At 40.3% G+C, this 72,089-nt stretch overlaps 3 protein-coding genes across 4 annotated transcripts in view; 1 reads left to right on the forward strand and 2 right to left on the reverse strand.

The window, feature by feature from the left end:
• The first annotated feature begins 4,959 nt into the window (after positions 1-4,959).
• LOC125879532 (synaptic vesicular amine transporter-like) lies at positions 4,960-27,415 on the forward strand. The gene is made up of 18 exons (XM_049561473.1): positions 4,960-5,498; positions 6,171-6,337; positions 7,185-7,357; positions 8,943-9,126; positions 11,562-11,883; positions 11,978-12,036; positions 15,628-15,711; positions 15,901-15,993; positions 17,554-17,643; positions 18,705-18,748; positions 20,187-20,247; positions 20,805-20,900; positions 22,191-22,272; positions 22,397-22,448; positions 26,076-26,139; positions 26,228-26,347; positions 26,933-27,066; positions 27,239-27,415. Exons 1-18 carry the CDS (start codon positions 4,960-4,962, stop codon positions 27,257-27,259), a joined length of 2,385 nt encoding a protein of 794 aa, XP_049417430.1. The 3' UTR covers positions 27,260-27,415.
• An 11,558-nt stretch (positions 27,416-38,973) lies between these two features.
• LOC125879612 (keratin, type I cytoskeletal 13-like) lies at positions 38,974-45,111 on the reverse strand. The gene is made up of 7 exons (XM_049561575.1): positions 44,572-45,111; positions 42,927-43,009; positions 42,156-42,312; positions 41,843-42,004; positions 41,634-41,759; positions 40,104-40,324; positions 38,974-39,347 (listed from the first exon to the last, which is right to left on the reverse strand). Exons 1-7 carry the CDS (start codon positions 45,058-45,060, stop codon positions 39,269-39,271), a joined length of 1,317 nt encoding a protein of 438 aa, XP_049417532.1. The 5' UTR covers positions 45,061-45,111; the 3' UTR covers positions 38,974-39,268.
• A 22,644-nt stretch (positions 45,112-67,755) lies between these two features.
• Positions 67,756-72,089, reverse strand: part of LOC125879613 (keratin, type I cytoskeletal 13-like) — a 7,058-nt gene continuing 2,724 nt past the window's right edge. The window contains exons 3-8 of one of the 2 annotated variants that reach the window (XM_049561577.1): positions 71,885-72,041; positions 70,089-70,250; positions 69,875-70,000; positions 68,361-68,435; positions 68,103-68,251; positions 67,756-68,006 (exon numbers count right to left, since the gene is read on the reverse strand). In XM_049561577.1, coding sequence (XP_049417534.1) covers positions 67,883-68,006; positions 68,103-68,251; positions 68,361-68,435; positions 69,875-70,000; positions 70,089-70,250; positions 71,885-72,041 — 793 coding nt within the window. In that variant the 3' untranslated portion in view covers positions 67,756-67,882. Of the gene's footprint in view, positions 68,010-68,102; positions 68,252-68,360; positions 68,436-69,874; positions 70,001-70,088; positions 70,251-71,884; positions 72,042-72,089 lie in introns of both variants that reach the window. The other variant, XM_049561576.1, reaches the window with a different exon arrangement.

Here is a 72,089-nt window from a genome sequence, read left to right on the forward strand (position 1 = left end):
ATACATGGATAATATTACACATAGGTTTTGAGAATGTTCACAAAAATACAAGATTTAAAATAAAATACATGATAATATGTGGAACACATTGACACAGCTACACAATAAACATTAGTCAGAGTGATCAGAATTTATTTAAATGTTACAATACAGTAATGCAATAAAATAATAATCAAGGGGCATCATTGTTAATCACTGCTTTCACACAAAATTACACTGGAAACACAGGGCCAACAGTCACCAGTGTCCACTCAACTTCAAAGTTTACTGAGCACCTCATGTAGTTGGGTTTAAAGATACCATTTCATTTCAAAAGTAACACAAATAACAAAAATATTGATTAGACTGTATTTCACTCCAAATAAATCTGAACTGTCGTCTTCTTTGTATAATGTTCTTTGGTATAACAAGAAAGTAAGCAACGATCTCACACGCAGTGAAAAATCTTCTAAAATACTCTATGTTTTTATTTCCACCAAGTCAGATGCACAATTTTTCCATGTGTCTCTTGGGTTCCTCCGCACGGACTGAAGGATGAACTGAACTAGCGTGGCCCAAGGATGGCGCTCACACCAAAGTGGTGACGTCACAGTTACCCACAGCCACCCTGTGGTGAACAAACAAACCGTTAACAGCAGTGTTTAAGACAAATTACACATTTCCAAATGGAGTTTCATGATCAATTGACACAATCTGTATCAAAAGACAGGAAAGGACATAGAAACAAAGGTAGCACACATCACAGGACCCATCAGTCTTGTGGTCACACTCAACTTGGCCCTGAACAGACACTCCACGGCAAAACCTGCAGAGGGAAAAAAAACTATATAGCAAAATCAGTCTCCAAAACACATGTACCATACGTACATGTGCAACCAGTGTAGTGTAACAGGCTGGATTTGACAATTCCACTTTCAAAGTAAAAGCCTATAGTTGTTAGATGAACACATTTCAGCATTCAATGCACATGCAACAAGTATTAGCGACAGAGTGAGTGACACAATTACCGCTGAAAAATAATGACACAAATATGAAGTACAGGGCATTACCCTGTGGCTGACAATTTAGGCGTGGTGGTATGGTACTATATACAGTGCCTTGCAAAAGTATTCATCCCCCTTGAACTTTTCCACATTTTGTCATGTTTTAAGCACAAATCTATATGTATTTTATTGGGATTTTATGTGACAGACCAGACCACCACAAAGTGTTGCATAATTGTGAAGTGTAAAAATGATACATGGTTTTAATTTTTTTTCTACAAATAAAAAACATAAAAGTGTGGTGTGCAAAAGTATTCACCCCCCTGAGTCAATACTTTGTAGAACCACCTTTTGCTGCAATGACGGCTGCAAGTCTTTCGGGGTAAGTCTCTACCAGCGATACACATATAGAGACTGAAATGTTTGCCCATTCTTCCTTCGCCCCAGTCTCAAGTCTTTTGCAGACTCCTAACAGGTTTTCTTCCAAGATTGTCCTGTATTAGGCTCCATCCATCTTCCCATCAACTCGGACTGGCTTCCTGTCCCTGTTGAAGAAAAGCATCCCCACAGCATGATGCTGCCACCACCATGTTTCACAGTGGGTATGGTGTGTTCAGGGTGATGTGCAGTGTTAGTTTTCTGCCACACATAGTGTTTTGCATTTAGGCCTAAAACTTCAATTTTGGTCTCATCTGACCAGAGCCTCCACATGTTTGTTGTGATCCCCACATGGCTTGTGGCAAACTGCATGGCTTTGTTTCAACAATGGCTCTCTTCTTGCCACTCTTCCATAAAGGCCTGATTTGTGGAGTACATGACTAATAGTTGTCCTGTGGACAGATTCTCCCACCTGAGCTGTGGATCTCTGCAGCTCTTCCAGAGTTACCATGGGCCACTTTGCTGCTTCTCTGATCAGTGCTGTCCTTGCCCTGCCTGTCAGTTTAGGTGGACGGCCATTATCTTGGTAGGTTTGCAGTTGTGCCATACTCTTTTCCATTTTCAGGTGATGGATTGAGCAGTGCTCTGTCAGATTTTCAAAGCTTGGGATATTTTTTCATATCCTAACCATGCTTTAAACTTCTCCACAACTTTATCCCTGACATGTTTGGTGTGTTCCTTGGGCTTCATGATGCTGTTTGTTCACTAACGTTCTCTAGCAAACCTCTGAGGCCTTCACAGAACAGCTGTAAATTTACACTGAGATTAGATTACACATAGGTGGACTCCATTTACTAATTAGGTGACTTCTGAAGGCAACTGGTTGCACTGGATTTTATTTAAGGGTATCAGAGTAAAGGGGGGTGAATACTTTTGCACACCACACTTTTCTGTTTTTTATTTAGAAAAAAAATTAAAACCATGTATCATTTTCCTTCCACTTCATAATTATGCACCACTTTGTGTTGGTCTGTCACATAAAATCCCAATAAAATACATATAGATTTGTGCTTAAAACATGACAAAATGTGGAAAAGTTCAAGGGGGATGAATACTTTTGCAAGGCACTGTATATAGTACCATACCACCACGCCTAAATTGTCAGCCACAGGGTAATGCCCTGTACTTCATATTTGTGTCATTATTTTTCAGCGGTAATTGTGTCACTCACTCTGTCGCTAATACTTGTTGCATGTGCATTGAATGCTGAAATGTGTTCATCTAACAACTATAGGCTTTTACTTTGAAAGTGGAATTGTCAAATCCAGCCTGTTACACTACACTGGTTGCACATGTACGTATGGTACATGTGTTTTGGAGACTGATTTTGCTATATAGTTTTTTTTCCCTCTGCAGGTTTTGCCGTGGAGTGTCTGTTCAGGGCCAAGTTGAGTGTGACCACAAGACTGATGGGTCCTGTGATGTGTGCTACCTTTGTTTCTATGTCCTTTCCTGTCTTTTGATACAGATTGTGTCAATTGATCATGAAACTCCATTTGGAAATGTGTAATTTGTCTTAAACACTGCTGTTAACGGTTTGTTTGTTCACCACAGGGTGGCTGTGGGTAACTGTGATGTCACCACTTTGGTGTGAGCGCCATCCTTGGGCCACGCTAGTTCAGTTCATCCTTCAGTCCGTGAGGAGGAACCCAAGAGACACATGGAAAAATTGTGCATCTGACTTGGTGGAAATAAAAACATAGAGTATTTTAGAAGATTTTTCACTGCGTGTGAGATCGTTGCTTACTTTCTTGTTATACCAAAGAACATTATACAAAAGAAGACGACAGTTCAGATTTATTTGGAGTGAAATACAGTCTAATCAATATTTTTGTTATTTGTGTTACTTTTGAAATGAAATGGTATCTTTAAACCCAACTACATGAGGTGCTCAGTAAACTTTGAAGTTGAGTGGACACTGGTGACTGTTGGCCCTGTGTTTCCAGTGTAATTTTGTGTGAAAGCAGTGATTAACAATGATGCCCCTTGATTATTATTTTATTGCATTACTGTATTGTAACATTTAAATAAATTCTGATCACTCTGACTAATGTTTATTGTGTAGCTGTGTCAATGTGTTCCACATATTATCATGTATTTTATTTTAAATCTTGTATTTTTGTGAACATTCTCAAAACCTATGTGTAATATTATCCATGTATGTTCATATTTTTGTAAAACCAGTGTTAAATCGAATTAAGTATTTTTATGGTCCCGTGTCACCTGTTGCAGCGGGGGGACTTGAATTATGTGTGTGTGTGTACTGACTGTGTCCCTCGCCACTGCTATAGGTGAAGTTAATGTGCAGATCGTGATTCCTCCGCCGACCGCAAAGGGTAAGTCGGGAAAGGGGCGCCCGGTGCCACCGCGGTAGCCAGGCATAAGGACGTTGTCAAACGACACATCAAGACGACACATAGTAACGATGCATAGCAACGACGTTGTCAAACGACACATAGTAACGACGCATAGCAACGACGTTGTCAAACGACACATAGCAACGACGCATAGTAACGACGTTGTCAAACAACACATAGTAACGACGCATAGCAACGACGTTGTCAAACGACACACAATAACGACGCATAGCAACGACGTTGTCAAACAACACATCAAGACGACGCATAGCAACGACACGCAGTAACGACGCATAGCAACGACGTTGTCAAACGACACATCAAGACGACACATAGTAACGACGTAAAGACACTGTCAAACAACACTTAGTATAATACAGAGCAAGACAACACAACATAACACATCATAATGACACTGTCAAACAACCCATCATAACAACGCTTTGTCAAATGACACAGCATGACGACACGATGTAATGACAAAGTCAAATGACACAAGGAGAGTTCAGTGTTTAATAGACATAGACAGTGCGCGTGTCGACATATTTTTGGCACAAATGGAACCCCATAGCACTGTGCTGAGATTTTAGAATTAATGGCAAACTTTTTCAACTTAAGAGGTAAGAACCAGACAGTTTTGTGCAACAGATGAAGAAGTCCCACTATCAGCCTGATGGACCACGCCCAGCTGTCATGCTTTAATGCCTTTGTTATTTTTCATGTCTATGCAAATGAATAAGGTACAGCCCTTAGTAAATTTCTCTGTATTTGTATTGTGTAAGCAGGGCACACTTGCAAACTGCTACAGTCCGTCGTCTACTCTCTAAAAAACTGAAAAAATGGGTAAGTTTGGATTACTTTATTCTCTTATATTTTCCTAGGTTAGACTGTTGAGATTGTGTCTGTGTGTGAGGTATACATACTGAGAATAGATGTATTCACAAAAGACACAAATATACACAAATAAATAATAACTACCATAATTGTATGCTTTTTTCTTTTTTTAAAAAATGTCTTAAAAAAGTTTGGTGAAATAAATATTTTGTACTGTATATTTTGTCCTTGTATTTATAGGTCAGTTCGACTTTTGAAATCTCTATAGAAATGTATAGTGTTGGTGTTAGATGAATAGAGGCAATAAAGGAAACACTTTTTTGTTGGGATCAACATATGAAGGCAAGATGGCGCCAGTGTTTCAGGCGTGCCGTCAGCCGCTCCGTATGCTGTGTATGTTTTTTCTGTTTGTAACACTTGCTGCACTTAAAGGCAACTCTCTGCTGGTGTATGATCGCCAAACGTTGCTAGATCTGAGAACCTCCACTACAGGTCTGGTCAACTTAGATCATAATGGACACCGAACTCTACCTCCGTTCCTCTCGGATATACCGGCACACCTTTGCCGCACGTCAGCGCCACTCCCTCGGCGAAAACGCCACCGCAGGCGCGGTAAGCGTGGCGGCCGTTTGGTAAGGCTGAGGGTCGCGCTGATGCGTCCCGATCGTGTTGGATTTGGAGCGGTGCCTTGCCTCTGTATCTCCCGACGTTGGCTGGATCCTGTCGCGGCCTGTTTGGTACCGGTGGCCGGCCTGGATGACCTGTTTCTCCCCCGCGGCCCCTGCTCTCCTCATCCACGCTGGCGTGGAGCCGACCCAGGGAACCTGCAGCTTCTCCGCGGGGAGCGTCTGTCAACGGCTCGCTCTGACCCACCGGCTCTAGCCAGGTTTGGCCTGGTTAATGCAAGATCGCTTGCTAATAAAACATTCATCCTGAAGGATTTCTTCACATCGCGTGTTCTGGACTTCCTTTTTGTCACATAGACGTGGCTGAGCCTTGGTGAGTCCAGTGCTTTTACAGAACTTTTACCTGCTGACTGTTGCTATTTTAATTCTCCACGGACATCTGGTCGAGGAGGAGGAATTGCAAGTGTCTTTAAAAGCCACTTCAAATGTAAACAAATATCGCTGTCATCGGCTCCCGCCAGCTTTGAATTAAGCCTGTTTGAGCTGGGATGTCCTCACACGGTGCTGTGTGCTGTCGTCTATCGACCTCCAAAATACAACAGGGATTTTATAACTGATTTTTCTGCGTTCCTGGCTGATATCATGCCGAAATATGACAGAGTTTTGATCGCTGGTGACTGCAATATTCATGTGTGCTGCCCGGAAAACCCCCTGGCGAGGGATTTCTTAAATCTCATTGACTCTTTTAATCTCGTACAATCTGTATTGGGCCCTACACATGTACAGGGACACACACTTGATCTTGTTTTGTCATTTGGTTTGCCTGTCTATAATCTGGAAGTCTGTGAAGCGTATTTCTCTGATCATATGCCTGTACTTTTTGAAGCCGCAGTGTGTTTTAACTCTGTTAAACCTCCCGCTGCTGTTCGCAGCTGCCGGGTTATTAACCCTTCCACTGCCGCTCAATTCTCGTCTGCTTTCAGTCAGATCTGCGCCACTACTGATCCTGCACACCTTGACACAGAGGCTCTTTGCTCTCAGTTTTTTCACTCTTGCCAGTCTGCCATCGACTCTGCCGCCCCATTAAAGAGCAGGCAGCGTAAGTTTAAGCCTGAGCCGTGGTTGAATGAAACAACCCGCAGTGTCAGACAGGAGTGTCGCAGAGCTGAGCGTAAATGGAAAAAAGATAAACTAGAGGTGTCTTTTCAAATATTGAGGGATTGTTGGCGTCGTTATCAATCCTCTGTGAAAGAGGCAAAAAGGAAATATTTCTCTGACATTATTGTCTCTAACTGTCACAAACCTCGTGTGTTGTTCAAAGTGATCAGCTCTACCCTGAATGCATCACAGACTGTGGGAGCTGAGCCCTCTCCCCCTGTGTGTGAAAACTTTCTGCGATTTTTTATTGATAAAGTTTCTTCTACCAGAGCACTTATTTCACCTTCAGCCTCTGACCCCTCAGTGTTTCTCCCCTGTTCTGCTGTCTTTGACTCATTTGAGCCTGTGACCCTGGCGTTTGTGCAAGAGATTGTGGGGGGTTTAAAACCATCTGGTTCGCCCAATGATCCGGTTCCTCCTCAACTTTTTAAAGAGGTTTTCCCCACTCTCGGGCCTTACTTACTCAGTATTATTAACAGCAGTCTGTCATCAGGGGTGGTTCCTGTTCAGTTTAAACATGCAGTTGTGCAGCCACTGATTAAAAAACCTGGACTGGATCCCACTGTTATGGCTAACTTTAGGCCCATTTCCAAACTGCCTTTCGTATCAAAGATCTTAGAGAAGATTGTTTATTCTCAGCTTTTGACTTTTTAATGACCACAACATTCTTGAAATTTTCCAATCTGGTTTTAAAACATTGCACAGCACAGAATCAGCACTCTTAAGGGTTTTTAATGACATCTTTTTAGCTACTGACTCTGGTCACTCGGTAATTCTTGTCCTTTTAGATTTAACTGCTGCTTTCGACACAGTGGACCATGATATCCTAATTGCTCGCCTGGAGCAGTGGGTGGGCATCAGGGGTCAGGCGCTGGCTTGGTTCAGGTCCTACCTATCACACCGGTCATTCTGTGTCGGCCTTGGTGACTCTGTGTCCTCCACTGCTCCTCTCTCTTGCGGGGTTCCACAAGGCTCAGTGTTGGGCCCACTTTTATTTTCTTTATACCTTCTTCCACTTGGGTCCATTCTCAGGAAGCACGGCATTTTATTTCATTGTTATGCGGATGACAGCCAGATTTATGTCCCCCTTAAAAAGGCTGACTCTTCTGCACTTAAGCCACTTCTAAATTGTCTGGATGATGTCAAAGCTTCTTCAGGGTCTGACAAACAACTAATCAATCTCAATTATATACAGGTGAGATTGGTGTTCTGTTTGACACAAATATGTAAACAGCAGAGGGCGCCAAAGGTGTAGGCAATATAGATGTGTCAAACAAAAAACGGGAAAAAAAAGGGGGAACACCAAAAAAATCACAGAGAACATGTAGACATGTGGGAAAAAAACAGAACAAGGAGACAGAGATACCCCACATCAATAAATCATGTCTAATAATAATAATGTCTTATATCCATAAATAAACAGACAGGCTTACATTTATTTTAAAGGAATAATGTGTTGCCAAATGTGATTTTAGGAAAGCAATAATGTCATGTTTTTTAACCATACCTTATATACATTAATGTAGGCTGCTGTACAAATTATGACAAGGATTTTCAATGCACAAATTACAATACATCAAGTTTCAATACTGGGAATCAGAGAAACTGCAAAAAGTCAGTCTCATCATTAAGACCAGGGGTCTCAGTGTTTAAAGTGACAATCCAAAATATCAATTCACCTACTTCACTGAAGAGCACCTGTCGAGTCAGAGCCTTGTTTATCCAAGCAGTGCATCCTTCTTTCTTTTTCAACATTGAAATCATATTATATTTGTGTGTGTGTGTGTGTGTTTGTGTGTGTGTGTGTGTGTGTGTGTGTGTGTATCCCACAATATTTTTAGTCTCTTTTAAAACAATAAGTGAACTGAAAATGTTAATTAGATTTTCTGGATTGGTAGTTTACAGTTGTAAGGCTCCACTTTGGGCAGAGCTATTTTGCAAGCTGTGGCATACAGCGGTAGAGGCAGCTCTGGGTTGCACATCATGCACTGTCATGCACTGCACTGTGTCACACAGTTGTAAACATTTGCTCACTCTGCTCCAAATGCCATGAAAAATACTCTTCAGTTTATTTTTAGAAATTTTGTATTTCAGAAAACAGGATAGGGGCAGTGGTCTGCAATAACAACAATAATTTTTCCATAATCTCTTTTTTTTCCATGCTTATTCAGACCTGGAAATTACTAACATCAAATTCCATACTTTTCCAAACTGTGTAGAAACACAGACAAAATATAGACAAAAGAAAAGAGAAACACCAAGAATTACATTAGGGATTTTTAAGTCTGATTCCCTTTTCCCACCCTCACCTACACACCCTACCCATCTCTGAATGGGTACAAGAGAGTGTCTGTGCTCCAGGAACTTAAGAACAATGTTGACTGGACATTCTGAGCCTTAGTAATCTCAGAAAAAGTATTGATAGTACAGACAATTAGATAGTACAGATTTTTAGATATTTATGCACGATGGATATTATTAGGTCACATTATATATATTTACATAAATGACTCTTTCAAGTATAGCAGTTTGCAGCACTGAATTAGATCAAATTTCTGCTGTGTAACCTGGATTTACTGAACACTGAATACAGTGAAAAACACAGTACATATCTGCTGTGTAACCTAGATTTACTGACCTGGCTGAGACAGGAGGCCCAGCTGAAGAAGATGGTTCTGGTTATTGTGTTTCTTGCCTTGTTCCTGGATCATATGCTACTGTCAGTTGTTGGTAAGTTAAAACATACAACCTGTTGCACAACATTTTTCTTAACACTTAACCAACCAGTGGTAGAATATGGCTAAGTTATAATAAAGCTGATTTGTGTACTTATGTTTGAAATTGTCACTATTATGCTATGTTTAATATGTCTTAAAATACATGTTAAATCAACTCAACTTTACAGCAGTTCACAGAGACCTCACCGCCAACTTGTGGTTTGGAGGTGTAACTGCAGAGTGGCACAGTCACACCACTGCACAAGCATAAATGCTCACAATGGTGTAGGCCATGTGCACAGGCTATGGTGTAGACTCTGCCTAGGGCTGATGCATAAGTATATATCCGCCATTACACAACTTCTGCAGTACAATCAAAGTCAGTGACAACATATGCATGCACAAAATATTCTGGTTTTTGCCCTACTTTGGAAAAAGACAATATATCCAACTAAGCTGTTTACATGGCTCATGAAAATTAAAGTTTCACCAATATACATTTTAACAAGCAGCCATGTATACTCTAATTAACATTTATCATTCATTCATTTATCACATAAAAATATGGAAAAAGTTGAAGTTTTCCTCTGGTGGTGGACTCAACCATGAGAACACAGGCTCCCTCTTTCATAATGTTTAAAAGTAGGTGTGTTTCTCCATTCGATGACAAATGTGGGCTTTTCTTTGGGGCATACATCTCTATCTCAGCCTTGCAAACTGTTGGTGTGTGTACAGCACATCAATGACAATGCACAGAGATGGCTGTAAACAGAAAAGAAGCCACGTGAACTGCCTTAAAAACCCCAATTGAGACCCATATTTTGCATGTATAGTATACACGTAGAAAGAATGCTTCTAAAATGCAAATAATATCAGTATATCCCACATGTTTTGGGATAAGGCAAGAAATCAGAATGTCTAAACAAATTATGCTGTTTACATGACCTGCATCAAATTCCGAATATTGTCAAATTCTGAATAATAGAAGAATATCAGTGTATATGTAAACGTAGTCACTGATAACACTGCATGTCATTTGGCTTTCTCTTGAAGACATCAAATCAGTTTGTTTGGTTTGACATTATGTGCTCTAGTTTCCCGGTGCAGCGCAGGTGGCGCAGGGTGGCAAATCCCATGCAGAGCTAGTTTCGAGCAGCACAACCTGCAACCAGCACGCTCAGTTTGGTAGTTTGGCAGACCGAGGTGTGCTGAGATGGGTGTGGCAGCGCAGCAGGGGGAGGTGTCGACAGATCCAGCTTGGCGCAGTGACAGTTTCGTGCCAAAAGGCTTCGCTGAAGGTGCGCTAAAAGCTCGCCATCTGAAACCAGGTCTACTGTCAGTGCAGGGGAAGCGCAGCCGGTGTAAGCCGAAGTTTGGCTGACCGGCGGACAGTGCGCACACACGTCACCAAAACCTTACAGGCAGGTTTCCAGAATATCAGGCACATTAACAATGCAATAAATACCCCCCAAAAAACACCATTCAATGCAACTATCTGCAATCAGCACATAAATGTATCCCTATATCGACTGTCCCGTCACATCTGATGTCAGATCAAAGGGGATTGGCACCGTTTGGCACATTTGGCACGCGTGATGGAAACCCAACCTGATTAGATGAACACAGCTGCAAACTAATGAGTTCACATCCCTCTCAGCCAACCACAAACAGCCACAGCATCAGATAGGGAGTATATATTCAACATCTGTCATCTTAGAAAAGTCAAAAGAAAAAAAACAGAGTGAGACTGCGAGAGAGAAAGAGAGAGCGCGCGCGCACGAGAGAAATGCAACATTGATGTACAATTGTGGTGACCTCCTCCCAGGCTACCTTTGCATCATCAGCCCGTGGAGGTCTGCTCGCAGTTCTGTATATTCGGACACTGCGAGCTTGGACCTCCCAGACCAAAACATCAGTTTCCTCCTGGGAGAAGTTTGGCCGTCTGACGCTGCTGCTCTCTTCTGCCATGGTGAATTGAGTAAACTCTCATTACGCCTTCGCGCGGCGCATTTAAGGGCGAGGAGAGGGGCTCATTTGATTGGTGTGATGTGTGTAAAACCCACTCCACGCCTTCTCTCCTCCCTCTTTCCGACTTGCGCCGGTAGAAGGGACGGAGGTGGGAAAGCGGAGTAGCTGCGCCAGGGTGCACGGTGTGCCAAACTTGCAAAATCCGCTTGGCCACACCCAGTTGGCGAAGCGCAGGTGCGCTGCGCCCCCGCTTCGCCCGGTCTGCGAAATCAGAGCCCTATGTCTTCTTCACACCCTCAAAGGCACGATTGTCTGTTGTATGTAATTACATGTTAAGACCCCAGGGAAATTAGTTCTCACACTGATGTCTTGCTTATTGGGATCCTAAATAAAACAAAAACAACAAAAAACACAAACAAACATCAGATCAGATTTTAGAACACATGATTAACGTTTTGTTTGGCTTCATTTTGTTTACAGTGCCAATCCTTCCAAATTACCTGTACAGTACTGGCCAGGCTGCCAACACCACGTCTGGGAACAGCACTATCATAACAGTCAATCCTCCCATCATCCAGTCAGTCAGTAACAGATCAGTGATTCTGGGCTCCACATTTGGACCTCCACATCAGAACACAACTCTTTCCAGTGATCCCAATGTGACCCTGAAATCTCCTGAGTCAAACTGCTCTGATGCAGATCCTCAGCTGGACGAAGTAAATATCAAAGTAGGACTGCTGTTGGCCTCCAAGTCCATGGTACAGCTTATCATTAACCCCTTCATGGGGCCACTTACTGACAGGTGAGTGATTATGATCTGTGGGAAATAAGCTGATTTATTATGCTCAGAAACACATAACTCAGTTTTACCTGCTTATGTACTGTGTATTGCACAGGATTGGATACCACATCCCACTGTGTGCTGGTTTCTGCATAATCATCATCGCTACCTTTTGTAAGTATTGAATTAAAGTGTGTTGAAAAAACTGCATGAAAAAAAAAAACACAGCTCCCTCTTTCACTTGAATGAGGCCACGGGAAGGAGCGATGAGAGACGCACAAAAGGAATGCTGATGTAGAGGGACCCAGGCCCACTGTCAGGGGGCGTCAAAGGGTACAGTTGACCCCGGCTCACTGACAATACAAGTTAAATGTATTTACAGGATAAATCACCAAGAATCAGGGAAATGAAAATGAAAAGCCAGAGTACAGAGAGAACAGAGAAGCAATGGCCAAATGTCTGGCAAAAAAGCACTAGGCGTGACAGGTGGAGCGGAAGGTGAGAAATGAATACAAAGAAATAAACAGCAAATAAAACCTGCTGTATCAGGCTCATGGTGTGTTGTTGGAAAGGGGGCAAAGTAATGCCACAAATGTATGCAAATGTTGGTTAGAATAAAAGGAACATTGCTATTTTTCAAAAGGTATAATAATATAATAATTCCTCCTGGAATTACATAAATTGAGCATGACTGGAAAAGAGTTGACAGCCATAAACCCTTGCACACAATGTGACCAATAGTTGATTAATGTTGCCCTCTAGAGTGAATGAGTAAATGAAGAAAAAATGATTTGATTGTAAATACCTTGCAGGAATTTCTTTAGTCAGTGTTTGATTTTACTTGTCTCCAATAATTCATCATCATTCAGTTCATTCAACAGGTAAAAAGTCAGCTTCACTGTGACTTCATGACATTTTGCAAAAAACATTTTCTGGCCAGTATCCACCACAACTCTGGAACAGAAAGGGAGATGCTTAGATACTAAACTGGTAACACTTATGTTGGGTGCCCATCTTGAAACTGTGTTGATTAAGTAGATCTGTGTGTGAAGCCTCCACTTTCTGGAATGTGTAGCTTCTTTTGCAGCAACATTCATATTTAAAGTATTGTCAGCCGTCATGGCTACATATGAGTCTGGACAGATGGAATCTGGAAATCCATCGGTTAAAAAAAAAAAATCTTCCTTTACCTCTGGAGGCACTGCCCTTAGTTTGCAGCCTGCGGCCTCGTGCCTATGACCGAATCACAGCCGTGACGATATACGACTATAACATCACAAGCTCAAATGTGACATTGCTTTTATACAACAGTTTAACAGTTAAATAAGCAAGGCTGATTAAGAAATGATGAAAAATGAGGACAAAATAGATAATTTAAGCATTTTATTTGTCTTCCGCCAACAAAAATAGTTCCCTCAGGACTCCGCTGTCACCGTTGTTATGTAACGCAAACATGGTGCGCCAGGCACTTAAGCCTGATTTATGGTCCTGCGTTAAATCAACGACCTCGCTACGTTGTAGGGTACGTGGCTACGCAGAAGGCTCGCCGTAGCCCCTGGCGCAGCCTGACGTGCACCTCCCCAAAAATGTAACTACACGTCGAGGCGACGCAGACCCAGCGCAGACCGAGACGGCTGTGATTGATTTGCTTGGTAGCAACGCATTTCCGGTTCCGTATTTCCAGATTGCGCCATCCCCGCCATCTTTAAACATCTTCTGTTGCGATGTAGATGTTGCACATATGTTGCAGTATTAAGGCCCATTTATGCTCAACGTTCAATGCGGATATGGACGGAGCCGTCTGTCTGTGCTCCGCGTTCATTTCTCTGTGACCGGAAAAGCCGGAAGCTAAACAAAGAATCAGCTAGGGACCACAGATATGTATAAATAGATGCCGCACCCTGGCTTGTGGGATGCGTTAATACCGCCGCCATCTTGCCTAGGTGCTCTGACCGGTTCAGACCTGTGTCAGACTCGGCAAAAATGCCACATTTTTGCTCTGCATTTGGGTGTACGAACGAAAAAAGTGTTAAAACCAAGCAGAAGGGAGTAACAATCCACAGGTAAGAAGTTGTTTTACAATATTTTACTGTTACGAACATGTTTAATGAGATATATATCTCAAAAAGTGATCCTTCTTTTAAGCTAATCAAGTAAAGTAACTGTCCTGATCTGGTCCTAATGCCAAATTAAGCTAACGCTATGTCACACAACTTAAAGAAAAAAAGGTTAACATTTATATAATATTACTTATAAAATTATGATGCTTTGTCAAACAGCTATGTCGGTGTGTGTGTTATTCCAAATTGTCAACTATCTGTTTCATGGCACCAACGTGACATAACGCAGTATAACGTTAGTAGTTAACTTGTGGCCTGAATTGTAACTACAAATTATGTGGAACTGCGTTTTTCTGACACACTTATTTTGTGTGTAGCTTCCCAAAAAACACAGATAGGAGACGGGCATGGGTAGCAGCAGTGAGGAGAGAGGACTTTGTCCCGAGTGACTCCTCAGTCATCTGCAGCTGTCACTTCAGACCTGAAGACTTCGACAGGACTGGGCAGACTCCTAAAAATAATACTAGCTACTGTACACTGTATTTTTTGTAAATATGACCTAATAATTTAAACAGTTCTGTGTCCAGGCTCCCATGAGCACTGTGGTGTTATACATATGAGATTAAAGCAAAATGTTGTGTAAACATGCAGCTCTAAGTCATTTATTTTCACTTGTACAAAACCAACATTTGTTAATCAGAATGTGTAACTACACTGCAGCTCGGCACAACCCTGCTGATACACTATTTTTTGCACATTGTGTGAAATGTGAATAAACATTTATAGTCAAAATTAATAATTAAATGACATCGTGGTGGGCATTGTACATCTAGTAAGAAAAAAAGAATATTTATTACATGGGTAAAGTTTAGTTTAAATGTGTTGTAGAACTATTACTGTTATATATCTACATAAGATCAAATATTTTGTAATGAAAAGCTGCATTTTTTATTAACCAAGTATCCTCTATCATAACTACATGTCTGACGATTGTAACAAACCAAACCGCATGAAAATCGGTTGAGAATTCAGCGAGTAATGATGATTTTAATCATAAATAGTCTCCTGCTTCAATAGACATACATGCATTAGGCAGCGCGGCTCCACCTGGGCAAGATGGCGGCCGCGTTGACGTATCGCTCCAATGAGGAGCACCGTTGAATGCGGCATCATCTATGACTAGAGACGACGTTCACCATTCAGGAAAGGAACGCAGCCTCCTACCGCTCTGGCGGTGAATTGCACTGCAACGAAATGGAGTGACGGAGAAGTGGGGGGAAGGGTTCACGACGGCGTCAGCGACAGCGACGTAGGTACGTTGTAGGTACACAGCAGGACCATAAATCAGGCTTTACTCTTTATACACATTTATCTGCACATTTCCATAAATTGTGCAGCCGGTGAAATAAGTCTCTGGTGACTGCATGGTGGACTATCGCTTCACAGCCCCCTCCCCGTAGTTCTTTCACACAGGGCTGAATCTGTCTTGAGAGATTAGGACAGATGTGAATGTTAACAGCACCTTGACTGGTTGAGCTTGAATGGTTAAAAACAAATATTTGATAATTTCAACACAATCAAAAATATTATGATTTTTCTGTTTTTGTGGTTTTACCACATTTGTTCCACACAGACAAGCAGTTATTTCTTTGTGTATCATATCAATCTAAATCTGTATGGTCTTGTTTCTTTTGTTTCTTGGAAGTGTTTGCCTTTTCATCCAGCTACATCCTACTGCTGCTGGCCAGATCAGTGCAAGGTGTAGGTGGATCCTGCTTGTCTGTGGCAGGTCAGATATTTATTTTTGAATATTTTACACTTTACTGAAAAAAAGAGTGGACTTTCATATTCAAATACATATATATATATATATATATATATATATATATATATATATATAATAAAAAATAGGCCTACTTAATAATTCACTGATTATTATTATATTTATTTATTATTTGTTTTTACTTCTGTTTTGCAGGAATGGGTATGCTGGCTGATGTGTACAAAGATGTCGAGGAGAGAGGGCGTGCAATGGGTATATCCTTCACTGGTTTGGCCTTAGGATTGATAGGTATGCGTACAGGCAACTTTCAGAAGTACACTCAAAATTAGAGCTTTTCGGTTAAAGCAGCTCTTACCTTTCTTGCATTTCACACAGCACTTAGAAAAAACTTGAACATCCACAACTCCACCTCCCTCCAAAGGCCTACTCCGCCCCTCTTCCATTACGTCCTCATTACGTCTATGATAGATGTAGGCATTGGCAAGGTAACATTAGATACACGGAAGAGGAGAGCGAGTATAACATTACAACCAAGACAGTCAGTCGGAACCTTGGAGTTTTAAAACTCAACCGGAGTCAGTGATGACTGATGGGTTTTAGAATAAGGTTACAGTGCTAACGTTAGATAGTAGTGTTAACGTTACTAGTAAGTGGAAACGTACAAGGAAGATAACGTTAATGTTTCAGAGGCTACGCTACAGTAGGCTAATGTTAGCCATTAGCAACTGGATGCTGTGTTGTCATACATAACGTTATGAACTGAACTGAACTGAACTGAACTTTATTTGTCATTTTTATGCGCAGCACAAAAATGAAATGACATTTAGCATACCCCAAGAAAAAAGAAACAAGACATTTAAAAACAACAACATATAAGAAAGAATATATAGTGCAATAGTAAGATGAAAAGGGTCGACATTTCACAGTCAAAAACTCCACACCCTGAGAGCAGAACTGTTACATGAGTGGTTGCATTCGGCCCAAATGCAATGATTGGTCAGAGTTTTCTTAGAACCATAAGAGAATGGTATAATTATGAGTTTTTATTTCTGGTGGAGTTCACTTACATTTTAGTGTGCCATCAGCTTATTAATAGCATTTTAACCTAAACAAAGAAAAGTGTAAAATTTCCAAAAAGGTAAGCGTCGCTTTAATCAGGAAATGTGCAAAACTGCTTTTAAAATCTGCTTGATTATACGGCACAAAAATACGTTATAGCAAAATATAACTTTGTCAGTGTACATGTGAGAATAAGTGTTGTTTGATAGGCTTAAAAAATGTGAACCTATTGAACCTATCCTTTCATTATTTTTGAAACACCATGAAATTTTAAACAATTGTTTTGAGGTGTGCTGATGTTGCATAGCATAAATAAGACAGTTTTTGTTTCAACAAGACACATCCAGAATTATAAAAATTGGAGCGTTAATAGGTTTGTAAAAGCTTTTGGATTAGAAGATGGCAATGTGAATACAATACTCTATCCAAGTAAATGTAATTTAAGAACATGAATACACTATATATCATTACACAGTAATGATGAAAAGTAGCCATGCTTGTTTATTTGCAACATTTCACAGTGTCTAAAACAATTAGTGCATGCTGCTGGGATAGTCTCCAGCTTCTCACAAACCTGAACAGAATAAGGAAATGGATGGATGTTCTGAAAATGCCTAGCAAAAGGGATTTTTTTTTACCTCCTTGTGTATCACTCAAGGTTACTTTAGATGGAAGACATTTATAAGCATGGAGGTTTGAATCCTACAAATAAGGGTGCTTTTTCTAGATACTACATTATACTTTAACTTTTCACTGTAACTTATCAGTTGTCTCTTTCATATGCTGAAGCGGGTGCTCCATTTGGCAGTGTGATGTATCAGTTTTTGGGGAAGATGGTTCCATTCCTGGTCCTGGCTGCCATTGCTGTGTTGGGTGGAGGTACTGTGGAATTTTTGCACCTGAGATAAGACACTTAACCTCTAAATAATCAAATTCTTAAAGGGATAGTTTGGATTTTTTAAAATGTGATTGTATGGGGTACTTATCTATAGTCAGTATATTGCAGTACATACAGTAGATGTCACCTGGCAGTTTGGAGAAGCAGCTGACATGGAATCTAAGCAATGTATTGCTGTGGACGAGGGATGGCAGCAAAATGTATTTTAGCTAAAAAAAAAAAAAAAAAAAAAAAAAAAAGTCCCATCTAAGAAAAAAAATCTGTAACAGTTTAAATGTGCAATATATTGAAAGTATTTTCACCCCTTAACCATTTCTTCAGACAGCCCGTTATGAGGGGGAAAGCATTAACGGTTTCAGCTCCCCATCTTTACTCTCCTTAAAGCCACTGGACCCCATTGAGAAAAACAGTAATTTTGGCTCGGTGAGCACAGGAGCTGCTGGTCTACCACTGCCTCAAACAGTTGTAACTTGTGTGTCTCTGTGAATATGAGCTAACCCTTCTCAACACCAAAGGCACACAATAACACAAACAAAATAACAAATCAAGGCAGCGGTAGACCAGCAGCTCCAGTGCTCAGTGATGTTAAGTCATGGTTTTTCTTAATGGGGTCTGGCTTTGAAGAGAGCGATATGATGGCTTCAGTTCCCCATCACAAATTGCTGTCTGACGGGAAAATAAGCGTTAAAAATACTTTCAATATAACATACAATTAAATAGATTTTTTAGATGATACTGTTTGTAGACAACTAAAATACGTTTTGTTGCTGACCCCTCCACAGCAGCAGATTGCTTAGCTCTCATATTGGACTCCAGCCGCCCTCTCCAAACTGGGGGTGTGCTGACAGACATCAAATGTACACTGACTATGGATAAGTACCCCATACAACCCCTCTTCAAAAGATCCAAACTGTCCGTTTGAGTCCACAATATATGCTACCTTCACAACTATGTTTAATCCTCCTTAAAAGCATCAGCGTTGAACAGTTGTATGCGGTGTTGTTTGTGCCTCAGACTGTTCTGTTTTACCGTTCACACACAGGTTTACATGTCCTCATCTTCAAGCCATCGCAGGTGCAAACACAGGTACAGTGACATTATCATGTGTTCTATCATTTTCTGTATTGCTCCATGTGTATACTGTTGTTGTTTTTATTTATTTCATTATGTTTTTCATTACTCATGTTATTTTATTCATTTGTTTATTTTAATGGCTGCAGTATGGGTGGTTAGCCCAAGACAAATTTCCCACCTGGTGGGACAATAAAGTTTACCTTGACCTTGACCTTGACCTTAAGTTAAAGGAGTACATCCTTGTTGAAAATTAAACACTGGACCTCATTCACCAATAAATATCTTCTGACACCCCACTTACACAGACGCACACAAAGTTTCTGAGAATCACCAATGTTTTCTTGTCTTAGGTAAGAATAGACTCTACACATGCTCAAGAGCACACTAAGGCCCCAGTCACAGAAAGCTAGCGGCTTGAGGCGCTTTTTTGTAACAGTTTCTAATGAGAATGAAGCTTTTTGCTTATTTTGCGTTGCGTTACATTGCATTGCGTTGCGTTGCATTGCGTTGCGTTACAGCTGCCTGGCGACAATAAAAGGGTGCAACAAGCTTATTTTTTCACTAGTGGCATTAAAATATAAAAAATAGAGGTGGTGTGGCGCACTTTCTGTGTGACTGGGGCCTAAGGCACATTTGAGTGCTGGCATGTTTGTGCAAAAACAAAAAAACAAAACAAAACAAAAAATCAGTACTATAGTTGTATATTATAGGATATATATATATTATTGTTATTTATAATATTTTATATTATTTTCATGTAATTGTTCTTTTCATCTGTGTGTATGGCCCTGCAGACATTTACTGATGCTAATTAGAATCAACTGGTATGTACATTTTAATTTAAGAGGCCCATGGGATTATCATTACAAGTACGCAGGTGCCAACAAATTCTGCTCTTTAAGAACATGTCATGAGTCTGACCTAGACCTTTCTTAATTACTAATTACTAACTAATTTAAGACTAAACTTTGGAATAAATTGGTGAGTGAGGCCCACTGACTGTCCGTGTACCACTTATTTGTTTAATTTTCCCTGAAAATATATAAATAGATAAATAAATGAAAACTAAATTTAAAAAAAATCCCTAATAAAAAAAGTAAATAAAATTCTGTTCAGCTTTTTCTTCTGAAAAAGAAAAGAAAAAGAAAAAAGTTGCTACCAATCAATTATTGGAAAATGAAACTAATGGTTGCCAACGGCGTCCTAAACATCAAACTTTAACATTAACTTATTATATTACAATTAATGTATTAATATACAATTATTAAAAAGATAAAAAAAAAAACAAATAAAACAGAAATATAAAAAGGGCGCAAAATAAAATAAATATTGATGAAATGAACTGAAAATTATAATTATGAACTATTACTGAAAATATAAATTATAATAATTCAAGCTATTAACTACAAACTTCATTATTCAGCGTTTCCTCTCTTGTAATTTGTTATAGATGGCAAAAGGAACTCCACTGCTGACTCTCCTCAAGGATCCATATATTCTCATTGCTGCTGGTATTTTAAACTGAACTGGCCAACAATTAACATATTATCAGTCCCTCCAGGATTTTGCAATTGTGCGATCACAACAGGTAATGCAAATTCAGCCAATCCCTGTGAAATCTGTGCAACCTTGCAATTTTGTTCAATCACTGCAACTCAACATAACAAAATCTTATGAGTATGATGAGACCAAACTGTGCCACGTTAGTTTGTGGTAACCAGGCAGAGAGAGCCCCAGAGAGCCTCATGTCATGGCAAAAAAAACATCTATAAACATCACAACGTCACAACTTTAGAAAGACTGTCATGAAATCAGGCATTTCAGGCCACAACGATCCCAAAAACAGCCCGCGAAATCCTGGAGGGACTGGCATATACAGTACAGTTTGCATTCATCACAATTCATCTTCATTTAATTCATTTAATAAGGCAGGCAGTAACATATACTTGTGCTGCTCTGTGGAATTGTATGATTTAGTAATGGTATATTAAATGACATAATAATAATAATATAATATAATATAATATAATATAATATATAATATAATAATACTGACTTTGCTTTTCAGGAGCCATATGTTTTACAACTCTGATTATTGCCACCATAGAGACAGCCCTTCCTATCTGGATGATGAAGACCATGTGTGCCAGCAAATGGCAGCTAGGTATTTAAGACAAACCTATGTTGTGCTTATGCTGAAGTGCTCACAGCCCATGCTCACAAATATTCAGTGTTTATTTCTACAGTCTCCACATACAGACTGAATCATTATGTCTTTCCATGTAACATACATGAAGGAAACAGCACTGAGCAAATGCTGCCTCACCCGGTAAGTTATTAGCCACCTAAAAAAGACCCATAAATAAATATCCGTTTCGGTGTACACTATATTTAGAATACATCTTCACTGCTTTACTTTGGCATCAGACAACGATTTCTGATGGGGAACTGAAGGTCCATTCACAAAGTAAAGAAATTTTACAAAGTCTACCACTGCCTTGATTGGTTTAAGGTGTGAGTTAATGCAGAGAAAATATTCTAAATATAGTGCACACCTAAACTGATGATGATTTTTTTTAATGTGGGTCTTTTTAGGTGGCTAAAATACATTTGCAGAGGGCAGAAATTAATCATTTGTTATATCTCCATAAGAGAGATAAAAAAGAAATAAGATTGCCAGTTGTCCACCCGGAAGTGAATATAGTTGTACGCGTGACATCATTGTGATTCAGTGCAGTTTTAAAATTGATGAACTATACACTGATTCTCCAAATGCTCTAAAGCAGGGGTGTCTGTCTATCTATCTATCTACACATATATATATGTATATACATTAGTCGTAGTTAAAAGTTAGGCTGTCAGGCTTATATGCTCCGGAATGCAAATATGACTTTTTATTAATACGTCTATAATACCTCTGTTCAAAACATGGTGGCTTATGGTGATTGTCATTTTTGTGATGGTTGTTACATTTCTTGAGATCAGCTGTATTTTCCAGCAGAGTTGAAGAAGTATGGGTGTTGGTACCTTTTATAAGTAACTATTACACAAAGTACTGAAGAAATGATTGGAACAATATTATGATATAATGTGGATAGTTGATGATAGGTATGATCATAGTTATGATCATCTCTATCATACAGTCATCCGAATGCCCAGATGAGATCCACTGGCAGGCTGGGTCTGGCCCGCAGGCGGTACACTTGACACCCCTGTTTTAGAGTCATGAACACATAGCTCTTCATGGCAGTTTACCAGAGAGAGAAAGTTTCTCTGGGTGATAGCTGAAGCTTTTGACCAAGAATTTGAGACAGTCTTCAGCTGCAGAGCAGCTGCAGTCATTTAAACATACATTACATTTTCATGTATTAGTAAGTTCATTTCCATTGAAAATGTTTGCTATGAAAAAGCTAAGTAAACTATTTTTTCTTATTCCATGGTGTTTTTGCATCAGGCACAGTCTTCTTGCCAGACAGCTTATCCTACCTCATTGCATCCAACATCTTTGGTCACCTGTCACAAAAACACAGTGTAAGGTATGTCGATCTGAATCTGAGAGTAAAATAACCAGCTGTATAAGCATCTTTGTTGTTTTGGTACCAAATATACTAGTGCTACCATATACACTGTTAACACAATGTTGTTAATCTCTTCTCACAGTTGGCTATGTGCTTGTGTTGGAATGGTCGTAGCTGGAATAACCACGATTTCAGTAAGTATCATAGATTAAGTAAATGTTGCAAATGTTAACAAGTTGGATTACAGTCTCCCAATACAGTGTGAATATGTTGTAATAACATTAAAATATCACCTACTGGTAGCTACAAGGTAATAAGTGACGTCAAGTGCGGACCCTTCCTGATGTCTCTCTGTCAGCTTCACTAAATTTGTGCTAAATTTTGGCTCTTATGTCTACACAAGTCGTGCTGGTGTTATTTGTGGTTGGTGTTGGAAGATGGTGGCGTTTGACTCAGTCACTCATCAGGATGAGGAAATCAACTCACTAGTCTGTAAATTCTCCTTATGCTAACTTCTAGCTAACTAGCTGTTAGCCATCCAGGTCGATGTTTTCAAATGTAAACATCTGAACTAGCATCCTGCTATCCATTGTACCTCCATGACACATCACTATCCAACAGGATATAAGTAACTGTAGTATCCTTTGATTCACCAAAACTAAGCTAAATCCTGAAGAGTGCCATTCAACCAGGTGAACCTTTTTCTACATGGCTATCTGACAGAGCAGAGGACTCTGGTGAGAGAAAGGTAGAAAGAATGTGCTTAAGAGCTGGTTTGTTGGTGGGAGGGGCTCCTGGTCCTGCTGTGGATAACTGTGCAGAGACGGCTTCACTGCGATGCTGCTGTTCAGGAAGAGCTACCATACAGCCATCTTGTTGAGACTGAGATTAGTGGACATTTAAAGGGCCAGTGTGTAATATTTGGCATGGTTTATTGTCAATCTGAATCTGAATCTGAATATTCTACCCATTGATATGTTTATACAAGTGTATGATTGCTATAAAATAAAATTCGTTTGGTTTTCCTAGCCTTATAATTATGCTTTGATATATATGTATATAGCAAGGGCCTTGCTTTAGAGAGGTCGCCATCTTGCGCCACCATGTATGTACGGCAGACCGAGCGGACAATCCAGCCAGCCAGAGAACACGTTTCGCGTGTATAAATGAACCAACGAAGACAGCGGAAGGAAGGAAGAAGGAGGAAGAAACAGCAGAGTGTTAGTAGTTCGTCGATAGAGAGTAGTGAAAAGTTTTTTTAGTTATAAAGTTTGCGAATGGACCTCACTTAGCACGCAACAGGAGAGAATGAACCCCATCCGTCATCTGCGAGGAAAAGAAGACGCAACTTCACTCCTTGTGATGCACTCTCTCCTGGTGATATATCTCCCCAATGATAGCAGCAGTAGCACTGAATCCCATTCTGTGCATTCAGCCTCTCTTCTCACCTGCTCAGCATCAAACACATGGAGTTCCTCATCTGTATGCTCTGGCTCAAACAGGTATGGCTCTGGGTCTGTGTCCGCAACAAGAAACTCTTCAAAATCGCCTTCAAAGTCGTCCATTGCAGCTACTATAGTCCGGAGATATTGCTGGGCTAAATAAACAGCTGAGCTCTGTTACAGGCTACGCTGTCAGTCAGTGTGCGGGCTGGAGGTTGGCGGAGCAGAGAGGGGAGGGGGGTCCCCACTCGGTATGGTAAACGAGTATGTGTGTAAAGTTATGAAGTGTGTCAGTTATGCTGGAAAAGTCAGAGTTTGGGACGGAGTGGAGTGTTACCGGAGTTTCTGGAGTGCTCAAATAAACTGGCCTTTTTCCCGAATGCTACTCTGGTCTCCTGCTCGTGAGGGATTCATTATAATACCGTAACATGGTTTAGATTTCTAAATAAACATTCACCTCATTGCTAGATAGACCTACTCCTGAAAAACTCGTGCGCAAGACTTTTTGACCCTACGAGGCTGCCGTCATTTACCTGACGGGAGGGGTGAGCGAGTGAGCCCTGCAATCTAGAATTTGACCACTGATGTCACTGTTTTCAACCCATTTTACACACTGGCCCTTTGAATAATTTCACAACCAGAAGCCATGGATCACTAGAACCATCCGGAAACATATGAAGCAGCAGCCAACAATGTAAGAAGATGCAAAAATGGACAAAATTACAGTGCACAAGGTAAAGGAGCTGATAGGAGTTGTACCTTGTGTAATTTCCACGTGACTAATAAATGATTAATTGATTGATTGATTGTACAGGCAACAGCACATTTACATTTCACTAATAAGGATATAAAAATAGTGGCCTACTCTGTATGTGCTTCTTACTAACAATCGACATATGAAAAGTTCACAGGGTTCAAACAGGGAATAACAGCCTTGCTCTGTATTTTATAATAAAAATTCAGTGAAACTTAAGGTTATGCATAATTAAAAGTGGGGCTACTTTGAGTAACAGGGTATCTGCAAGGTATCACCACAGTCTATGAGTCAGATCCACCCCTGGCTCCAAGAATCCAAGATGGCAACGGCCAAAATGCCAAACTTGAGGCTTCAAAACGGGTGTCAATAAACCAGTGGGTGACATAATGGTGGCAACATCAATTAATTTTATACAGTCTAAAGCAGGGGTTAACCAGATATTCTCGGTCATTGACCGTTTTTACAACAATGACTGGAAAATCTGAAGGCCGTCGGTCATTTTGACCGGTTGCAATTACCACCCCTGCCCACTAGTGTTTTCACACTGCAGAGAAAAAGTCATTCATCTGCTTCATGTAGCGTTGTTGACATACGCCCTGGACACACCGAACGTGGAACCGAAGCTCAGCGCCCGGCAGCGGAGGCAGTTTTCAATCGGGGCCCATGTTAACCTATCTGACTGTCCACACAGGCCGCTGAGCAGAGTGGAGCACCCGCGGAGGCAGCGCTTCAGTTCGGCGTCTGGTCTATTTTTCACGGGAGCCGCGAGTGCTTCTGTCAAGCTGGATAGAGCGGATCGTACCAAACAGGAAGTCGGACACAGAAAAGACGAGAGAATCCGGCCAATTTTCAAAATAAAATAACAACAGCACGCACTGTGGAACGTGAGGAGAAAATACCGTGTTTATAATTTAGAAGAACACAACAGTGCATAACCGAACACATTTTTCAATACCCTAATCACTTCATTACAATTTTAATTTTGTGTCACCGAGCCTACAGGCATAACTACATAACGCCCTGGACACCCCAGAAGCGTTAGTGCCGTCCGGTGTGTCCAGGGCGAAGCCTAATGGCATGGGTGTGTGGATGTCTGTTCATCTTTTCGTTCATGTCCTTATTAATGCACACTTTATAACTTGCTTGTTGGATTTATTAAAAACGAACGAAGGAAAACTAAATGTCTTTGAATATCTTCATTATTATTTAAAAATGAAAATTCAAGTAGAAAATAAAAATAGATTATGATCGGATTTTTATGACCCTGTTGGTCAAAATGACTGGCAACGAAAAAGTCTAGCACAACGTCTGGTCTAAAGTCACGCCCAATCAGGTTCGGGCATGAGAATCTATGCTCAAAAGTACTGCCCTCGGTTTGACTTGCTCATGCAAGCTTTTCAAAAAAGTAAAGTCAAAATTAAAAACTGAGAAAATTAATACAATAAATATTTGTATTCCTATTCTAGATCATCGGACTGCATGACACAAATTTATACACATACAAAAAAATAGATACATTGAAATGAAAAAAGCCAAATGTGAATGGTGACTGTATACACATTTGCCCATGATTTTGTCAGGCTTCAATCCATGACACTGTAAATGTATTTTTTTATTTTCAGTTTGGATTTTCCAAGAACATCTATTATCTGCTTGTTCAGAATGCATTTGTTGGCTTTTCAGTTGGTAAGTCATATCTAATATTCAGTGTTAAACTAATAAATTATTTTTTGGTTGAAATAATCAGTGATTATCATTATCTTGTTTGTATTAGGCATCGTGGACTCCTCACTTCTACCTCTTATGGGTTACTTGGTGGACCTGAGATATGTGCCAGTATATGGTACAGTTTATGCCATTGCTGATGTTGCAATCTGCGTTGGATTCTGTATAGGTAAATACAATTATTGCATGCAGGGAGACATCCACACAAAATTTTCATTGAAGTCTGCCGTTCCCATCAGCTCTACAGACATGTATAGCTTCTTTTAAGTAACCTTTAATTTTACAGCCTTTAGTCGTGCTGAGTTTGTTGACTTTGGACCAAGCAAGGCTAGCAGTATCTTGTATTGGTGCTAAGCTGGGCTAACCTTGTTGTGGTAGTAGCTTCACCATACAGATGCAAAATTGGTATCAACCATCTAATTAACTTCTCCTCTTTCTCGGCAAAGAAAGCAAATATGCTATTTTTTCAAAATGAACTATTTCCTTACTGGACGGGATTTAACACAATTTGAGCTTTAGAATTCTGCACTCAGTTAAATAAGGTTTGGTGTGTGTGTATATGCTTAACTTAAACCTCTGATCATGGCACCTTCTGAGGACACAGCAATGGGGTTTAAAAAACCAACAGATGTAAACCCACCGTAAGAATTAAACTGCAACTATGCTAATGACAGAACAACAGCCCCACTGTGCCTGCATGTTTGTTTGTTTATTTTTCTTTTGAGGGGTTGAATATTGTCTCTTCTGTCCAAAGGTCCAGCTATTGCAGGTCCTATAGTGGCATCAATTGGCTTCCCCTGGCTCATGGCCCTAATTGGAGCCATAAATATTATCTTCGCTCCACTGTGTATCTTCCTTTTCAATCCACCTCTGCAGGACGAACATTTGGTAAGAGCTCAGAAGAAACACAGTACATGAAAACACCTTTGTTTTACATACATTAACAATCATTTAAAAAGCATATACTTTATACTTTATCCAGAATTTTATATTGCTTGGGTGCTACTACAGTGTTCACTCATTTGCAATCTGTCATTAACTGTTTTGTCTTGTGTTCCAGTCAATATTAACAGAAAATTAGAAGTTTGGATCTCTGGACTCCACCGATGATTTGTTCAATCGTGCAAGTTTTAACTGGACATGTAAAGGAATTTCCTGTGGTTTCAGCCTACTCAAAATGGCAGCTGAAGTAGTTTCCTCTCAAAGACAAAGACAGCCAGACTCAGTTCTCTATCGTATGAGGATTATCTCCCCATCCAGTAGTTATATCATAACTATGGGATTTATCCCCATCTGGGGTAATTGACGTGGAAAATGAATAATCCAGGCTATAAAGGTCCCACCTTGCACATGCATCCACTGATTCATTGATTTCCACCTGTCGGAGTCGACATGAGAGCAGAAAGAAAAATGAGAGGAGTTTAGCGTTTTGTCCACTTACCTTTGTTTAGGTTGAAGAGCTGCCTTCGTGGGTCCCTCTCAAGGATAGCTAAATGCTGTTTATTCGTTTTGACAAAAAGGAGACATGAAACAATTGAGAGGGGTACCATATCTGTGTATTGCAGCTGTCTGTTTATGCACGGTGGAGGCAAAGCAGCTTCCTTGAGCCTGACTTAGTCAGGAGGCAGCGTGTTACATCCCTCTAGGAGGTCGGGGGGCAGTTCCCGAAGTTCCTGGTTTTCCAGTTCACACCTGCAGAGGCTTCCCATTTCCTCATTACAACAGATACATCTCCCTCCAGTATAAGTGCCCGGGTAGTAGTCAGTAGGGGGTGAGCAGACTAGGAACTTCCCTGCTCCTGGGCCCTCTGTTGGGTTGGAAATTATTAGCTGGGCTACTTGGCTCTGGGGCTTGACCTGCCAGCTGATCAGGATCCTGCCCCTCCCGTTTCGAGGAGGTGCAGGAGTCGATTTACAACACCAACGGCAGGGGCGCGCTGGGTGGGGCTCTGTTGTTGTATGCTTGTGGTTAACAACCCGGGGAGGATAAGCTCAAGGTCAGGTTTTGGTTGCCTTGGTGGCTCTGTCAGAGTCCCTCCTGGGCAAGGCGAACTGCCCGAGTAGAAACTGCAAGGTTACTGATGGCTTGTTGGGAAAAATGGATGGAGCCATGGCAGTCCAGACACAGCTGGCAAACACGGGTGCAATACTGTCCCTGTACCAGCGCCATTTGGTTGGCCAGCTAGAGGAGGGGTGTAGTACCGATCTAATAGCTGAACTACAACGTGTCTCCTCACTTCTTCCAAAGCTCATGAGAGAGCAGGGTGAAGTGGCTGGCAGTGCTATGGCAAGTGTTTGCTGTCACAGTCCATGCTGCTCAAACTACCTATTGAGCCATCTGACTTGTTTGTGCCTGATGCATCCATGATGATTCAGCAGGGCCAGGAAGCCGGCAGGAAGCCTGCTGGCAGAGGCCTCAGCTGCAGCAGCCCAAGCAACCTCAGCCTGCTTGGGGAAGGAAAATCTGCGGGGGCCATCTGGATGCAGCACGGCGCAGCAAATCTAAATGGGGCAGAGGATGTGGCAGTGGTCAGGGGCCACCCAAGCCCACGCCTCAGTCCTGACATCACCCCCAGCCTTCCCTTGCCCTTAGACGGCATAGGAGGCTTTGTGGGTAGACCCCTGGGTTGTTTCAACTATGGCCCAGGGTTATCATTTACAGTTCCAAAGAGCTCCTCCTCTGACGAGGGTGGCTACATTTTCCAATATTGCAGACTACCAGCACAAGGAGGTTTTGTGTTTGGAAATCTTCACTCTCATGGCGAAGTCAGCTGTCAGGGAAGTGAAGGAAGAAGCTCAGCAGACAGTGTTTTATTGCTGCTATTTTCTTGTTCCAAAGCGGGACAGGACGCCCAGGCCTGTTGTAGACCTCAGGCCCCTGAAGTGTAAAACGTTGACCTTGTCCAGGGTCAATCAGGCTGTCTGGGTAGGCGACTGGTTTGCAACCATCAAGCTCAAGGATGCTTATTTTCAAATCCAAATCTGGGAGGGGCATGGGAGGTACCTCAGGTTTGCCTTTGAGAGAAAAACCCTTGAATTCTGTGTCCTCTCTTTCGGCATCTTACTGGCAATGGATGCAGTCTTGGGGCCTCTGCGGCAGCAGGGTCTCAGGATACTGAACTATTAAGATGACTGGCTAATATGTAACAGACAGAGGAGCAGTGCTGCCATCATTTGTCTGTGCTATTGGATCACATTTAGGGCCTGGGGATGCGCATGAATGAGAAAAAGTGCAGTCTCCAGCCTGCTCAGGCCACCCAGTTTCTAGGCATGTGGCTGGATGCTAGAGCTGGGTTGGTGATGCTGTCACAGGAGAGGCAGGTTTCAATCAGGACCTGCTCTCATTTTCAGCTGGGTGCCAGGGTCACGTGGCAGCTGTGTCTCCGCCTCTTGGGTCTTATGGCAGCCTCAGTACAAGTGGTACCATTGGCTCTTCTACACATGCGTCCAGTGCAGAGGCATCTCTTCAGCCTGGGGCTCTGTCCATAGAGACAACTGCAGGCAGCAGTGCAGCTTTGTGCGGACCGCAGGTGGTGGCAGGATCCAGCCAACATCTCAAGGGTGAGTATGCTTGGTCTAGTACTTGGCCAGGTACTCTCTACGGATGTGTCCCTGGTGGGGTGGGCGCACTCCATGAGGGCAGGGGCACTAGTGGGGTCTGGAGTGCATGCTGGAGGGGCCAGCCTATCAATGCTTTAGAACTGAGAGCCATTCACCTGGCCCTCCAGCATTTTCTCCTGAGTCTGCAAGGCAGTCACGAGTTAGTAAGAACTGACAACAGAGTGGCAGCAGCATATGTCAACAGGCAAGGGGCGCCTAGGCTCCCCAAACCTCTGCAGAATAGCACACAGGCTGTGGACCTGGGCATGGACACAGGTCTTGTCCATCAAGGCTATGCACGTGCCCGGATTGGTGAACCAGGGGGCGGACCTACTCTCCAGGGGAGGCCCAAGTCCACCCGGAGGTGGTCGGAGAGATCTGGCACCGCTTCGGCAGAGCAATGGCCAGGGTGGGGAGATAATCTCGATACAATAGAGGACATTCGGTTACATTGTAACCTTGGTTCTCTGAATGAGGAGATTATCTCCCCAGGCTCAAGGCCGCTCGATATCCTTTCCAATCAAGGTTAATCAGTGGGTGCATGTGCAAGGTGGGTCTTTTATAGCTTGGCACATGCCGGCCATGTACAGTGGTGTGTTTTAAAGATTATTCATTTTCCACATTGATTACCCCAGATGGGGATAATTCCCATAGTTATAACTACTGTGTGGAGAGATAATCCCCACAATCAGAGAACCAAGGTTACATTGTAACTGATCGCTTTCCCACAATCCTCCTGGTTTTTACACTTGGGCCAGTCTTCATGCACCATTGGTCACTGTGACCTACGACATCCTCGGGTCAATATAAGGTGAAACCTTCTATTCTTCATTCTTTCTCCTGGTATCCCAAGGAAGAAGGGGTCTCTGCTGCAGGTCTCTGCCTGCTCTGCTTCTCACCTCTGCTGCCCAAAGGAGCTGCAGCCTAGCTCTGATCACCACTTGTGGTCTTCACAAAGCAGACACAAGACCTTCCCTAAGAGGACCCCAGAGTGTGCTGAGGTTTTTGGTTAGGTATGCACTGCTAACCACAGTGCTAATCTAAAGTAGACAAGTTAGTACCAGCAGCTACGACAAAGTCTGCAAGCTAACTTCACAAGCAACAAGGAGCAACAAAGACAAGTTAGTGCCAAACTGCTGACTCTGTAAGGACCAGAGCATGTGAGCGGAGCAGAGCGGGTGAAAATTCCGCTCCTCACTTGCAGACCTTTCACTTTGCACCACTCGTCCGCTCTGCTTGGTTCTGCGCATTCTTCGCTCCGCTCTGCTCCACTCCATCATAAATTTTATCCCACTCTACTCGCTCACCATTCCGCTCAAAAAAACTGCATCGTACTACCCTAACCTGTAATCTTCTATTCACAAATAAAACATGAGCTTGGTAGATTCTCCGGGGAAGCCCCCTCCCCGCAGTTAGGGACTGTTGTACACGGTACCGCTGTTGGCAGGGTGGAAATAAGTCAAAGTGTAGAAGAGACAGACCGGGTTATGCAGCCGACCTCCGGGGAAGCCCTCTTGCCTCTCCCGGCAGTTAGGGACCATTCTCCAAGGTACCGCTGCTTCTCTTCTCAGTTTCTTTTCTGAAGTACACAGTAAACTCCATAGTTTTGAAAAAAAATAGTGTGGGTGTGCGCAGGTGCAAAGATGCATTCTGGGTGGGGCATGAGCGACCGGAGCGAAATTGGAGCAAGAGATAAGGCTCCGCTCCACCTTTAAAAAAAAAAATAGCCGCTTCTCTCTCACAAAAAATCCTATCGCTCCCCGCTCCGCTCCAGCTTTGCTGCAGCTCCAGCTCCACTCACATGCTCTGGTAAGGACAAGAGCCACCAGTTTCCTCTTACCTGCATCAGTGGAATACAACACAACAAGGACTGCATTGGAACCAACCCTTCTAAACCAGACTCATCCACAATGGACATCCACCAGCTGACATAGCAGCATGACAAAGCAGTGACTCTCCCTGCGCCATTTGTGGACTGGTAACATAACAACTGGTCAAAGCATTAGTACAATTTTACAAGCTAAGCAAGACTGTTTAACTTCTGTCAGTGTTTTTGTATTATTTTGATGTTATTCAATGAGTTTACTGTTATGATGTCATTATAATCAAGTCTTTGGGTGGTTTGCTCAGCAAAGCTAAATCTATGTTAGTAAGTTTAGATTTCAAACAGACCCAGGGTCTTGCATGCAACTATATATCACTACTAATTGGCACCTTTATACAACATAGGTTGCATATACTCTAATTTCGCTTTTAACTTAACTACACTCAGAGATGGAAGTCAAAGTTACCCCCTTACACGTTTCTTTGGTTCTTTTGTTCTGACCAACCATGTGTTATGAGCAGTGTTGGTGGAAATGCATTACAAAAGCAACAATTACGTAATGTGTTACAGTAATATATTACTTTTTAGAGGTAACAAAGTAATATAATGTGTTTCCAACAGGATTTCAGGTAAAATTGTTATATTTACAGTGTCACATAATGCGTCACTACCCAAAATAATCTGTTTATTGTTTTCATTTTTCTTTTATCAACCCTGATCCACACATTATAGAAGGGTGCCAATGATCATGTGTACTACCGTGTCCAGTGTGTTTCTCTTTATATACCTACAATGTATCCCATTCTGTTTTTGTGTCCAAAGGCTGCTTGAAAGCAGTAGGAATAAGGAACTGGCCTCCGATGTGTTATATCCTTGTCTCAGTGATCAACAAATATGGGTGTTGTTAATATATGGCACACGGTCCCACTCTTATGTACAACTCTCTGTGTGGTGCTGCTGTAGCTGACCGACACACCAGGAACTGGCATTGTGCTCGTCATGGTGACTTGATTGCATTCCATTCCTTTTGTTGTACTTACCTCAATATTTGTTTAAATTATTTCATATGATAGGCCCACAAATATGAATCCATATCTCATAATTATTTAACTGTGATCCTCTGCCTGTCCCTCTCTATGTCCAAGGCTATTCATTTATTTTAAACGGTCTAGGCTATTTCACTGTTTTATATCATCAAGCTATTAGTAATGTAAACAGGGGATTTTAAAACAAAATTTTAATACTGCCTGTACATGATACCACCGGGTAATCCACTGAAACAAGTTCACCTCAGAACAAATGAGTAATGCTTTGACCTGCAGGCTATTGTAATGTCTTTACTGTGGCCGTTCTCATCGCGATTCCCCCGAAAAATACACCTATTGAAACTGACAGAATGAAAGCAATTATCATGTTGTTATCATGTGAATAGTGGGGGGAGGAGAGGAGGGGGACACTTAGCGCTCCATCTCTGCAGTAAATGATTAATTTAAAAACTTTTATGTTTTATCTAAATATTTCAAAAAAATCTCATTATTTGGCAGTGGACACACTGAAAAGTGTAAATTATACGGTTTCTGTCAATATTTATTTTTCAGGCTTGTATGATAAAAACTCGCAGAGACATTAATCCAAATAAATGACATATTTATCTAAGCTATATCCTGCCGAGCTCTGCTGGCGCAGGTTTCGTTGAAGAGGCCCCACCCTCACTTCCAGAAAATTGTGGGGATTTTATACTCGCGGAGGATCCATACATGCATCCTTCAAATTTCTCTGAAAGAAGGACTCAGTCCTTCGTGAAACTCCGAAGTATCCTTGACATTGGAACACTCCTTTTAAATGACTACCACTAACAGAAACACTTTCCACATGTTGATAATCTTGGTATTTAATGCTTGGATGGGGACAAAAAGTAAACAGGATGGTGCTTTCTGCTGTTGTCTTGACAAAGCGTCTCCAGGATGCACACTTTGAGTGTCTGTACACTGCACTTGCACTCCTGTGAGAGGTCTCTTCATAGACAAAGTTTTCAGCTGCAGCTTGTTCTCTGGAGGAATCCATGCTTTCACCGGATGCAGCCTACTTTAATGCAACGCACCAACGTGCGTTTTGGAAATCTGTGTTTTTTCGTAATCTGTGACATCGATTACCCATGATGAATTGCCCCACTCCTACCATACCGCCCTACAACAGGGGTTCCACACTTCTCTTTAGGGGGATGGGCAACCATCATTGTGGCCTCATATAATGATTTGAATGTTATACAAAATTGCACATGGTTAGGGTTAGTTTTAAGAAAACAAACATGGTTACATCATATCTTAGAATAATTCTATGTTCCCTTTTGTTTCATGCCGTCCCAAACATCCGTCTCCCGGAGGTGACCCATCCGCCACCCCAACCTGCCTCTTTACAAGTACGACTTCCTTCTTTACTCCCATCAGTGCACTGGTCACGTGATCACAGCCATGCCAATTAATGGGTTATACCCAAATTACTGGCTCATGATTACTTGAGTTTTATCCAAATTGTGGTGCATTAGTTGTCATACATACAAACTGTGCACAACAGCCTGAAAAGTTACACATCCAGGCACTTGTCATTCCTCATCTGGACTACTAATACTTTACACAACTGCATCGAAACAGTACTATTAGAACCTTCTGTTGTATCACATCATGTCACAGTCAAAGTGCATTTGAAAAAAGTAAAACTGAAATTATACTTTTGCCATGTAAAAGAAAACATAAGGGCAAGGCGTTTCTTGGATGGGAGAAATATAACTGGCATGAAGACAAGTCTGTAATTTTATTGCTATGGATTATATTTTTAATGCATCCCAATGACATCCCGCATGCAATGGTAGAACACAAGGGAACTGCCCATTGGTTCGACATCCCATTGTTCCGACCATATTAAACTCATTGTTCCGAAGTCCGTTCCGAAATCATCATGATGCCCTGTGGTTAAGGTCTGGTTAGGTTTAGGCACAAAAACCACTTGGTTAGGGTCAGGAAAAGATCATGGTGTGGGTTAAAATGAAAAAGAAAGTGACAAACAAAAAGCCGTGAGCCTGCTCTGCCTCAAGCCGGTCGCGGTGCACCATACGCCTGCCGCGAGCCGTTCAGCACCGCGGACAGTCGGACTAATGGGACGTCGAACCAATGGGCTGTCGAACCAATGACATGGACCCGAACACAAAGCTGAACCTTGCAAGACTAGAGGCTTAGTCAAGGTAAATAGTGGCTTACTGTATTTGTGTAATGGCTCTGTAATGTATGAACGCACTTTTCAAATGTGCCCTACTTGTAGTGGAAAACTGCCAGGTTCAGTTCAGGTCAGGTGCAGATACCGTGTCACCGTTAGCACATGTGCCACACACCAAAATTTGAGAAGAGGAAACTGTTCTGTGAAACATTCAGCCAATGTTTCAGATGGTTGTACGGATCTAATTACCATTGAAAGGGCTTTCTTCCTTCGTTCTTTATTGCAGATATTGTGATTTGTTCTTTATTGCTAAACCAATTTTAAAAGTATCTGAACTGAATGCACGCTGCCAGGGCTCTGGATGGTTACATTTATTTCAAGTGCACTTGTGTCCTTAAGTTTGACAAGACAGATGCAGCGTTTCCATCATGTGGGATGGTTAGTGGAGATAATGGAGGAGTTAACAGGACAACTATGGAGTTGGTCTGGTAATATTTTAAAATACTGTGCACTGACAATAAATAGCATTAAATCCATTACATTTGAGTTTAATCACCTTCAACAATGGAATGACATGAGGTGTACCTATTTGCTTGATTTTCAGCAGTGTTCTGTTTATAAAGTGCAAAGTCTGATGAGCTTTCAGAAAAGTCCAAGTTTCTGAGTTGGACTTGGATGGTGACATGAACACATCAGTGTTGCTACATAAATTTTAGATTTGCAGAAGTATTTGCCAGATGATACACCCTCCAAAGTTAAAAGCAACCCATCCATTCGTTGTCACAGCATTTCACCTAAATTGAAGAACATGAAGCAAAGAGTCAGAGCATCACTAAAGTCATTAGGACACATCATGTGGGGACCACGAATGTCAGTACAAATCTGGTGTCAGTCCATCATGCTGGATTGACACGGACAAAATGCCAATGCAAATATGGCTCAATATGGCTGAATGCAAATACTGTATGAAGGTGGAAACTTGTTCGCTGACAGCTGTGACTCCACATTAGCTTAACTATGTCAACTAAAATGTAAGGCATGACCCATCAGTTAGGCTATATGTTAAATGTTTGCCAATGTTTGCTAATGAGAGTGCCAGCCAACTACAGTACGGAAGCTTTTTGTATGCTAGACAAATATTTGATGGCTGGTACTCTCTGTGAGAGTTTGACTTGATACTTGCTTACTTTTGTGTGGCATTAACCGCACTGTTGAAACCTGTGCATACACTTTTAATTATTCAATGTTACAAATGTCAAATATATAAATAAAACAATGAATGAATGCCCAAATAAAACAACTTATTTTATGAAAACCACTTTCTCTGAACATACTGTAAATACAGGTCAATGAGAACAGCTGTGTTGTGTAATTTTCCCACTTACATTTTAAATAAGTTATCAAGGAGAAAGTTAGAGGCAACACAGGGTTGGCATCTTAAAGGATAAGGCTGATGTTATGTAATATTTTTCTTACTGTGAAGAATTCCACAGAAATAGAATAATCAACAATTAATTAGTCCATCACTCAGTACTTTTTTTTTTTACCAATCATATTAGATTTCTTTAGGGAATAGCATAGTTGGATAAACAACATGGGCATAAATTATTATCTGAATGACATAGTCCGTACCTTGTTCTAGAATTTCAAAACACAGTTGTTATGTGTTATCTTTAATGAAGCATATTGAGGTGCCACTGAGGTTACTTCTTAAAAGTTAGCATTTTAGCATGAGATGTCATCTGCTAATTGTTTAGTTTAGTTTTGCATTTGACCTCAAAATTGATCTACAGCCATACCAACCACATTAAAATATTAGTGGATGAAGTACCTGAAAGCCATAGATATCTTATCAGAAAATAACTTTGGTAGAGGGTAAAGTCAGCTATTACAATATTACCTGAAAAAATAGTCTTTTCTGTCTTAGTGAGGTTCTTGGCATTAGGATGTTCCCCTACATGGGCGGAAATGCTACAAAACAACACAAAACATAGACATTAGAATTCTATTTTCAAAACAGATTTATCTCTACATTTCTTGTAGTAAATTTGTAACAACTTAAAAATCAAATAATCCTCATCATAGAGAGTGTAGAAATAAGGCAAAACAACATTCAACAACATAAAACTATAACATCAGTTCCACATATTTGATCTTTTCCACCATCAGGACACCTTATTCAGCCATTTAAGAGGCTTGTTTAGATGAGCTGCGCCTTGCTTTAAAAGAGGACAGGATCAGGCAGCAGGGGCAAAGAGCTGCAGTCAAGTTGGACAGTTTCCAGTTTCTCTTAATGGGAGAGAAGCTGGACTGTTTCCAGCTTCTCTCCCATTAAGAGAAGCTGGACAGTTTCCAGCTTCTCTTAATGGGGAGTGGAACAGCAGCTCTGCAGCTCTGCTCTGCTCTCTGCTATGCTCACATTTTAGAGAATGTAATTTATATCATCCTCATGGTTTCACCCAGCTTTCTGTCCGACTACTACTTGCTTTAAATAGCTGTAAAATGCTGCCTACTACCCGACTACTACCCACTACTACTACCTGACCATTAGTTATTTTGACCCAGTTTCAGTGTTATTTGTACCATGGGTTGTTTAGCCATACCAAGATGTGTAATGTTATATTTACATTGCTGCTGGCATTTAAATCAAACCAAAAGAGGTATTGACTTTTACCCAGTGTAATCCTACCCTTTAGCCTTATATTGGGTCATAAATCAAACCAGAAGAAGTGCTAACTTCTACCCAGTGTGATGTTACATTTTAACCATATATTGAGTCAGAATTACACGGCCCAGTATTTTTTAGTGTGTAGCGGAGGCGTTAAACCTTTTCCTTTTGCGCACATTTCTTGATAATTTTTGTCAGTTGTCTGTCTTCTTGTTTGTTTACTTTTCTTTACAAAGCTTTTTGCAGCTCCTTTACCTCATGACTATTTTTTCACATAGCTTCCTAGTATAATGATTTGCTCCTAGTGATGTAATTCTAAGAAAAAAAAGAGTTTCTTAAGCAGAGAAAATGGTGAAACTGGTGGAAACACAAAGAGGTTGGAGAAATACTCTGCAAATGCTGGATGACAGTGAGTAAATGAAATACTACAGATGAGATCGTACAGAGATAATATGCACGGTTGATGTCATTAGGGATATACACACACATTTCCCACCTAATGCTATAAATAAATGATCACAATATTAAAATATTAAGAAAACTGTAAAAATGCAACAGTGTAGCAGTGATGACTTAGGTCTGTCTCAGCCTTCCATCAGCAGAGTGATCACACTAATAATGAGATCACTTTCACAGTCAGCAGTCCATCTCATGTCCACACATTGTAGGCTCACAAATGGGTATGTCTGTGACAACCAATCACATCTGTTTACATACCTAGTAACAGATTCAACCACACCCCCTCACTATGATATAAGTTTCTGTCCTTCCTTGCTCAGAGTTGCTCTGAGAACTTTCCTAAATCACTAATTCTCAGGAAATATTCTCTGAATGTTTGTGAATACGGCCCCTGATGTTATCTAACAATTCAATAGAAATGTATCCTGAAAAGTGCCATGCAAAGTGTCACAAATCATTGGTAAAACAAAGGTGACTTTTATTTGGACACTTCCAATTAATTCATTTTAATTGATGGCTAAACTATTGATAAAATGAATGAGAGTCTGAGAGTCATGAATTAAAGACTGAGAGCTGAGGCTACCACCTTATTAGTATGGTAACAGCATACTGACAGTTCATCTAAGCCTTACAATGTCCAGTTATGCATGCTATTTGTGTTTACATACTGTATAAACTATTTAGAGATGAATGCTAACGTACTGTGTAACAATAGTAATACATTTATTAAAATACATTTATTAAAATGCCAAGTGTTACGTGCTATTTATTGTGGCCAAATGAAGCTTCATGAACCATTTTATATATTTTCTGAGCCTACTAGATGGCAGTCTCTGTTCAACAAAGGGTTGAAAGCACATAAATTGCCATTACTTGAGCCTTTTTCTTTATACAAAGCATGCCATCTAGTGGGGTCAACAAATACAAATTAGTGGTTCATAAAGCTTCATTTGGACATCACTATATGCTATGTACCGAATAAAAATGAATAAGGAATGAATACATTTATGCAGCATTTTTTTTGGAAGCATTAAGACACATTTGGTTGAGTTGAGCTTTGTTTTATTTCTTGAGGCAGCAGACAGAAGGTTTGTTGGCAGTTAAGTTGTTCCCAACCCAAACTATCAATCAAATGTGATTTTCCCTCACAAATCCATCATTTTTGACTGATTGCAGGTTAAATGAAAGCTGAAAATGAGCGTGAAGTAGCAGAACTGCAGCCCGATAAAGAGGACAGACACTCTTCATCATGTTTCTGAGCTAGCAGGCAGGAAGGTGATAGGTTGAAATTTGGCTCCACCCCTGGGTCAGACAGACGTGCAATTGGTCTCAAGCGGTCTCCTCGATGACCTTTGTGATGACTGTGGTGGTTGTTGTGGAGGAGGAAGATTGAGAGCCGCCAATTGACCTGAGGGAGAAAGAGAAGTCACAGGAAGTTAGAGAAATATGGCTTTTATGTTTGGTATTAGTAATAAATGAAACCATTGTTACTTGGACTGATCAATATTTCAGTTTAGTGTAAAATTCCACATTTAAAATGTAATTATCATTCATATTAGAGAGGGAAATCAGTTCTAACTGGCCAGTTACTCTCAGTAAGTGTTTACATCCACCTGTTTTTATGCACATCTTCAATTTACAAATTAAAAAACCCACTGAAAATTACAAGTAAAAGCATTTTATCAACCCACATTGATATTTTAAAATTTGAAACATTGTGAAATTTAGCTCAGCTAATATTTTGGATCTCCTAACCCTAATTACATCAGGTGCAATAATTTTAATTAAAATAAGATTTGTCGTATGGCATATTTACCTACACTGGATACAGGGATGACTGTCCTGCCTTGTAGTTTACAAAGCATGTTGGTTGTAGAAGGTGGATTGGGCCTTAAATTATCTACTATCTAAATATTTTTTAATGTGCATATAGATGTGATTTTTTTTTACCAATTGGTATATAGTTTTATATTCTAACCTTTTTTAGCTGTGTATTTACACATTAAGTCAGCCATTCTCAGTTTTACTGTGAGTTGTCCCTCTGCTGAAAGTCAGTGTTGAGGCTCTTAAAAAATTCTCTGTCCAACTTTGAGGTCGAACTGGTTTTGGTTGAACTTCAAGCAAAAATGTTTGACATTAGATCTAATCTCTGATCTTTTCTTACCCGCCTGCCTCCCCATCCAGCAGCCTCCTGTACTCAGCGATCTCCATCTCCAGTCTGGTCTTGATGTCCAGCAGCATCTGGTACTCCTGTCCCTGTCTCTCTAGGTCGGCCCTCAGCTGCACCAGCTGTTCCTCCATAGAGCTCACTTGCATCTGGTATCCGTTCAGCTGCATGGCGTAGCGGTTCTGGATGTCGGCCAGTGTGGCTTCAAGAGATGCTTTCTACAGGGACACAGATGAGTTAGAGGACAGAAACTGGACCACTGGACAACCAGATATAAGCAATAACACATGATGAGGTGTCCAGATAAACAAAAGCAATGAACAATGTGTAGGTTATTGAGTCTTTTTTGTCTCTGTGTGGAGACGAGGGATTCTTTATTGTCTCTATGTGGACACCTCACAGCGTTTATCATCTCTTTGTGGACACCTGAGAGTCTTTATCATCTCTGTGTGGACACCTGGGAGTCTTTATTTTCTCTATGTAGACACCTGTGAATCTTAATCGACTCTAAATGGACACTCGGGAGTATCTATGTGGATACCAGGCAATCTTTTTTGTCTCCAGGTGGTGACCTGTGATTCTTTATTGTCCCTACATGAACACCTGGGAGTTTTTATCTTTTCAACTTGGACGCCTGAGAGTCTATATTTTCTCTACAAGGACACCTGGGAGTCTTGATTGTCTCTACGCAGACAACTGAGAATCTTTATCATATCTGCATGGACACCTGGGAGTCTGTATTGTCTTTATGAGGACATCTGGGGGTCTTTATCATTTCAGCTTGGATACCTTAGAGTCTTTATTGTCTCTGCGTGGAGACCTGGGATTCTTTACTGTCTCTATGTGGACACCTCGCAGTCTTTATTGTCTCTATGTGGACACCTGGAAGTCTTTATCTCATCTATAAGAACACCTGGGAGTCTTTATTGTCTCTAGATGGACACCTAGGATTCTTAACTGTCTCTGTGTGGACACCGGAGAGCTTTATCGACTCTACATGGACACCCATGAATCTGTATGTGGAGTCTTTATTGTCTCCATGAGGATACCTGGGATTCTTTTTGTCTTTACATGGACAACTGGGAATCTCTATTGTCTCTACAAGGACACCTGGGAGTTTTTTTGTCTCCAGATGGTGACCCAGGATTCTTTTTTCCCTCTACAAGGACACCTGGGAGTCTTGATGATCCCTACGAGCACACCATGGAATCCTTATTGTCTCTATGTGGACACCTTGGAGTCTTTATCGTTTCTACGTGGACACCTAAGAGTCTGTTATTGTAAAATCAATAATAGAAAATTTAAAAATCAGATTTCATCGAGGGTCACTACATGCTCACAAAGACAGAATTAGTAATTGGAGAATCCTCAAGGAAGACACAGCCTAAGACTGCCCAATCATATGTTCATTGTCACAGTCTTGTGTTAATACACAAATTAAAGGCACTGACAGGATTACATCTCCTTGGAATTGTAGCTCGCATTTCATGTGACAAATAAATGAATTGTTGCTCTCTATGCTCTCACCATGCTGAGCTGCGACTGGAGCTCGATTTCCAGAGCCTGAAGCTGCCTCTTAACCTCCTTCACCTCTGAGGTCGACGATTTAATTGTCATCTCTGTGGTTGCCACCTCCTTGCTGAGCTCCTCTGACTGAGAGGAGGAGAGAAGTCATAAAATACACAGAACAGAACATATTTGTTGATGCTCGTCCTGAAGGCAGTTTTCATCCCCACCTTGGCAAGGAACCAGGCCTCCAGCTGTTTGTTGGTCTTGGCAGCAATAGCCTCGTAGTGTTCTCTCATGTCTTCTAAGACCTTGCTGAGGTCTTGTTGAGGAGCGATATCCACCTCCACATTCACCTGACCGCTCATCTGACTTCTCATGGCCATCAAGTCCTGCAGGAGAAGGTAATATCAATATCTTTAATGATAAACAATTTGATGGTTGAACTTAATCTCTTAAAGTTATGTATTTTCTGCAGTTCATTTCTAATTTTTGCATCTAAAATATTCAGGTTATTGTTTGTATGTTTTAAAGGATTAGTACCTCTTCGTGGTTCTTCTTCATAGACGCCAGCTCGTCCTTCAGGGATTCAATCTGCATCTCCAGATCGTTCTTGGCCATGCCCATCTCTCCCAGCAGCATCTTCAGCCCAGCGATATCGGCCTCAACCGACTGACGCATTGACAGCTCATTCTCATACCTGCAGAGTTTATTATGGGGTCAAATTAGGGTCAAAAAGAAAAAGATAAAAACTCAAGACTGTGAATGTGTTGAAAACAAATGTAGTTGTTTAAATGAAATTTGTACTCCTTATAACAATGCTATGGTTAGTTATGGAATTATGATGAGTAGATACAATAAGAATGCTAAAGTAATTTAATTACACAAAGAATTTAATGGTATAACATTGATGAGCATGCAAAAACAAAACAGGATGAAGAGAAAAGGTTGACAGATGCTATAAAGTGATCAACCTGAGACACTCAAGTTACAAGTATGAATTAATGCCTGGCTTTATAATTTTCATTTGGATATTCTCAAAATGTTTCTTGAACTTTTAATCTTCAATACAAAGTCACAAACTTTTGACAGTAAATCCACCTGCTAGGCCTCCACAGCAGCCAGCAGGGTGAGTGATGCTGATGATGATGATGATGATGATGATAATACACTGCAGAAAGCCCTGCTGTCATGTGGAGACCCAGTATCTGTTAACTCTAACTCTATTTGTCATTGTTTGACTTTGTATTGATTTTGTGTAATTGATAAATGTTTTTTTTAAGAAAAAAAAAAGGTAAATAAAGAGTTACTGACTTGACTCTGAAGTCATCCATAGCCAGCTTGGCGTTGTCGATGCTCAGTATGACCGTACCTTTTTCTTTAAGGGCATCCTGAATCTGAAAACACACAAACACACACAAAGCATAGCTGAGACATTATATCAGTATGTCAGGAAAATAATGGATACATAGATCGCATTAATCCTATTTCTACTAATGTACACACCGCATGATGCCAGCTGTGTAAAAGTCAAAGTATCATTGAAAAGGTGACAAAATGTAGAATAATACTATGTGACTCTAGAGATTTGCATAGCCTGTAATGACCATATAGTGCATATAGTGAATTACATTTACTCTAAATTATGTTATTCAAGTGTCTGAAGTCTGAGTGATTGCAGCCCCCGCCCATGAACTAGTGAGCTAGTTGATGTTCATCAAAAGGCCTGAAAATACATGTTTCTGATGTGTTTTTTTTTTTTTAATAACCAAAAATATGTCCCACTTTTGCTCTCTAACTTTGATGTTAAATTACAAAATAACTCCAAACAAAGGCAGGTGTCATTTACAAATGTCAAACTGTACAAAAAAGGTGCACTTGTGCTTCTCTGTCCAAACATAGAAATACAGATTATGAATAGAAAATTAAAAAAACATTGTATGAAGACAATAATATGTGTGGATTAAACCAAATATATCTGCAAAAAAGCTTTTTTTTTCTTTTGAGTCTCAGCCACCAATCAGATTGTACGACATCGTGTCACACCCACATGACTCCAGCCAATCACAGCGGATAGTATCATGACACAAAATGAACCTTATTTGGGGGGTAGATGAAAAAAGAAAACTGATCTTTCAGCAGTACAATCTTAACTATCAAACTACATGGCAGCTTCACCTGGACCACTTACACACGGGTGTGGTCGACATCACTGGAGCCAGACATTAGTCACATCCATATGACTCCACCCAGTCACAGCAGGAGGATTAACAAGGCTTAACTTGTGATTTCTTTCAGTATTTTTTTTAAGTTTACTCCCTGAAAGATCAAATGAATGTTTTTGAGAGTTCAAGGTGATGTCTCATTTTATCAAAAACTCAAATATATCAGACAAAAAAGCAAAAATCACCCTTTCCATAGTTTTCGATAAAGTAATGTTTTTCTTTTCTTTTGTCACACTGCTGTTTTTGATTCACAATGACATAGAACACAAAAGCACCAAATTATTTTGGTGTTTTTCGTCCACTAAACAACTTCAACAGCTAATGAATTATTAAAGTGTTACTTACTCATTTCCTGTTGTTTAACTGCTTGGATCAGAATAGATGAACAAAAACAGCCCCATCAAGACAAATTTTAGGGGGAAAAAAAATAAATCAGGGCTGCTTGCATACCTGGTTGCAAACATCCAGTATGTCTGTGTGCAGCAGCTTGAGATTTTGAGGTGTGGCAGCCTCACCTGGATCACTTACACAAAGGTGCAGTCGACCTATTTTTATTCAGTGACATCCATGCCATCACTGGGGGCTCTGATTCACTTCTCACCCCCTCAAATTACAGAACTTTATCTATTATTGTTGTGCTACTTTTCTTTGTTTAATGTTTTCCTTCATGTAAGCCAATTTTTTTTCCTTCATTCCTCAGTTCACGAACAAATGACTTTTTGCCCTTTCCTCACCTTGCCCTGCAGTTCTGCGATGGTGACGAAGTAGGGACTGTAGTCTCTGGTGCTGGGGCCGACCTTGTTCTCCACAAACTGCCTGATCTTCAGCTCCAGCTCGGCGTTTGCCTTCTCAAGCGCCGCCACCTTGGCCAGGTAGGCGGCCAGGCGGTCGTTAAGGTTCTGCATGGTGAACTTCTCGTTGCCGATGAGGCTGTCGTCTGCACCACCCCCCATGCCTGCACCACCACCTCCAAAACCTCCACCTAAGCTAAAACCTCCTCCACCTCCTCCTGCCATGAAAGCACCACCACCAACACCTCCGCCGTAGCCATAGCCAGAACTACTGCCCCCAACAGAGTAGCCCCTGCCTGCCTGGGAGACCTTAACACCACCACCTATTGCTCCTCCTGCCATGCTGTATGAGCTATAGCCTGACTTGTAGCCTAAGCCGCCGCTCATACTGCTGCCACCGCCAATCGTGGACCTTCGTGAGAACGCTGACATGATGATGGAGTAATAAAAGAGGAGGTGTGCGTCAACCTGTCTTCTCCAGTGGAGGGGTAGGAGAGAAGAGAAGTAAGCAGAGATGGGCGAGTTTGCTTCTTTTAAAGGTGCTCAGGTGGGCTGTGCTGCAGGTGAGGGGCGGGGTTGATGGTCCACACCCCCCAGAGCTGGAACATAACCCAATACATTAAGTACTGCACTTGGGTATGACTTTGAGGTACTTGTACATCTGGTATTTTCACATTCATTTTTATGCCATTTTTTGCTACTTTATACTTCAGAGAGAAATATTGAACTTACAGTTCAGAAGGATTCTTTTGATCACATACAAGACTGAAGGACTGTGTTCTAACAGCTGCATCACAAAACTGGTTCTGTCATGTTTTTACTGCAACTCAGAAATATTGCAAAAATTAGATCTATTTCTGACAAAGTCATCCACTCCTTCATTACCTTCCAGTTAGACGACTGTAATGCACTTTTTTTCCAAGTATATGAACTAACTCCAACTTTAACTCTGCTGCCAAACACCAAACAGTTCACTCTCATTACTCCAGTTCAGCATCATTCAATACAGATGCTCCCAGCTGAGCAGCAACATTAAAATGATGAACAAATCAATGCATCAATAATTACAATCCAATAATATAATATACATTAGTTTCAAATAAACCATTCTGCATAATAAGAAATTTTACTTTTGGTATGTTAAGTGAATGTGAATATCTTCACTTGGCACTAGTCTAGACTTAATGGTTTTGACCTGGCACTAGTCTGATAACTTGTTTCCTTGACCTGGTACTTGTCTCAGGACTTATTCTCTTGACATGGCACAGGTCTTGGGACTTGTTGGTCGCCCACCATCAGAAGATCAGTGGTTAAATCCCCAGCTCCTCCAGTCTGCATGTCGAAGTATCCTTGAGCAAGATACTGAACCCCAAATTGCTTCCAATGATGCCTCCATGGGTGTGTGAGTGTGTTAAGAACTGAGTAGCACCAGTGTATGAATGTGTGTGTGAATGGGTGACTGTGACTCGTAGTGTAAAAAGCACAGTTCTATTTAGGCAGCCAACGCCCATTGTCGTTCCCAATCCAAGCTGACGCCCTACAATGGCTGGGTTGAAATCACGCTGATATTGTGTGGTCTGTCAGTTGTTGTTGTTTTTTTTTTTGTTTTTCTACAAATTATGCCTTAACTACACAAAGCTGAGACACTTGTATATACTTAAATATGTTGCTTGCAAAACCTAAAAAAGTTGTAATACCGCAGTGTTCAAATGGTCTACTCTGTTACAAGTAAAACCTCATGCATCCACAATTAAAGTAATACAAGTAAAAATAGTCACTATGTAGAATGGCCCAGTTCAGCAAAATATACTATATTACTAACTATAAATATAGTTATATTACTGCATTATAATTTTTGATGCATTAATGTGTTCGTCACTTTAAAGTTGCACCTAGTATAGGTGGAGCTTATTTAAATACTTCATATACATGCTGGGTAACTTAATATCACACATCATTATCTGTTTGTATCAACTAATTAATTAGAGTTTGTATTCATTATCTGAACCTGCAACTAAAGCTTTCAAACAAAGGTAGCAGAATAAAAAGTATAAAGTAGCATAAAATTGAAATACTCAGGGCCAGGTAACTCTAGACTTAGGTACAGTACTTCAGTGAATGCACTTTGTTACTTTCCACCTCTATCAGTACTTTAACTTCAGAATATAAGTACTTCATCCACGCCTCCCCTCTCAGCTGTGTGATATAACCCTTGGTATCCATGAACAGTAGATGCTTTTAGTGCTGGCGTTGCAGGTTTTTTTTTTTCTGTCAGCACAAAGAGCTCACAGTGATGGCAGCAGCAACAGCTGAAACGCCTCCTGGCACTGAGCTCTCACCTGTCTGACAGCAACCTTCTTCACACATACTGTATGCTGTGGGAAAACGCCGTTGGCTGACAGTTTGTTATATTGTCATGGTAACCTGCGGATCAGCATGGCTCTCCTGTGTCAAAAAGAAGCCAGCTTGTCTCAGTTGTGGTATGTTTTTGTGTTTCTGGTGTGAACTTAGGATTTGTTTTTTTTATGTAAAATTAACTACAGTTGGAACTGTTAGCTGTTGCCGCAGCGGCCCGTGTTCAACTCCAGCCTGTGGCCCTTTGCTGCATGTCATTCCCTCTCTCTTCCTCTCCCCCCTTCACACTTAGCTGCCCTGTCAATTGAAGGTAAAATGCCACAAAAAATCTTTTAAAAAAAATTCAGTTAAAGTACAAGTATGTCGGCTTAAATAACCTTACTTTGTTGCTTTCCACCACTTTCATTCGCAATCTTTCTTAGAACTCTTTAACCTCTTTTTGACTCTACAGACATCTGTGATGTGATTGAGTGTGATTTTAGATGCATACTGCATCTACACTGAGAGTTAATCCGCTGAGCTGGAAGCAAAGTGAGATCTGATCTGTGGAATGAGAAGGTGTGGATGTGATTGATGGGCAGTGATCTGCTGTCACATGTAAGAGGTTCCTGCCTGCAGCTAGTGAAGCACTTGAATGATGGGATGATTTGTGGGTGCCTGAGTCTCTACATGCATGAGAGCAGGTACATGGGTATTAATAGCTCATATATGGACTTTTTTACCTGCAGGCAGAGGCTCCCTGCTCACCCTTCTCTCTGCTGCTTCAAACCCTTGAAACCCTCAGATTTAATTTGAATTTGATTAAAACATCTTGTCACTCCATTCTTATGGCACATAAGCTGAAAGAACTGATATGATTTTTGTTATTTTAAGTCTCATTCCATGAGATCATTTAATTTAAATGCATTTAAACACAGGAACCACAGCAAGATATCAGCAATATTGTAAGACCCTATCCCCCCTCAGTGTGTTCACTGCTATAATACAGCAGCATATTACTTCCACTCAGACAAAACAAAAAAACAACTCCTTGTTAAAACAAGATCCCTTTCACTAAATAATCACAGCTGGATTAACCCACAGAAGACAGCACTTGTGGGCCTTTTGTGTTCCTGAACTGAGTTTTAAATGTTGATTTAATACAGATTTATTTAAGCTTTTATTAACTAAAATAACAAAGGTATTACAACTAAATTATAATTATCTAAAAAATAATAAACTCATCATAACTAAATCTGAAGAAACAGCAAATGAATTTAATGATTATTCTGTAAATGTAGGATACAGTTTAGCAAAAACAATTGTTGATCCAATACAAAAGGATGGGGTAGAGGAGGACATAATCACCAGAAACCCAAACACCATGTGTCTGAATAAAACAGAGGAGAAGGAACTAGTTGCAAATTTATGAATAAAAAATCCACTGATAGCACCGATATTGATATGGCATTAGTAAAAAACATTATAGAATATATAGCTGAACCAGTCACACATATTTGCAACCAATCATTCCTTACTGGCACTTTCTCAAACTCAATGAAAATAGCCAAAGTCATTCCAATTAATAAAAACGGAGACAAACACACATTCTCAAACTACATGCCAATTTCACTCCTTCCTCAGTTCTCAGAAAGATTAGAAAAACTGTTTGTCACAAGACTAGATAACTTCATCGAAAAACAGAACCTTTTGAGCGAACACCAATATGAATTCAGGTCAAATTGATCAACCGCAATGGCAGCGATGGATTTAATGGAACAGTCTATACCCATTGGTAGCTTTTTCACCTTCTATCTATGCCAATCCTCAATGCCTATGTGTAGTTTCACATAGATTGACCACGTCAGTGGAAAAACGTGGGACAGACAGAATGACTGAGTGACAGAATGACACACAGTTTCCGTGATTATGTACAGCATACCATACCATGACTTAGTCATACCAAAAATTAGAAGAAAAAAACAACATTGGGTCACGGGGGAGCCACAGCGATCAGTCACATTTTAGCCATTTTTAAGCATTTTTCTGTTGTTATAGCACCACCCAGTTGCCAATAAGGCATCCTGTTCTACATATTGACCAAGTTTAGTAAAAATTGATATGGTGGTTAGGCCTAGATAAGAAATTAGCTCTCTAGCACCCCCATTTTGTTTGATCGGATCAATAATGTCAGATTATGTGTGGTCATATGCCTACAAAGTTGCGTGCCAATCAGTGAAATCCTTGAGATGTTATACACCTTTATGTGATGAGCCTGCCCTCCGCAATATTCATTGCCTTGTAGAAGCTCAGTTTTAGTACGTTCTCCAACTTTTGCCAAGAGGGAACTTTAGGGGGGCGCCGGTAGTGTAGTGGATATTGCCGACATCCCATGTACAGAGGTGATGGCTCGCTGCAGCGGTCGCAGGTTCGACTCCGGCTTGCAACCCTTTGCTGCATGTCAACCCCCACTCTCTCTCTCTCTCACCCCATTTCAATCTGTCCTGTCCATTAAAGGTAAAAAGCCCAAAAAAATAATCTTAAAAAAAAAAAAAAAAGATGGAACTTTAGATACTGGTCCCTAGATTATGCTCACTGAGTTTCAATTTTAGTTTCGATTTTAAGTGTTTTTTTTTAAATGTGTTCCTCATGAGGAGAGGCATCTCTGTGCAAAGTTTCATGTCTCTACGACATACGGGGCATGAGATATGCCCATTCAAAGTTTGCAATTTCAATCGGTTGCTATAGCGCCCCCCTTTGGCCAATTGATGTAATACTGCTTCATTCGCATCCTCCCATGACCCTCTACCACTGTGCCAAATTTCACATGGATTGACCAAGTCAGTGAGGAGAAAAACGTGGAACAGACACACAGACAGACACACACACAGAGTTTTCGTCATTATATAGTAAGATAGTTTGACATTAACAAATTATCATTAAACCTAAATAAAACTAAATTTATATTATTTGCATACTGTAAAATTAATAATCATGTACAAATCAATATTAATAATATCGAAATAGAAAGAGTATATGAAAATACATTTTTGGGATTCGTTATTGACCATAAATTGTGCTGGAAGCCACATGTAAACCATGATAGTTCAAAATTATGAAAATGTATCGGAATATTACATAAAACAAAGGACATCCTCAACCAAAACTCATTACATGATGCTACGGTCTGGGGACACATACAAAACTATTTCAAACCCAGTTTTCATCTTACAGAAGAGGGCAATAAGGAAAATAAATAAAGCTGATTACTGTCAACCAACTAATAACTTATTTATAAACTCACATGTACTCATGTACATGTAAAATTTTATGACTTGATGGACTTCAAAACTGCACAACTTATGTTTAAGATAAATAATAAAATGCTCCCTGACTATATTCAGAGGCTCTTCCAACATAGAGTTAGTCACTGTGAATTGAGAGGAACATGCATGTTAAGGAAAACAAAGACGAGAACAAATGTAAAACAGAGATGTATCTCAGTAAAAGGAGTCAATCTGTGGAACAATCTCGAAAATGAAATGAAAATGTCTAACGCACTAAAACAGTTCAAATATATTTATAAATACAAGATTATAAACAATTATAAAACAGATATGTAGATATATTTCAGCATACTTTATTGTGATTGATAAGATTATGTACATAGATGCATCATATTATACTATACAATTAATACTATATTGCTGATATGTGAATATATACAGTAGCGGCTCATGGTGAAATTGGGTGGGAGGGCTAACACATTAGGCCTATGGCCTATACTGATCAATAGTGCAGCTGCAGTAACAGTAACATCACACTGAGATACAGTATCAGGTTACAGCAACAATGCACTACAACAAAACTAGAGAATTAGGCTAACTACAAAAATGTTCTGATGCCAAAAGCTCTCTCTCTCTCTCTCTCTCTCACACACACACACACACACACACACACACACACACAGCCTGAACCATTGATACAAGGCAGGATGGATCCATGCTGTCATGTTGTTTACGCCAAATTCTGACCCTACCATCTGAATGTCATGAATGGCTCATCAAACCGGGCAACATTTTTCCAGTCCTCTGTTGTCCAATTTTGGTGAGCCTGTGTGAATTGTAGCCTCAGTTTCCTGTTCTTAGCTGACAGGAGTGGCACCCAGTGTGGTCTTCTGCTGCTGTAGCCCATCTGCTTCAAGGTTTGATGTGTTGTTGGTTCAGAGATGGTCTTCTGCATACCTTGGTTGTAACGATTTTTTTTAAGTTACTGTTGCCTTTCTATCATCTTGAACCAGTCATTCTCATCTGACATCTGGCATCAACAAAGCATTTTAACTCAAAGAACTGCTGCTTACTGGATATTTTCTCTTTTTCAGACCATCCTCTATAAACCTGTAGATTAGGAGTTTCTGAAATACTCAGACCAGCCCATCTAGCACCAACAACCATGCCACGTTCAAAGTTGCTTAAATCACCTTTCTTCCTCATTATGATGCTCAGTTTGAACTTCAGCAGGTCATCTTGACCACGTCGTCTACATGCCTAAATGCGTTGAGTTGCTGCTACAGGATTGGCTGATTTGCATTAATAAGCAGTTGAACAGGTGTATGTAATATAGCAGTCAGTGAATGTATATCAGTCAGTTATTCCAATTACCATAAACTGGAGGTTAAGGCCCCAGTTGTTTGTTTTGCCTGTCAAGACTAACAGGTTGTAAGACAAGTCTCAAGTAAAGAATTAATCCCAAATTAATTTATAAATCAAGATAGGCTAGTCCTAAGTCAAGACCAACAAGTTCCAAAACAAGTCCCTAATCTAGACCAGGAAGGATCACCAAAGTCTGTAAGATTTATCCCCTGGAGACCACAAATGTTTGTACAAAATTTTATGGCAATTCATCCAATAGTTTTTGAGTTATTACAGTCTAAAACAAAGTGATGGACCAACAGCTTGACACTGCCATCCATAGAGCCATGCTGCTAAAAATGGACTCAGAGCATTAAATAAAATCAGGGTGTGTGACTTTATGCATGCAACACACCTCTCAGAGCCATTGTGGATTTTTCCATTTGTGAGAATGAAAACGCAACTGTTCCGTGAGATAGGTGAGAAACACTCCTGGTGTGAATTGACCTTCACAATGTAGTGGTTTTAAGAAGGGATCACTTCAGGGCCAGTGTGGACAGGAACACTTATTCATTAATAACTCTTTCAGTCTTGAAACAATGTAATCCAGGCACTCATTAAACGTTGTGTTTTGGAAATTTGACTGAACATGCAGCCTCACTTCAATATGATCAGCAGTACAATTACAGACTCTGGCGGGCATCCACCAGGGCCATTTTGAGTTAAGTACCTTGCTCAGGGGCGCTTTGAATCAGTACATTCTGGTTGGATTACTCATTTGGCTCTGCAACTTGTTTCTCTCTTCTGGCGTCATTCTCTCTCTCTGTGACTTTTTAACCTCCAAACTGTGACTACACCTCAGCTTTCAAAGAAGCTTAAGCTCTGTAAACCATCTGCCAATCAAGTCAAACAATGGGGTTTAACTTTCTATTTTTTTCTCCAAGTCACAACACAAACCAGCTGGCAACTGATCAGGAATTTGAACCAACCCTGAAACAATCCTATCATATCAAAGTTGACAGCTGACCTATTTTTTCTCTTTCTTATAGGGTTAATTTCCAGAATTTACCTTCACTATGGATTGATCAGAACGTTGGACTGATCACAACATTATAACCCCAACTAGACTATTTTTACCGTAGGTCACAAAGGACACTTCCTCCCCTCTGAAAGTCACAGGGCCTGGAGGTTTTAAATATACCCTACTGTTGTTAAGACCAGTGGCACACCCAAAAATTCTTCATAGGGGTGGCCAGATGGCGCCACTGAAAATCTTGGGTTGGCACACCAAACCAAAGCTGTAACTGAATTTCAGGAAATCAGTTATGTTTTCATGTGGTACATATGTATGTTCTTCTTCAAATCAGCTGGTTGTCTTTTTCTTTTAAGATATAAATATACAGCTTTAATTTAAAGGAGTACATGGATTGCAAGGAACGAAACATTTCCTGAGAAAGAGCCTTCTCAAGTTTACAGGCACTACAGAAAGCAAGCAAACTTAAAGGGACAAATATATTCATAAATCAGGATAATCCAGATGCTGTCAGACTGAGGAGAAAAGAGCTACTACCAAAGATGATTGAAGCTGGAAGAAAGAATGGACAATAGCTGTTCTGAATTATGACAAGCTCATTATTCATCCTGGCAGATAACATGATTGTTAGAACAATCACTTATCATATTTTCACAGAGGGTGTTAATTTATATAGAGCTGGCATATACTGCCAATATATAAATACGAATCAAGGCATTGATGGTGGCACTTTCATCCCACCTTAGTGGTAGGCTATGTCTAAATTACAAGCACAAGGCCTGAAAACTCCTCATTTAAACACATGCAGTCTGAGGAATAAAGTTCACGAAGTGGAGCAATTTCTCAGCAAAACAATACTCACATTTTTACAGTATCAGAAACCCACCTCGTTTGGTAATGTTGAGGTCTTAATACAAGGGTACAACATATTCAGAAGATAGAAGCAGATTTGGAGGTGGAGTAGCCATATAAGTCATATTCCTGCTGAATCAAGGGATACTTATAATATCTATGCCATATAGACATTATGGGTACTGGTTCATTTACCACATACAAAACCTAGTCTCATTGGATGCTGCTATAGGCCTCCAAATGCTAATGCAAACTACCTTTCAAAGATATGTAGCATGACTGACAAAGGCTCTGATGGTAGTCGAGAAATTTACTCACTTGGAGACATGAACATTGATGGGCTTTCCACTAAATATCATATGAAGTGCAATTTAACTGATGGCCCAAAATAACCATTTAAAAGCTTACAACATATATGTATTTAATTATTGTTTAGCCTACTATTACATTGTACTTAATTTTTTTCATTTGGGTATCAGTTTGGTATTTTGATTGTTTTTATATCTCAAAGCAACACTTACCTTTCTGGAAATTTTACACTTTTCTTGTTTTTGTTAAAACGCTATTAATAAGCTGATGGCACACTAGAATGTAAGTGAATTCCACCAGAGATAAAAACTCATAATTACACCATTCTCATATGGTTCTAAGAAAACTCCGACCATTGGCTGAGTGTCCTGTCTGTCTTCCCCACGTGGAGGTGGAGGCCTCCGACTGATGTAACCGCTCACTCATTTAACCGCAGCATCATTCTGAGCTAAAAAGGCGTGAAATGGTCGCAGAGTTTCTGCTGGTCAGGTATTTTTGTTTGTCTCTAATGTAATACAGGTTATGACAACACAGCATCCAGTTGCTAATAGCTAACGTAGCGTAGCCTCTGAAACATTAATGTTATCTTCCTCGTGCGTTTCCACTTACTAGTGATGTTAATGTTAATGTTCCGCGTATCTAACGTCACCTTGCCAGCATCTACATCTATCATAGACGTAATGAGGACGTAATGGTGGAGGGGAGAGTAGATCTTTGGAGGGAGGTGGAGTTGCAGGAGGAGGGGGATGGGACTTTGGGGGGGAGGCGGGAGTTGTGGATGTTCAAATTTTTTCTAAGTGCTGTGTGAAATGCAAGAAAGGTAAGAGTAGCTTTAATTTGTCTGTACTCCTATTTTAAGTTTGTACTGTATTTCAATGTCTAGGACCCCAGGAAGAAAAGAGGCAGATTTATGTGCTTCTAATGGGAATCTTGAATAAACAATAAACTTTTGGGTTCCCATATAGTCCATTTTCATTCAGATATCTTGAGATACAGAAAGAGTTCAAGGGACCCATTCAAAAGTGGGGGTGCCAGTCAATGTTCCCTCTAAATTTTAAAACTCCTGAGCAGGCATTCAACTTCCCTGAGTGACTACTTGAGCGACTGTGGGTGACATCTGATGCATACACACTACGTCCACATGGCGGCGCCATGGCATCACCTCTCCTACCCCAATTATCATTACAAGTGACTATAATTATGATTAATAATAAGATTATTTTAACAACATGAAGTACTACAACAACAAAATATTGTTTTGGCAAAACAGATTTTGTATTTATTGCCATAATGTGAACAATTATGTGAAAAATGTGCTCCATAAAAATCACTTGTTTTCAGGCTACTGTCCGGTTCTGCCTTCCAGCTGTTGCTGCTTGTTCAGGCACGCTATGAGACACTGCTTGTTCTCGCGATATTTCGGCTGCACAAAGCAGAGCTAAAGGGGTAAACAAACGTGGCACCACACCGGTAAGGTAAGACAACACTTTTACATGTCGTTTTCTATATGTTCTCCGACATTTATCCTAACAATATGAGGCGGTCGTTGTGGAAAAGAGCTTGTTTAGTGGACTAACTTTGCACTTGAAGATTGTACGTTCACTTACGTTTTAACAGGTCTGACGCTACTATGTGCCCTGGCTGTATCTAGGCTAACGGCTAACATGCAAACTGTTATTTTTATGTCACTAGTCACTTGAAACAAATTTAGGATGATAGGAGACAGGCTGAAATAAACCGAAATTTCCCTTTAACTATACAGACCAGTGAGCAGTGATAACAAACATGTCTTTGGGGTCATCAGGTGGGAACCTCCTTTCACCAGTGTTTCGTCTAGTTGGTCCCACGACACCTCCAGGAGGCTAGACAGTGATCTCTGGCGTCCCAGAGACACTCCCCTAATGCCAGATCTCACTGCTCCCCACACCAACCCAATAACCTCCTTTACCTTACTTACGCATGGCTTTCTCAGCCCAAACAGCACTGCCACCTTCAACCAAACCCAGGCTCCGTACATGCGAGCTTCAGGTAGAAGCAGTGCTAATACTACCTTTCCTAGCACATTCACCATACTCTATTTCACACGCTACATAGCATAACTCCAATATAAGCTAAAGTTAAAGGAGATAAATAAACTTACAGGATCAGCAAAAACACTCACCTTGCAGCATGGTCTCAAACAAAAGAGATTCAAATAGGCCACTCCCACACTTAAATAACCTTCCTCTTCCTGGATTTCTCCTGACAGGAAGTGGATCTCTCCACCTGTTCTCAAGGAGTTATGTGCCCTGCTTAGTAGTTCCCCCTGCTGGCCCCCAACTGACATTATTTCTTCGCTTCCAGATCCATAGGCTACATCTAACTGCTTCATCTGTCATTTCCTTTACTGTCCTCCTCAAACTCTGTCCCCGCACTCCGAGTTCCCCCAGGAGTGAGACAGTTGATCTTGCTATGAATCCCCTACACCCCACTTCCACTGGAAAAATCCTAGTCTTCCATCCTCGCTGCTAAGCTTCTGCTCCTAAGTCTGCATATCTAAGCTTTATTCTTTCATAGGCTTCTTCCACTGAGTCTTCCCAATGAACTGTCAGCTCAGTGAAATAAACTATCCGTTGACTCACTGACCACAACACTAAGTCAGGCCTCTGCCTGGTACAAACTATTTCCTGGGGAACAACAAGCTTTCCCCCTAAATCTACTTGCATTTCCCAATCACAAGCACCTTCTAGGCAGCCACACCCTACACATATCTAATCTGATGACAGGGACTAAAATATCACCCTATTTTTCTCGTCTGTCCTTCTCACTGCTCCAGCGGTTGTAGACTTTGCCCACATTGATGGCAGCACCACCTTCTTCTTGCCTTGACTTGATTCACATCAGCTGGTCCAGATGTGTCACTCAAGTCGATTTCTGGATTTGGTTTCGATACGATTCATCAAACTGAAGCCTCTTTCACAGTCAGCACTGGATGCTTGGAATGTACCACAAATGTCCACAAGCAGTGATATCTCTTTCAGCTCCTCACATTTTAGTGTTGCAGCCACCATGTCTGAGAATGTCTTGATTGACCCTTGTTTGTGTTTTTGTCTCACTATGTACTTGAAATCAGCATATTCATGCTTGATGTCATCCATAGACTGTGGGCGGAGAACGGTCTCATACTTCTTTGCTAGTGTAGCAATGTTTGTGGTTCCATAATCAAAACTGACATCTGCGCACAGCGCTTCATTGTCAAATGCAGACCACTCTTTTAAATCATCCACTGGAAATCGAGCATCCAAGTGATCACGCAGCTTTGAAATAAACTGAGTAACGTCCCTGGTAATTGCCCCATCAGTTTCTGAGGCCCTTACTACCTCAATGACACGGTCACTCCACTGAGGCTCATTCTCCAAATACCGGGCACACAGCTTCTCAATCTTTGCTCTTGCGTAGCAGTGTCCTTCCATCACAGTCAGGTTGTGTCTTTGAAGAGAAAGACACAGGTTTGCCAGTTCACCTAACACATCTCCAAGAGCAGATAGAGTAACCTTGTACTTTGGATCACTCAGCTTTTTGTAGCAGTATTTTGCCACCGGATCTCCATTTTCACTGGCTTGTGCCCTGCAGTATTTTTCAAGGACAGTGTAGTTTCTCAGAACAGCATTCACAGCTTGATGGCATGACAGCCTACGGACTTCGTTCAAAGGCCTGAATGACAGTGTTTCCTCATTTAGAACCTCAGCTAGTTCCTTGAATTTGCACTTCTTCACTGATGACCTTGAGAAAATGGAATATATAGTTCTTAGAAGAGTTTCCACTTCTCGCATCAAAGGCACATCTTTCCAAGCATCATCAGTGCCCAAGTCCTCCCTATGGGCCACACAGTGTTGTTCTGTGAGATGTGGTATTTGCTGGCGTAACAAAGCTGCAACACCATTGTGCTTTCCCAGCATTACTGAGGCACCATCAGAGGTCAGCATCACCATTCTCTGCAAGTCCAGTTCATGGCTGGAGTAGAAGTCTGTGATTGCCTCTACAAGATGACAAGCAGTACAGGCCTTCAGCTGAACGATGCCACCAAACACAGTTTTGTAAGTGACGTCATTCTCCTCCCTGTATTTGAAACACATCACTAACATTTTGTGCAGTGCTATGTCTGTGCTCTCATCAATTATCAAAGTATGCACTGGGACATTTTGGATACTGCACATAGTCTCCTAATGTACAACTGCATTGATTGACTTCAAAGATTCAAAGGAGTAATTTTTGCTTCTCCAGTGTTCTGGTATACTCATATATTTTGCCATGTGATCATGAATTTGTTGTACAGCTAGCATCGATGTGTTCATTTTGATGGCAAGTAGAACATTGTCAATGAGAATTTTAATTTCCTCTGGGTCGGATTTTTTCTTACGTGACAGTTCGTTTCTCTTCTGCCGTTCCTCTGTGCTCTCTTGCAGTAAAGCTCCAGTCCCAAGCCCCTGCGTGCATCTCTTTACAATATCCACAGCATGTAAATGTCCTTTAGTTCCAACGTGTCGCTTAAGGTATAGTTTCCACTCACTCCACACTTTTCCCTCTGAAAACTCACCTTGAACTTTCGCTTCACTGCACGTCTTGCAAACAACTCCAATATTACTTGAACATCGCCGAGCTTCACAGGTGGCATCCGCTCGTCGTTCCCAGTTTGAATATACTCCGACAGCCACCCCACCTTGAACGACGTGCGTTTTTTCTTGCAATTTTGAGAGGATAAAGTGTCAGAGCCGTCGAGTTTAGCCATAGCTGCAAAAAAACAGTGAAAACTGGTCGGGGATATTTGAGTGCGCAACTTTTTTGTCTTCTGTGCAAAGAGGTGGGGAACAGTGCGCAATTGAGCAGTAAAACACCTTAGAGGAAACAGTGGTGCCAGTTGTTCCCTCGCCAAAATTTTGCCAAACTTTGAAACGTTATTTAGCCCCTGCAGTCTAAAGATGCCATGGGCTAAGTTTCACAGAGCACCACCTTCACACTAGCTTTAAATATGAGTGTGCCACAGCCTCTCAAAGACAGTAATGTAGGCCTACTGAGCAGCCATGGCTCCCTTGGGGGCACCACTGGATAAGAAATAGTTCACTACACTGACCGTTTGACAAGAAAAACTTCCAGTCACTTCTTCAGGTGTCATTCAGTAAGAAAAAGTTTGAGAGATAGTTCCAGTTAATTCACCAGTCTTATGTGATGTGAAATATATAGCAATGCATTACAGCAAACTATACAGAGTACATGTCAAACTTATCCCTACATTCAGAGTTGCTAATAGCCCAAATTACGCTTAGTTGAAAAGCTGATTGAAAAAAAGACCTTATTAAGGTCTTGGTGCTACCTCTAGAGAGGTAAAACCTCCAACCTTCTCCTAATCATTGTTCCATTAAGAAGATATGAAGATTAAAAGTAATGTACACCATCTTACATTCTTGATGCTTTACTCAATTAGTTAATAATGGTGAAACAATGGTGTGGCAAATACTTGTTTAACCACAAAGGCTACCTTCCAGCTGTTTCTTACATACTGTACACAATGTACACTGCCTTATCAGTGTTTAACTTTTCATTTCCATCTTCTGTTCAGACAGTCTGCTCCTCAACATACCTCTAGAAGAGAATTAGCCATCGGCACACAGTGAGAAAAACATCAGGTTTACGATCAGTTTGGGCAGAGTTATATAACCTCAAGAGGTTTTATAGGCAGCCTAAGGTAGGGAGGGGCAGAAGATTAATGTAACTTTAACTGTCAGGCTGTGTTCAGATTCAGCTTTTACTACTGCTGCTGAGGGTGCACCTGGAGGCTGAAACAACTAATCACTGTACAGTATGACATTTAAAAAAAAAAAAGATGATTGTTGTTGGACTCCTGCTGAACTAGGCCTATATTTTCCATCAGAGCACACCAGTAAAAATGTAAACTCATCACACAACACACTTCATTCCCAAAATTTCTGGATGTACTTGAAAGGTTTTTTGATGTGTTTGTAAATCATTAAAAAAAAGATCTGTATGCTACATTTAGAGCATATCTGATCAAGCCAGTGGGGCACTCTCACGAGGACTCACATGCAATAACATGCACGTACATCTGGACCAGCTTACAGCAAATCACAGAGAAGCTCTGTTGTACATAGAGAAGCCTCTGTGTACAGCATACATCAGAGGGAGTGTGACTCCATCTGCTCTGAATACCATTACTCTACTGTATCTTTACACAGCAAAACATAGTTTGCTGTTATGTTAATTTCCTGTATCTTCTTCTGGCGTATGTCCTTAGACCTTCAGCTCTGTTTAGACAAGCCAGTCCAGTTTTTTATCGTCCAGGTTGATTAGACCACAATCGCCTTTCGGTGGCCAGTGTTTGGGGCAGCTGGTTATTAAGTATTCCAAAGTCTGTGGTGGATCCCTGCATTCGAGGTGGGCACTATCCACGAGACCCCACATTAGTATTGCTGCCCCAAAGAGTCCTATGCAGGTCCTCAGGCGGTTGAGGGTTGTCCATTGCTTTCAGGATAGGTGCTGGCTGGGAACACCTGTGGGGTCTTCGATGTAGCGGTGGAGCCTTTAATGTTATGAAAGCTCTGTAATTGTACTTTGGCTACCAGTCAGTGTTTTAAGACAGTACGAGGGAACATTGAATACTGTGAGGGAGGTAAAAGCAATATAAAAAAGCCATAGAGCCTGAGGCTAACTGGAGCTGCTGCTACTGTGCACTGTGATTAATTCATTTAAGATGTCAGAAACTGCAGTAGAAACATGTGGAGGTATTTTTGTGTCTCTTTGTTGCAATCACATAAAACTGTTTTTAGAGTATATTTCTTGAACTGCAATCAAAAATCAAATAAAAACATTTGATCATTTTTGCTTATAAATCGGTACTCTTTGCTTGCAAGTTAAAAAGTTTTGCTTGCAAATCAGTCCTCTTTGCTTGCGAGTTAAAAACTTTTGCTTGCAGGTACCTACAACTGCACTTAATGGGCCAGGCATACGCTGATGGATGAGAGAAGAGTTTCTGTTGGTGGGTTTGACGTGGCTCCATACAGAGCGGGCTACACCCACGATTCCCTCTCTCCCACTGGAAACGCTCAACAGTTGGTATTACTGCTGCACCCCGGGGCATCGACGGTACTGACCATTACGCCGTCGAATAGTTCTGCCCTGGCTAAACAAAAGCAATCTACATGCACCAGTTCAAATAAAACATTCTTGCTATTATTAGGCCTAGTCCACACGGACCCATGTACTTCTGAAACCGTGTATTATTCTATGCGATTTGGCTGTTTGGCCACACGCAACCGCACTTTTGGGCTCCTGAAACAGTGTTTCTTTGAAACTGGAGTCCAGGGTGAAGTTTTTGGAGGACTCTGATGGCAGCGGTTGCGTGTAGTATTTTATTACCTGCCTCCACTGTTTGACATCAGAGCAACGGTAAATAAAACGGTAAAGCAACGGTAAATAGCTCTTTTCTAAAAGTTTATTAACTACTAAAATCCCACATCCTGTGTTAAATACAATGTATCTTAATTATATTTACAATGAAGCTTGATTCTGCACTCTGCACTTAGCCCATATGTGAATGTTTACCATTGCTATGGCAACAAGTGACAGCTGACATTAGCATTAGTTAGCTTAGCTCAATCGTCCGACAAACAATAACCCATAAAATTATAATTCAACATATTTAAACAAAATCAACAACAGCTACCAACAGTTACAGTCCTTAAAACCTGTTGTCACAGGTTAGATTGTCAAAATTAAAGTAATAACAGTTTTAATCCCTGAGGAACTATGCTAGCATTAGTGACGGTTACATCCACTCGTATGCAGTTACCTTACGTTACAGTTCTCTCAAACAATATCACGAAGCACAATACAAACTGTATAAACAAATTATCTGTTAAGGGTGCACTCCTAAAATCTGAAGGTGCTTAGGTGACATTTACCCACCTGAAAGAATAAATGAAAACAAACGATGATTTTGCTGACTTATGATTGGTTAAAATGGCCTTTCCATTAGAAGTTACATCGCCACCTACTACTTTGGCATGTGTATTACATCACTTGGTAGCGGGTTTTGCGGTTTTGGAGCCCCGAAAAACTTCGGTTTCAGAATTGATTTTCACCACAGCTCCGCACTGAATTCCCCGTGAACTACAGAACTCCCATGTTGCTTTGCAAGCGTACTAGGCTGATGAGTAGAATTTAAGAAACAGGCTAAATGACATGATGTTGCACACTCTTGTACAGTAGGTACCTTTAAATTGTTTGCAATCTGCCAACTGAGAGAAGAAGAAAAAAAAATGCTTTGCAAGCTGTCATTACGATTGAGACTGGCCAATAGAGACGTGTCTTACAGCTCTCAGTTTAGGCCCCGCCCACCAGGTTCAACTTTTTAGTTGCAAAACTTTTTGACTTGCAAACGAAAAAAAATGACTTGCAAACGAAACTTTAGAATTTGCATTTTTTTAATTAATCCTTTTTTACTTGGAATAAAACATTTTTGATTTTGATTTTTTGAAGGTGAGAACATTTTATTTGCGAAGTGGGGGCATTTTTGGAAAGAGAATAGATTTCTGGGAAGTGGAAAACAAGTTTATATTGATTAGAACATTTTTGTAAATATAAAATGGGGGCTATTATCAAAAGGGAGTATGGATGGGGGACATGTTGGACAGCAGGGACAGATTTGGAAAGTAAAAACAGATTTGGAATGTAAGGATATTTATGGGACATTTCTGAGAAGTGTGGACATTAAGGGGACACATGCCTATTACTGACATTATTGGACCAAAATGAGAACTTTAACTGTCCAGGATATGTATCTCCACGGAATTAATCTAAGTCAAAGCTATGCACATACCAGCATGGTGTGTCCACTCCAGACTTCCATGGCTAATTATCTTCTTGTTTATTTGCCTGTTTTAAATTTCAGTCAGGCTGCATTCACACAGAAACTGTTAAAAAATTATATTGTTATCCTCAGACTTTGTAATTTGTTTACATGCTTTATTAGCACTTAAACATATTTAAAAACTTTTTCTTAAGTCATCACTTTTATATAAGAAATAAAAATCAGGAATTAACTGTTCTCTTCATCTTTTCTTACTCAAATAACATACAACAACATTTTTTATTAACTTAAATTCTGAAAAGGATACAAGGCAAATATGACCAAAAATGTATCACACAAGATTTTGTTTATATTGTTATATTGTTATATTATTATATTATTATATTATTGTTATATTTGTTTATATTTGCAGATGACATTTTATTCTACATCACAAACCCCTTAGTCTCAATTACGGTTGCAATGAATTTGAATATATATTCACATATACATATACATATATATACATACATACATACATATATATATATATATATATATATGGAGAGTTATTGAGCTATAAGATAAATTAGACTAAATCAGAAGCCATGATGATTGTTGGAAGCTGGACACCTCAGTTGTGCAGTATAGCACCCCTCCTTCTGGGCTAGGGAGGGATTTAGGTACATACTAATTATTCTGACTTCCAGGACTAATGGGTTATATCAAGCAAGCTATGAGAAACTACTATTAGCCATTGTTAGATGGTAAATTTCACCTCTCTAGGAAGAATATAATCAATTCAAAAGAATGTGCTACCAAGATTTTCTTTTCCAGTTCTTGCCCATACCAGTATCGTCTACTACCTTCAAGATGTTAGATGAACTTTTATCAAAATATATCTGTCAGGAGAAAAGACCCAGGGGTAGGTTCAAAACAATTATTTTACCAAAACACAAGGGTTAACCTGGTCTGCCAAATCACTATTGGGCAGCCCAGCTACAAATATTAATGCATTGGATAATATCAATAATTTTCTTTGGTAAAGCACACTGGAAAAAAAAGATCTGTAACACTTGGATTCAACATACACTTAGGAAAGAAAATGAACCTCAAAGCCTGTTGCACACCATTTCACACTGTGTAGAAGAAACATGTCCCTAACCCATAGAAACCATAGATAAGTGGTGCACACCATTTTCAGATGAACGTGCCCCAGCTCTGCAATTACCTTACCTTCCCTAGTTGCTCACTTGCTCACCTGCATCTCATTCCCTCATCAGCCTCTCAGTACTGGTCCAGCTACATTCATTCCATTCCAGAGCATCACAGTTGCTATGCTGCTTTCTTTATGTAAATACCTGTACAGGAGTAGACTGGCTATAGGGACGTTTTACCAGTGGGCTGTTCTTGTGAAGGTCTTCTTTTCCCCAACCCTGGCATTATATACTCTTTGTTAAGGCCTTAATTTGAAAACCGGATGCAGTCACATGTATATCCCACCGCTAACTTTGCCAAATCAGTCGCTAGCTCTTCCCGTCAGCTTGATCTAGGTAGGTTGAATGCATTTACCATGAGTGTCAGTATGGAGTGCTCCAGGTATGATGTCTTTCAGTAGCCCGACATGGAAGTTAGCGTCACCCTGGTTCCCTCTTTAAAAATCCAATGGGATTTTTCCATTGGATTTCGGGTTATTGAAGAAAAAAGGCTTACATGATTTGTTTAGCAAGATAGTCTTTTATGATTTCTGAATCCTAAATGCAATCATCAGATGAAAAAAGCCTCTAGTCTCATTTAGCAACTTGTTAGCAACTACCTTTTTAAGTCACATAAAAGCTTCAAAATTCACATGAGGGGTATTTACTGATGCATTTTATGCCATAGAACAAAACCTGAAAGACTCTTAAACTTCTGGTAACGACAGACTTTATTCTTGAAATGTGAGTGACAGCTGGCTTGACCACAGTTATTTTTAGAACATACAGGATACCTCTGATAAGGCATATAATATTTGACAACCAGCCCTGAAATAAAAATAATTTGTTAAATACTAATTTAGTGTAAACACAGGGTGCTGTAATTGAATAGCCTATGTAGTGTGAATGTAGTGTCCTCTCTTTGGATGGAGTCTGCTGCTTCTAATTTAGTTCTGTGTTGAAAAACTGTTGACTGCTTTGCAAGCTTTTACATAATTCTAAAAAGCAGGTTATTAAGTCAAATAAGGTGTAAGATGATTATTAATTTAACTTCAATTTTTGCTTTCTGTACACATAAACATGGGGAGGAAACCCTTTGAAACTTTGTTTCACGGTTTTACATGTTAGCCCAACACAAACAAGTTTGTCCCTGGACTTGTATCTGACTGTCTGCCTATCTGCACCCACCAGTAAGCCTGGTACTTTTAATAAATCACTGAACAGATCCTGTCTACCTGCTTTATCTGCACTGTGAAACTTTCATTCTCTGTATTGCTGAGCAAGCTCTTGTGAAATATTGAGTTTCTTTGTTTTCCATGAGAATACTAACAAAATCAAATTCCCATCATGTAATCTATCTTAAAATGTCCTGACAATTTCCGAGGAGTTCAGAAAAGGAGGGGAAGAGTTTCAGTTTCTAATCTGTGCATTTGAAATGAGGCATGAGGCCTAGAGGGGAGGAAAGTAAATATCTCCTGATCTGGGAGATGAATCAGCTTGCAGAGCTGCTATTGCTGCCAAAATACTGAGAGGGTTTAAAAATAAATAAATAAGTGGTTCAGTTAAAAGGTTGAAAAATAAACAAAGGAAAATAATAAACAAAAGCATGAAAATAAGAGGTAAAAAAAGACAAAACAGCAAGCACATATATTTAAATTCTATATGAAAATGGACAAAATGTTTAAAAAGAGGAAGTAGTTCATGTCTCAGGATGACCAACAGAGGGCAGCATTGCTATTTGTATTTATCTTACAGGAGCTGCCCGTTCATCAATACAGGCTTGTATGTATATCTGATCTGGCTGATCCAACTGATGAGGACCCGGATATCTACACTAAATGGGAAGCCATCAAGAACACTTATGTTGAGACAGCTACTAAAGTCCTGGGCTTCAGACAAAAAAACAACAAGGTGTGGCTGACAACTGGCACGTGGCAGAAGATTGAACAAAGGAAACTAAACTAAAAGCCAAGATGGTAAACACCAAATCACTGAGACGCCAGGAACAGGCCTATAAGAACAAGGACAAGGAGGTCAAGAAGAGCGCAAGGAAAGGGCCTTTGTTGAGATGCTAGCTTGCAAAGCAGAATGGGCAGCTGCAAGAGGTGAAATGGGTGTTGTCTATAAAATCACTAAACAACTGTCTGGCAAGAAGACCGACCAATCTGCTCCTGTAAAGGACAAAGATGGGAACAACCTCTTAACAGAGCGTGAACAGGCAGCAAGATGGGTGCAACACCTCTGTGAAGTCCTCAACTGCCCTGAACCACTACATCCTGCTACCCCCACACCTGCAAATAACATACTCAACAGTAACACCAGCCCCCCAACTGAAACAGAAGTAAGGAGTGCCAGTAAAGCAACAAAGAATGGGAAACCTGACAACACTGACTCCATTCATGCTGAGATGCTGAAGGCTGACATCAACACCTCAGTCAAGATCCTCACTGACCTGTTCAGGAATATCTGGGATAAAAAAAAAAAAAAATTCCTGAGGACTGGGCCAAAGGTCTGACTGCCAAAATCCAGAAGAAAGGCAATCTACAAAATTATAACATCCTCTGAGTATCTCCATGCTTTCTCTCAACCATACAGTCCCTGTCTTTGTTTGTGGTTTGCTGTCCAAAACACAGTTTTGTATGTTGGGACTAGGTGGACTGTATTGAGGTTGGAGTTTGACAAAGGTGACTTTGCTTTCGTAGTGTCCGTATCTTTAATATTACCATAGCATTTGTCCAAAATACAGTTTCCCTCTTGTGTCACATGTAACAAACTGCTCAAAACCAAGGAGGGACAGCTCTAATATGCACTGATTAAAATTGCCAACAATAAAACTTGGGATACTACGTGTAAGTTGCAACTGCTGGCTATGCCAACCGCGGCTCTAGCAGCATTTCCACTTGGCGGAACATACACTGCACAGATGATGATGTTGCCAAACCCCCTGGGTAGGTAGAAAGGTCTTAGGGATATACACAGCAGTTCCATGTCAGTATTACATGCAGAGTCTCTAACAGTGTGCACCTGTGTATAATCTGTTGATCATTAACTAGAGATTAGATCATAGATGACTTGACCATCAACAGATAGTCAATTAATTACTCATTTGATGAGTTTGGGATACCTTGTGAATATGCTCTTGATCATGTGTTGGCATGACCCTGTTGACTTTCAACTGACAGACTAATTCTGAGTTATTAATAATCAGCTTAGAAGATGCTGACACAATCTACAGATAGTTAGTTGAATATTAGTTGCCAACAAGTTGAAAAAAATATTGACATTCAACAGACACTTTTTGTAAAATCTGTAGATCAACACTTCAAATGCACCTTATAGTCTAGTGGTTAGTTGAATGTACGTATATTAATTGTCTGCTGAGTTGAATGTTAATATAATATACTGTTGACATGCTACTGAATAGCTACAGATAACTAGAATTTCAACAGATAGACTGTCAAAATAAAGTGTTACCACTACGGTATTGTCACGAAATTAACATTAATAATTGTTTTCTTAAGATAACTTGATTTTGTTTCATTTTGTACATCAAAGTAACTGGGATTTGATTTTAAGTTATTTCCAACATGGCTGCTCTCAGCTTCCGTACTTATTTTACAGTTTTCTTATTTTTGTTCCTTTGTAATTTGTATGTATGTTTATTTTATTTTTCTTGTCTTGTTAATTTCACATGCATCTTCTTATATCTGTACTACAGTACATGCTACTGTTGGCACCATCTACTTAGATGCTGAACTGTTTTTGTTGTATGTATGCAGTGACAGTAGAAAGTAGAAATTTATCTAATCTAATCTAATCTAATCTAATCTAATCTAATCTAACATCATGATCATAGAAAATAATTTCTGTTGTTATTTTACATTACAGCTCAGGATGTATTAAATTGCAAGTAACCACAGCAACGGGACGGACATAAGCACAGAGTTTATTTGAGCTCTTGTTTTATTGTTAGACATCAGATTCTCAACATCAGTGAACAATGGTGATGAGACTATGATGATGATGATGGTGACTGGCTGTCACCTGCGTCAGAAGCTCAGGAGGTGCCCACGGAGGTGGTGGTGGAGGAGGTAGAGACTACCTTTCCATCAACAACCTCCTCCACCACTTCCACTATGCGCCTGGTCCTGGTGGTCGAGGTCGTTGAAGAGGAGCTGACACTGCTGAACCAATCAGAAAACAGATCACTGTAAACTAAATGTCCTTGGTTAGTTTTATTGTACAGTACTAATATTTTTGAATTATCTCAGTCTCACCTGCTGCTGCCCTGTCCATCCAGCAGCCTCCTGTATTCGGCGATCTCCATCTCCAGTCTGGTCTTGATGTCCAGCAGCATCTGGTACTCTTGTGCTTGTCTCTCCAGGTCTGCCCTCAGCTGCACCAGCTGCTCCTCCAGAGCGCTCACCTGAAAGTCAAGAAGAAGAGGAAGAAGAATAATACCATTTAAAGTCTGAATCAGACTGTAGAAATATAAAGTAAAATAGTTCAAACAGGTAGAACTTTTTCTGTCTCACCTGCATCTGGTATCCAGCGAGCTGCATGGCATAACGGTTTTGTGTCTCAGCCAGAGTTCCCTCCAGTGACGCTTTCTGCAGAAACAAAGTTTAATGTTATGAACGTTCAACACTTAATTTTCCATCTACACCAAAAATCATTTTTATAGATTTATTTTTGTTTCCACAGTGTCAGCACTGAGCAGCGGATATGATTTGACATGGTTTATACTGATGCTAAAAAAGAGACTTTTCTCTACTACAGAACTTGTTTCCGCTGAGTTACTAAAATGTCAGTGTCCGTCCACACAATAATACTAATAAATATAATTTCTGTGTATTCAAATTTAGATATAGTTTTCTTTATTATTATTATTTTAATATTTAAGTAAATGTTATAAATAGTTTAACTATTTACAAAAATTAAAATTCACTTTAAATTACACACTTAAATGTTATCATAAATCTGTGCCCAGCTGGATCTGTAAGGAGTGATGTCAATTTTGTTGCATATGTCCTGGTCTTGTTACCTGTTATTAATATTAAATTTTAATATTCTATCCTGACATATGCGTTATTTCTTTAAATCCTCAACTGCGGTGCCTGGACAGCGTGACGTGTGTGGTTGTGCTGCTGCCGTGGTCCTGCCAGATGCCTCCTGCTGCTGCTGCCATCATTAGTCATTAGTCATACTTCTTCTGTTATTATACACATATGATTATTGTCACACATGTATACTGCCAGGTATTAATACATACTTTCAACATATTGTACCGCAGTAACCAGAACTATAACTATAATATTATTACTTCCATTAATGTTGTTGTAAGATACTGTCATTACCTGCATATCTCTCTCTCGCTCTCTCGCTCTCTCTCTCTCTCTCTCTCTCTCCCTGTGTCATATGGATTACTGTTAATTTATCATGTTGATCTGTTCTGTACGACATCTATTGCACGTCTGTCCGTCCTGGAAGAGGGATCCCTCCTCAGTTGCTCTTCCTGAGGTTTCTACCGTTTTTTTTCCCCCGTTAAAGGGGTTTTTTTGGGGAGTTTTTCCTTATCCGCTGTGAGGGTCTTAAGGACAGAGGGATGTCGTATGCTGTAAAGCCCTGTGAGGCAAATTGTGATTTGTGATATTGGGCTTTATAAATAAAATTGATTGAATTGATTGAACTTTGTTTATCAAGTACTAAAAAGAAAAGCATGTTTTTCAGTGTTAATCCCTTAAATTAGAGAGTTTTGAAAATGCTGACACATTACAGTAGTTTAAAAAGTAACACACAATATCGAGGCTTCGGGCAAACACTATCTACCTTGCCGTCCATGAAGACAGGTCACAGGGAGACGTGGATGCTGCTCTGCTGCTGTCTGGATGAAAACTCAAATGCTGTTGTCGGGCCTTTTTTTTTTAACTAAGAATTGATGCCATGGGCCAAATTTAAAAACCAAAATATTAAATTAGAAAAAGAAACAGAAAAGAAATGTCTCGCAAAGAAAAGGCACTCGTCTAGTCAGAGGGCAAAGGACACTCACCATGCCCAACTGGGCCTGCAGCTCGATCTCCAGCGACTGCAGCGTCCGTCTGATCTCTGTGACTTCTGACTTGGACGTCTGCAGGGTTTCCTTCTGAACGACCACCTCTTTGTTCAGAGTCTCCGTCTACACAAGCACACAGAAATTCAATCTGTACATGAATTTACCATACAGGTACTCTTTGCATCCACAGGAAGTGATGTCATGGTGTTACCTTGGCCTGGAACCAGAGCTCAAGCTCTTTCTGGTTCTTGGCAGTGATGCCCTCGTAGTACTCTCTGATCTCGGCCATCATCTTGTTTAGGTCTGGTCCTGGAGCAGCGTCTACTGTCACGTCGATCTGACCGCTCATCTGACTTCTTAATGCCAGCATCTCCTGCAGAGAAACAACAGATACAAGAGTTGTGTGTGAGTTTACTTCATACTTGTTTTATTAATGTTCGCATGAACTGAGTCCTCAGAAAGAGTTGCTTGTCCTCTGTTTCTTAAACTCAGTTTCTAGTGGATTTTTCTGTTCATTCAGTGTAATGCAACATTGGGATTTCTTCCTGTCTTGGAGTGCAAAGTGAACTTAAACAAATAATCCAAACAAACTATTAATAAATGAATTAAATACATGTCAGTTCACTGATTAATTGTTACTTGATTGGTTATTTGACTATTGGAAAACTACTCTGCAATAACTTTAATAAACAATCTTTTAAAGCCAAAAGATTAGGCTGCCTCTAGGGGCTGTTGTTAACCCTGTTATTATTGCGAGTGTGCGGCTGTACCAATGTTGATGGTTAAATGTGAAGGATTTGGTGACATCTAGTGGTGAGGTTGCAGATTGCAACAAACTGAAATTTCCCATGTGACAAGTGTGCAAAAATGCAAATGGTCCTATCTAGAGCTAGTGTTTGCTTTTGCGTTCTGGGCTAGTGTAGAAATGTCATGGCGGACTCTGTGGAGGAGGATCTGTCTGTATGTAGATAAAAACACCTCATTACAATGTAAGGAAACAATTCATGGTTTCAGGTGATTTTAAACTAATGAAAACACAGTCATGAATATAATTTAATTCTGCCAATAGAAGCCCCTAAGTCCTACACACTGAACCTTTTAATTAAATTAACCAAGATTAAATTTTTTTTAAAATTGCTTACATAATGTCTGTGCACATCAGTGGAAACGTAAATTTAAAGCCAGATTTAAAGTGTCAGAATGTATAATAACAAAAAACATTGACAAATAAATTTCAGTGTGCTCCAGAGATTAACACAAGTATTAATATCTGGACTGAATATAACCCAGATGTTTTCCTTGGCAGGAAACCTAAAATAGATAGGTATAGGTAGAGTTTTAAATAGGGATGCACAATATTGGATTTTTTGCTGATATCCGATCTGCTGATATGTAACAACTCATTTGACTGATAACCAATACTGATATTGATATGTCAGTTTTTTTCCCTACCTAATTTTAGCGATCATCAAGTCTCTTCTGTAATGGAATTAACATCATATTATGCATGCATAGTCTTATCATGAAGTCCCACCAGCAGATGGAGACATGAAATACAATATTTTTTAATTTATGTAATATTCATTCATTGTGCAAAATAAGAAAAAGCATGTTGGCCACTTCTGATCGTTATTTTAAAGCCAATATTGCCTGATACCGATGATGTATCAATATTTTCTTTTTGTACCAACTGATGAAAATAACACTGAAATGGTATTTTTCATAATGTTTGATTTTACAGATTTTTCTAAGGAGTCCTTGAAGAAACCTGTTTAATTCAATTATTCTTAGGCTAATTTATGAATTATTATACTTTATTATTAAAATGATTAGTTATAATTATGTATTGTAATTTGATCAGTCAAAGTCAAATATGAAAATGACCATAAAAAGATTAAGTTCAGGTTGCTACTGTCACACTAATTCATCATTTATTATGAATTATATAATAAAAAGGAACCAGATGTGACAGGATGTGGTTGTGGTTTTGTTTTAGTGCTCTCTGACCTCCTCGTGGTTCTTCTTGAGGAAGATCAGCTCCTCCTTCAGACCCTCAATCTGCATCTCCAGGTCGCTCTTCGCCATGGTCAGTTCATCCAGGACTCTCCTCAAGCCAGCGATGTCGCCCTCCACAGACAGACGCATTGCCAGCTCATTTTCATACCTGCAGGAGAAGAACAAGGGGGAGGAGGGTGTATTTATACTTAATACA

This window comes from Epinephelus fuscoguttatus, linkage group LG19 (genome assembly GCF_011397635.1).
Source record: "Epinephelus fuscoguttatus linkage group LG19, E.fuscoguttatus.final_Chr_v1".
NCBI lineage: Eukaryota > Metazoa > Chordata > Actinopteri > Perciformes > Serranidae > Epinephelus > Epinephelus fuscoguttatus.

What these genes read in the sequence shown, in the direction of transcription:
- LOC125879612 (XM_049561575.1), bottom strand. Translation starts at nt 45,060, where the DNA reads ATGTCAGCGTTCTCACGAAGGTCCACGATTGGCGGTGGCAGCAGTATG. An exon ending in TGAAGAAGAACCACGAAGAG is followed by an intron (nt 42,005 to 42,155) that starts GTACTAATCCTT and finishes CTTCTCCTGCAG; the next exon opens with GACTTGATGGCCATGAGAAG. An exon ending in CTGGATGGGGAGGCAGGCGG is followed by an intron (nt 39,348 to 40,103) that starts GTAAGAAAAGAT and finishes TTTCTCCCTCAG; the next exon opens with GTCAATTGGCGGCTCTCAAT.
- LOC125879532 (XM_049561473.1), top strand. Translation starts at nt 4,960, where the DNA reads ATGGCGCCAGTGTTTCAGGCGTGCCGTCAGCCGCTCCGTATGCTGTGT. An exon ending in ATCCTGCTTGTCTGTGGCAG is followed by an intron (nt 15,712 to 15,900) that starts GTCAGATATTTA and finishes TCTGTTTTGCAG; the next exon opens with GAATGGGTATGCTGGCTGAT. An exon ending in CTGGAATAACCACGATTTCA is followed by an intron (nt 22,449 to 26,075) that starts GTAAGTATCATA and finishes TTTTATTTTCAG; the next exon opens with TTTGGATTTTCCAAGAACAT.